Source organism: Scyliorhinus torazame, chromosome 3, assembly GCF_047496885.1.
Source record: "Scyliorhinus torazame isolate Kashiwa2021f chromosome 3, sScyTor2.1, whole genome shotgun sequence".
Taxonomy (NCBI): Eukaryota; Metazoa; Chordata; class Chondrichthyes; order Carcharhiniformes; family Scyliorhinidae; genus Scyliorhinus; species Scyliorhinus torazame.
In genome coordinates, this window is record NC_092709.1 from 89559766 (window position 1) to 89627986 (window position 68221).

General features: G+C 47.3%; 2 protein-coding genes across 2 annotated transcripts; one reads left to right on the forward strand and one right to left on the reverse strand.

Annotated features, from left to right (window-relative positions):
• The first annotated feature begins 23544 nt into the window (after nt 1-23544).
• tada2b (transcriptional adaptor 2B) lies at nt 23545-33627 on the forward strand. Its single transcript, XM_072495947.1, has one exon. It carries the CDS (start codon nt 23672-23674, stop codon nt 24932-24934), a length of 1263 nt encoding a protein of 420 aa, XP_072352048.1. The 5' UTR covers nt 23545-23671; the 3' UTR covers nt 24935-33627.
• A 10058-nt stretch (nt 33628-43685) lies between these two features.
• Nucleotides 43686-60309, reverse strand: grpel1 (GrpE-like 1, mitochondrial). Its single transcript, XM_072495948.1, has 4 exons — nt 60135-60309; nt 55204-55360; nt 53488-53569; nt 43686-45036 (listed from the first exon to the last, which is right to left on the reverse strand). The coding sequence occupies exons 1-4, from the start codon at nt 60257-60259 to the stop codon at nt 44687-44689; spliced, it is 714 nt and encodes a 237-aa protein (XP_072352049.1). The 5' UTR covers nt 60260-60309; the 3' UTR covers nt 43686-44686.
• Nucleotides 60310-68221: the final 7912 nt, after the last annotated feature.

A 68221-nucleotide genomic window follows, 5' to 3' on the forward strand; every position in this document is an offset into this window, starting at 1 on the left:
TGTTGACTTCCGGGTGCGGCGATGACCAGCTGAGTCGCACGTTTCGGCAGCTCCCTGTGAAACGGACTTTTGGGCTCTTGATAGGAGCCCCAACGGCAATTTTGACGGCTAAAAACACTGTGCGGTAAACCAGAAGGGAATCCCCCCTGTATACGGATGGAAAAAGGAGGAGAGAGTGGCCAGATTGCAGTGGATCCTTTAGAACAGCGGCAAGGAAGGCAAGCAAAAACCAAGATGGCGTCGGAAGGTGGCAGTTTAACATGGGGCCCTGAACAACAAGAGTTCTTGAAATGCTGTGTGGAAGAGATCAAAAAGGAAATGAAGAAAGAGCTGTTGGCCCCGATACTACAGGCGATCGAAGGGCTAAAGGAGGAACAAAAGACCCAGGAGCGGGAGCTTCGGGTCGTGAAGGCAAAGGCAGCCGAGAATGAGGACGATATACAGGGCCTGGTGGTGAAGACGGCGACGCAGGAGGCACATCAGAAACGATGTGTGGAAAGGTTGGAGGCACTGGAAAACAACGCAAGGAGGAACAACCTGAGGATTCTTGGTCTTCCTGAAGGTGTGGAGGGAGCGGACGTCGGGGCATATGTGAGCACGATGCTGCACTCGTTAATGGGAGCGGAGGCCCCGGCGGGTCCGTTGGAGGTGGAGGGAGCATACCGAGTGATGGCGCGAGGACCGAGAGCAGGAGAAATTCCCAGAGCCATAGTGGTGAGATTCCTCCGTTTTAAGGATAGAGAAATGGTCCTTAGATGGGCGAAGAAAACTCGGAGCAGTAAATGGGAGAACGCGGTGATCCGCGTTTATCAAGACTGGAGTGCGGAGGTGGCGAGAAGGAGGGCGAGCTTTAATCGGGCCAAGGCGGTGCTTCATAAAAAGAAGATAAAATTTGGAATGCTGCAACCGGCAAGACTGTGGGTCACATATCGAGGGAGGCACCACTACTTTGAGACGGCGGATGAAGCGTGGACTTTTATTGTGGAAGAAAAACTGGAATGAGCGGGTTATTAAAAAGAACGTTCGAACAAAGTGGTGGGGCGAATGTGGGGGGCAAAGAGGGGTTTTATGTACTAATCCTGCGATGTGGTAACTTTTCTCTCTCCCACAGGTGGTGATGGGGGGAGGTGGAGGAGATGGGGCGTTAGCCATTGGGGGCGGGGCCAAGGGAGAAGCGCGGGCTTGGTTCCCGCGCTATGATAATTATGGCGGGAATAGAGAAGCAGGAAGGAGGGGGCGTCGCACGGTGTGAGCCGAGGTCACGGGGGAAGCCGAGGTCAGCCAGAGTTTGCTGACTTCTGGGAGCAACATGGGGGGAGTAATTACGCTAGCGGGGGGGGTGGGAGGGGGGAATTACTGGGTTGCTGCTGCTGGGGAGAGGGGGGAGCTGGTATGGGAGAGGATGGGCGGGGGGGCACCGCCTGGGGGAGATACAGCTGCGTGGGAACCGGATGAGGAGCTGGAAAAAGGTGATGGCTAATCGACAAGGGGGGGGGGGGTAGGAAGCCCCCCAACTCGGCTGATCACGTGGAACGTGAGAGGGCTGAACGGGCCGATAAAGAGGGCACGGGTACTCGCACACCTTAAGAAACTTAAGGCAGATGTGGTTATGTTACAGGAAACGCACCTGAAACTGATAGACCAGGTTAGGCTACGCAAAGGATGGGTGGGGCAGGTGTTCCATTCGGGGCTAGATGCGAAAAACAGGGGGGTGGCTATATTAGTGGGGAAGCGGGTAATGTTCGAGGCAAAGACTATAGTGGCGGATAACGGGGGCAGATACGTGATGGTGAGTGGCAAACTACAGGGGGAGACGGTGGTTTTGGTAAACGTATATGCCCCGAACTGGGATGATGCCAATTTTATGAGGCGGATGCTAGGACGCATTCCGGACCTAGAGATGGGAAAGCTGATAATGGGGGGAGATTTTAATACGGTGTTGGAACCAGGGCTGGATAGGTCGAAGTCCAGGACTGGAAGGAGGCCGGCAGCAGCCAAGGTACTTAAAGATTTTATGGAGCAGATGGGAGGTGTAGACCCGTGGAGATTTAGCAGACCTAGGAGTAAGGAGTTCTCGTTTTTCTCCTATGTCCATAAAGTCTACTCGCGAATAGACTTTTTTGTGCTGGGTAGGGCATTGATCCCGAAGGTGAGGGGAACGGAGTATACGGCTATAGCCATTTCGGATCACGCTCCACACTGGGTGGACTTGGAGATAGGGGAGGAAACAGGAGGGCGCCCACCCTGGAGAATGGACATGGGACTAATGGCAGATGAGGGGGTGTGTCTAAGGGTGAGGGGGTGCATTGAAAAGTACTTGGAACTCAATGATAATGGGGAGGTCCAGGTGGGAGTGGTCTGGGAGGCGTTGAAGGCGGTGGTTAGAGGGGAGCTGATATTAATAAGGGCACATAAAGGGAAGCAGGAGAGTAAGGAACGGGAGTGGTTGCTGCAAGAACTTTTGAGGGTGGACAGACAATATGCAGAAGCACCGGAGGAGGGACTGTACAGGGAAAGGCAAAGGCTACATGTAGAATTTGACTTGCTGACTACAGGCACTGCAGAGGCACAATGGAGGAAGGCACAGGGTGTACAGTACGAATATGGGGAGAAGGCGAGCAGGTTGCTGGCACACCAATTGAGGAAAAGGGGAGCAGCGAGGGAAATAGGGGGAGTGAGGGATGAGGAAGGAGAGATGGAGCGGGGAGCGGAGAGAGTGAATGGAGTGTTCAAGACATTTTATAAAAAATTATATGAAGCTCAACCCCCGGATGGGAGGGAGAGAATGATGGGCTTCTTGGATCAGCTGGAATTTCCCAAGGTGGAAGAGCAGGAAAGGGTGGGACTGGGAGCACAGATCGAGGTAGAAGAAGTGGTGAAAGGAATTAGGAGCATGCAGGCGGGAAAAGCCCCGGGACCGGATGGATTCCCAGTCGAATTCTATAGAAAATATGTGGACTTGCTCGCCCCGGTACTGACGAGGACCTTTAATGAGGCAAAGGAAAGGGGACAACTGCCCCCGACTATGTCTGAAGCAACGATATCGCTTCTCTTAAAGAAGGAAAAGGACCCGCTACAATGCGGGTCCTATAGACCTATTTCCCTCCTAAATGTAGATGCCAAGGTCCTGGCCAAGGTAATGGCAATGAGAATAGAGGAATGTGTCCCGTGGGTGGTCCACGAGGACCAAACTGGGTTTGTGAAGGGGAGACAGCTGAACACGAATATACGGAGGTTGTTAGGGGTAATGATGATGGCCCCACCAGAGGGAGAAACGGAGATAGTAGTGGCGATGGATGCCGAGAAAGCATTTGATAGAGTGGAGTGGGATTATTTGTGGGAGGTGTTGAGGAGATTTGGTTTTGGAGAGGGGTATGTTAGATGGGTGCAGCTGTTGTATAGGGCCCCAGTGGCGAGCGTGGTCACGAATGGACGGGGATCTGCATATTTTCGGCTCCATAGAGGGACAAGGCAGGGATGCCCTCTGTCCCCATTATTGTTTGCACTGGCGATTGAGCCCCTGGCGATAGCGTTGAGGGGTTCCAAGAAGTGGAGGGGAGTACTTAGGGGAGGAGAAGAGCACCGGGTATCTTTGTATGCGGACGATTTGCTACTATACGTGGCGGACCCGGCGGAGGGGATGCCAGAAATAATGCGGATACTTGGGGAGTTTGGGGATTTTTCAGGGTATAAATTGAACATGGGGAAAAGTGAGTTGTTTGTGGTGCATCCAGGGGAGCAGAGTAGAGAAATAGAGGACCTACCGTTGAGGAAGGTAACAAGGGACTTTCGTTACCTGGGGATCCAGATAGCTAAGAATTGGGGCACATTACATAGGTTAAATTTAACGCGGTTGGTGGAACAGATGGAGGAGGATTTCAAGAGATGGGATATGGTATCCCTGTCAATGGCAGGGAGGGTGCAGGCGGTTAAGATGGTGGTCCTCCCGAGATTCCTCTTTGTGTTTCAGTGCCTCCCGGTGGTGATCACGAAGGCTTTTTTTAAAAGGATTGAAAAGAGCATCATGGGTTTTGTGTGGGCCGGGAAGACCCCGAGAGTGAGGAAGGGATTCTTACAGCGTAGCAGGGATAGGGGGGGGCTGGCACTACCGAGCCTAAGTGAGTATTATTGGGCCGCTAATATTTCAATGGTGAGTAAGTGGATGGGAGAGGAGGAGGGAGCGGCGTGGAAGAGATTAGAGAGGGCGTCCTGTAGGGGGACTAGCCTACAGGCTATGGTGACAGCCCCATTGCCGTTCTCACCGAGGAACTACACCACAAGCCCGGTGGTGGTGGCTACACTGAAGATTTGGGGACAGTGGAGACGGCATAGGGGAAAGACTGGAGCCTTGGGGGGGTCCCCGATAAGAAACAACCATAGGTTTGCCCCGGGGGGAATGGATGGGGGATATGGAATGTGGCAAAGAGCAGGAATAACGCAACTGAAAGATCTGTTTGTGGATGGGAAGTTCGCGAGTCTGGGAGCGCTGACCGAGAAATATGGGTTGCCTCAAGGGAATGCATTCAGGTATATGCAACTGAGGGCTTTTGCGAGGCAACAGGTGAGGGAATTCCCGCAGCTCCCGACACAAGAGGTGCAGGACAGAGTGATCTCAAAGACATGGGTGGGGGATGGTAAGGTGTCAGATATATATAGGGAAATGAGGGACGAAGGGGAGACTATGGTAGATGAACTAAAAGGGAAATGGGAAGAAGAGCTGGGGGAGGAGATCGAGGAGGGGCTGTGGGCAGATGCCCTAAGCAGGGTAAACTCGTCGTCCTCGTGTGCCAGGCTAAGCCTGATTCAGTTTAAGGTATTACACTGGGCACATATGACTGGAGCACGGCTCAGTAAATTTTTGGGGGTGGAGGATAGGTGTGCGAGGTGCTCGAGAAGCCCAGCGAATCATACCCATATGTTTTGGTCATGCCCGGCACTACAGGGGTTTTGGATGGGGGTGACAAAGGTGCTTTTGAAAGTAGTAGGAGTCCGGGTCGAACCAAGCTGGGGGTTGGCTATATTTGGGGTTGCACAAGAGCCGGGAGTGCAGGAGGCGAGAGAGGCCGATGTTTTGGCCTTTGCGTCCCTAGTAGCCCGGCGCAGGATATTGCTAATGTGGAAGGAAGCCAAGCCCCCGGGGGTGGAGACCTGGATAAATGACATGGTGGGGTTTATAAAGCTAGAGCGGATTAAGTTCGTCCTAAGGGGGTCGGCTCAAGGGTTCACCAGGCGGTGGCAACCGTTCGTCGAATACCTCGCAGAAAGATAGACGGAATGGGAAAAAGAAGGCAGCAGCAGCAGCCCAGGATCGGGGGGGGGGGGGGGGGGGGGGGGGGGGGGGGGGGGGGGGGGGGAGGAACCAGAAGGACTCTCAGGGTTGTTAATATATACTGTATAATATGTATAGGTCGTTGCTACAGATAATTATATATTGGACTGTTAAATTATATTTTTGGAGAGTGTTACTTGTGACAAGGCAGTTGCCAATTAGGGCTAGTTTTTATTTTTGTTATTTATTATTTATTCATTTTTTGTTTATAAAATAGGTCATTGTTATTTGTGTTGTTATAATATTGTGTAAAGGATGCACAAAGTACTGTGTTGGTTGACCAAAAATTTTCAATAAAATATTTAATAAAAAAAAAAAAACCATCGGTTTGTCCCGGGGAGGATGGACGGGGGGTTTCAGAGCTGGCATCGGGCGGGGGTTAGAAGAATGGGGGACCTGTTCATTGATGGGACGTTTGCAAGCCTCGGGGCACTAGAGGAGAAGTTTGGGCTACCCCAGGGAAATGCTTTCAGATACATGCAGGTGAGGGCGTCTGTGAGGCGGCAGGTGAGGGAATTCCCATTGCTCTCGGCACAGGAAATTCAAGACAGGGTGATCTCGGGTGTATGGGTCGGGGAGGGCAAGGTGTCGGCGATATACCAGGAGATGAAAGAAGAGGAGTAGGCGTTGGTAGAGGAGCTGAAGGGCAAATGGGAGGAGGAGCTGGGGGAGGAGATTCAGGAGGGGCTATGGGCTGATGCCCTAGGTAGGGTTAATTCCTCTTCCTCGTGTGCCAGGCTTACCCTGATACAATTTAAGGTGGTTCACAGAGCGCACATGACAGGGGCGAGGCTGAGTAGGTTCTGTGGGGTAGAGGACAGATGTGGGAGGTGCTCAGGAAGCTCGGCGAACCATGTCCATATGTTTTGGTCATGCCCGGCACTGGAGGGGTTCTGGAGAGGAGTGGCGGGAACAATATCTAAGGTGGTGAAAGCCCGGGTCAAACCAAGCTGGGGGCTAGCAATATTTGGAGCAGTGGACGAGCCGAGAGCGCAGGAGGCGAAAGAGGCCGGCATTCTGGCCTTTGCGTCCCTAGTAGCCCGGCGAAAGATCTTGCTAATGTGGAAGGAGGCAAAGCCCCCCAGCATGGAGGCCTGGATAAATGATATGGCAGGGTTTATCAAGCTAAAGAGGATGAAGTTTGCCTTGAGAGGGTCTGGGCAGGGGTTCTACAGGCGGTGGCAACCGTTCCTAGACTATCTCGCGGAGCGTTAGATGAAGGTCGGTCAGCAGCAGCAGCAACTCAGGGGGGGGGGAGGGGGGGGATGTCTTGCGAAGGGGGTGGGGGAGGGAGGGGGAAGGGGGGTCTGTCTGTGGGGTATTTGAGCAAGATAATACATGAAGGATCTGGAAAACTGGCATGTACGGGAGGAATCCAATGTACAAAGTTCTGTAAAATATCGTTTTACCATGTTTATGTCTTGCTATGTGCGTTTTCTTTCTATTTGTTACGAGGGTGAAAAATTATGTTAAAACATTTTAATAAATATATATTTTTTTAAAAAGAGGTGGCATCACCACAAAGGGGGCATGACATAAATACTATAAAAGGGATGAGGCACTCACACCCTGCCTCTTTCCACAGACAGACATCTAGATAGTTAGACAGGGTTGATCAGCAGCACGTGGCTTAGAGCAAGCTGATACAGTTAGACTGAGCTACTACAGGTAGATTTGCAGAGAGTCGAACTCATTTGAGAACTGTGTTAATAGTTCAATAAACACGTTGAACTCATTTCAGAGTCTGGAGCATCCTTTAGTTAAGACTGCATCAAGTAGCAGCCTGTGTTATCCGAAGCGCATAACACAACAGACCTCTTGCGCATTCCCAATTTTAATCTCTTCACCACTGGCGACTATGTTTTCATCTGCCTTGGCCTGAATCACTGAAGTTCCCTGTATACACCTCTCCCTCTCTCTCATCCAAAATGGGCCTTGAAACCATTCTTTTTGCCCAAATGATTTGTCATCTACCCCGATACCTCTTTCTTTCGCTCAGTATCAAAAATGTTTTTATTGATTTCACTCTTCTGAAGCACCCTGGGATGCTTTGCTACATTAATAACACAGCTCTTGCTACCCCAAATAAATTAGCATCACTCAATAATTTGAAGCAGTGTGTTCTCCAATGGGTTTGCTGATAAAGAGAATACAACAGAAAAGTGACTTGTTGATTATCAATTGCACAACTCTACTTTCTGAAGTACGGGCTGATTTTTACCCTGCCAATCGGGTCCGTTGACTGGTGGCGTTTTAACCTGAGGGTTCCCACACCTCAGGCGAGGGGCAAGGTTGAGAAGGTGGGGCCTTCATGAATAACTTCAGCCAGTACGGGAATGGAACCTGTGCTGTTGACGACGCTGCGCGTCGCGTACCAGCCATTCAACCAACTGAGCTAAACCGACCCCAGGTGATTGACACAAAACTTTCCTAACACTGCACCACACAGATGGGTTGGTGAGATTACTTTGAAAATTAAGGATATATAAGATGGTGGCTTTAATAGTAAATTCTCAGTCTTCAATTTTAAGTATTAGTTTCAATTCTCAGTTCCAGTGTGTTTTAGTAATTCCTGTAGTCTTTGAAATAGAAGGTGTAGGACCTCCGGTTACGGCTATGCCTGGGTAGGTCGCACGTTCGGCAGCTCCCGCCGTGAACGGACTTTTGGGCCCTTCTAAGGAGCCCCAGTGGCACTTGGACGACGATTCCCGGTGTGGGAAGGCAGCAGTGAGGTTCCCCCAGCACTGTATGTAGTGGACCAGGAACGGAGCGGTCAAAAAAGTGGCATTAGAGAAGAGAGGAGAAATGGCGTGGAAAAGCAAGATGGCGGCAGGCGGAGACCAGGCAGCGTGGGCTCAGTGGTCGCAGAAGCAGCAGGAGATTTTGAGAAGCTGCTTTGTGGAATTGAAGGCAGAGATGTTGGCCCCTATGAAGGCGTCGATTGAAAGGCTGGTGGAGACCCAGAGGCTGCAGGGGACAGCGATTAAGGAGGTGCAGCAGAAGGCCTCTGATAATGAGGACGAGATCCTGGGCCTGGCGGTGAAAGTGGAGGCGCATAAAAAATGTCAGGACAAATTCGAGGATCTGGAGAACAGGTCAAGGAGGAAGAATCTGCGGATTCTGGGTCTCCCTGAAGGTGTGGAGGGGTCGGATGCTGGGGTGTATGTGGCTACGATGCTGGGTATGCTGATGGGCGCGGAAGCCTTCCCGAGGCCCCTGGAGCTGGATGGGGCACACAGAGTCCTGGCGAGGAGGCCGAGGGCGAATGAGCCGCCGAGGGTTGTGGTGGTGAGGTGTCTTGAGATGGGCGAAGAAGGAGCGGACAGCAGGTGGGAGAATGCTGAAATCCGCATTTATCAGGACTGGAGTGCAGAGTTGGCCAAGAAGAGGGCAGGATTCAACCGGGCCAACCGTTCTCCACGGAAAGGGGGTGAAGTTCGGGCTGTTGCAGCCAGCGCAGCTGTGGGTCACGTATAAGGACCGACACCGCTACTTTGATATGCCGGACAAGGCGTGGACCTTTATCAAAAACGAGAAGCTGGACTCAAATTAGTGGTTTGTAGCATGCTATGGGGGATGTTGGGGAGTGGGCGATATTTGTGTTTTCTCTGTATGTGTGCTGGTTTGGGAGGGGTTGTTCCCCGCGTTCGATGGGGGGAGTGTGGGCCGGAGGCCCTGGGCCTTTGGGGAATGGGGCGAGGTTGCAGGAGAAAGGAGCTGCGCCATAGGGGGCGTGGTCGGCCCAGGCAGGGAGCGCGGGCTTTATCCCGCGGAAAAGGAGGGGGGGGGCCCGACGCGGGGGGCAGTACTGGATTGGAGAACACACATTGGTTTGTAGGGGGAGTGGAGGGGGGGACTTGGTGGGGGGAGGGTGGGGGTCTTTGAGGGGGAATCCAACAGGAGGATCGGTGGCAGAGGCTGGAGCGGCCGGAGTCAGCTGACTTACGGGAGTGCAATGTGGGGAGCAGGGGGGTTAAGCAATTGCTTGGCCGGGGGAGGGAGGGTTGGAGGGGGAACTGGGTTGCCGCTGTACTGGCTGAGGGGGAGCTGGAGGTAAGAGGGAGAGTCGGGGCAGGGAGCCTCCGCCTGGGGGGCTGGAGAGTACGGGAGGCGTGGGTACGTGGCTGGCCTAAAAGAGGAGATGGCTAGTCGGCAAGGGGGGTGCGGGTGGGTAGTCCCCCGAACTAGCTGATCACATGGAACGTGAGAGGCTTGAATGAGCCGGTCAGGAGGGCTCGGGTGTTTGCGCACTTAAAGGGACTAAAGGCAGATGTAGCCATGTTACAGGAGACGCATCCGAAGGTTGCGGATCAGACCAGGCTGAGGAAGGGATGGGTTGGGCAGGTCTTTCATTCTGGGCTGGACGCGAAGAACAAGGGGGTCGCAATCTTGGTGAGCAAACGGGTGATTTTTGAGGCGGCGGGTATTGTGGCGGATAAGGGGGGCCGATATGTGATGGTGAGTGGTAGGCTGCAGGGGGCCCGGGTGGTGTTGGTGAATGTATATGCCCCAAATTGGAACGATGCAGGGTTCATGAAGCGGATGTTAAGCCGGATCCCGGATCTGGAGGCAGGGAATCTGATAATGGGGGGGGGGGACTTTAACATGGTACTGGACCCGGCACTGGATCGGTCTAGGTCAAGGTCGGGTAAGAGGCCAGCTGCGGCCAAGGTCCTGACTTGGGGTTTATGGATCAGATGGGGGGAGTGGATCCGTGGAGGTTTGCTAGGCCAAAGGCGAGGGAATTCTCCTTCTTCTCCCACATGCACAAGGCCTACTCACGGACAGACGTTTTCGTGGTGAGCAAGGCGCTGATCCCGAGAGTGGAGGGACGGAGTATTCGGCCATTGCGATTTCGGATCACGCCCCGCACTGGGTGGAGCTGGAGTTGGGGGAAGAGAGGGGCCAGCGCCCGCTGTGGCGCATGGACGTGGGTTTGTTGGCGGATGAGGAGGTCTGTGGGTGGGTCCGGGGGTGCATTCAAAGGTATATGGAGACCAATGACAAAGGGGAGGTGCCGGTGAGTGTGGTCTGGGAGGCGCTGAAGGCAGTGGTCAGAGGGGAGCAAATTTTAATCAGGGCTCACAGAGAAAAGAGGGAGAGGTCAGAGAGGGAGAGATTGGTGGGGGAGGTACTGAGGGTGGACAGGAGGTATGCGGAATCCCCCAAGGAGGGGCTGCTGAAGGAGCGCCGGAGCCTCCAAACGGAGTTTGATTTGCTGACTACGGGGAAGGCTGAGGCCCAGTGGAGGAAGGTACAGGGTGCAGTGTATAAGTACGGGGAGAAGGCGAGTTGGATGCTGGCGCATCAGCTGCGAAGGAAGGAGGCGGCTAGGGAAATTGGGGGAATGAGGGAAAGGACGGGCCACACGGTGTGGAGTCCAGCCAAAATAAATGATGTCTTTAGGGACTTCTATGGGAACTTGTACAAGTCAGAACCCCCGGAGGTGGGGGAGGGGATGCGGCTGTTCCTGGACCAATTGAAGTTTCTGAGGGTGGAGGAGGGGCAGGTAGAAGGTTTGGGGGCCCCGGTCGGGATGGAGGAATTGGTTAAGGGGTTGGGGAGCATGCAGGAGGGCAAGGCCCTGGGACCGGATGGGTCCCCGGTTGAGTTCTACAGGAAGTTCTCGGAACTGTTGGGCCCATTGCTGTTGAGAACCTTTAACGAGGCGAAAGAGAAAGGAATTCTTCCCCGACGATGTCGCAGGCTCTGATCTCGCTTATCCTCAAGCGGGCCAAGGACCCGCTGCAGTGTGGCTCGTATAGGCCGATTTCGCTCCTCAATGTGGATGCCAAGTTGTTGGCGAAGGTCCTGGCCACTCGGATTGAGGATTGTGTCCCGGGAGTGATACATGAGGATCAGAAGGGGTTGTGAAGGGCAGGCAGCTGAATGCAAATATGCGGAGGCTCCGGAATGTGATTATGATGCCCTCGGAGGGAGGGGAGGCAGATGTGGTGGCGGCAATGGACGGGAAGAAGGCCTTTGACCGGGTGGAGTGCGAGTACCTGGGGGAGGTGCTGGGCAGGTTTGGGTTCGGGGAGGGGTTCATAGGGTGGGTTAAATTGTTGTATCGACGAACCGGCTGAGGTCAGAGTACTTTAAACTGTACCGTGGAACGAGGCCGGTGTGCTCCCTGTCCCCCCTGCTGTTTGCCCTGGCATTTGAGCCGCTGGCCATGACGCTGAGGGAGTCCAGAAGCTGGAGGGGTTTGGTCCGGGGGGGGGGGGAAGAGACCTGTACAGCTACTACTGGGCAGCAAATGTGTCGATGATTCGGAAATGGGTAATGGAGGGAGAGGGGGCGGCGTGAAAAGACTAGAGGCGGCGGTCCTGTGTAGGTACTAGCCTGGGGGCACTGGTGACGGCACCGTTGTCGCTTCCACCAACGCGGTATACTACGAGCCCGGTGGTGGCGGCGGCACTGAGGATTTGGGGGCAGTGGAGATGGCACAGGGGGGAGGTGGGGGCCTCAATCTGGTCCCTGATACGGAACAACCATAGGTTTGCTCCGGGCAGGATAGATGGTGGGTTCCTAAGCTGCCACCAGGCGGGAATTAGAAGGATGGGGGATTTATTCATCGACGGGACTTTTGCCAGTCTGAGGGCGCTGGAGGAGAATTTTGGGTTACCCCCGGGAAATGCCTTTAGGTATATGCTGGTTCGGGCGTTCGTGAGGAGGCAGGTTGGGGAATTCCCGCTGCTGCCTACCCGGAGGATACAGGACAGGGTGATTTTGGGCGTGTGGGTCGGAGAGGGTAAGGTCTCGGAGATATACCAGGAGCTGCAGGAGGCGGAGGAGGCCTCGTTGGAGGAGCTGAAAGGCAAGTGGGAGGAGGAGCTGGGTGAGGAGCTGGAGGAGGGCCTGTGGGCTGACGCCCTAGGCAGGGTCAATTCCGCCTCATCTTGCGCCAGGTTCAGCCTGATCCAGTGGAAAGTGGTGCACAGGGCGCATATGACAGGGGCGAGGATGAGTACGTTTTTTGGGGAGGAGGACAGGTGTGTGAGGTGTTTGGGGAGCCCAGCAAACCACACCCATATGTTCTGGGCATGCCCGGCGCTTGCGGAGTTTTGGAAGGGCTTCGCAAAGGCTATGTCCAAGATGTTGGATACTCGGGTAAAACTGAGCTGGGGGATAGCGATATTTGGGGTATCGGATGATCCGGGAGTGCAGGAGTCGAAAGAGGCCGGAGTCCTTGCCTTTGCCTCCTTGGTAGCCCAGAGAAGGCTCTTGTTAATGTGGAGCGACGCGAAGCCCCCCAAGCGTAGAGGCATGGGTCAACGACATGGCGGGGTTTTTCAGGCTGGAGAAGATAAAGTTTGCCTTGCGAGGGTCCTTGCAGGGGTTCTCCAGGTGGTGGCAACCGTTCCTTGGGGCGGGGGGGGGGGCTGATTTATTTTCCTTTTTGTAAGGGGTGCATGCCCCAGTTCGTTTTGAGTTGGGTGTTAGTTTGTTAAACTGTTTATCGTTTAGAGGGTTAAGTTTTGTTTTGTTGGCATGTTGCCCTTCTTTCTTTGTAATATTTTCCTTTTTGGAGTGTTTTGCGAAATTATTGAAAAACTTTGAATAAATACATTTTAAAAAAAAAATTGTTATAACCTGCCTACTTACCATTGGCTGGGGACTAATGACTATCCCACAATCCTGTGGGAGTATGAGCTTCCCCAATGAGGGGGGCGGAGAAACCACTAGTAAACTCCTAGTATAAATAAGCTGGCCAGTTCAGGGGGAAGGAGTATGTAGCAAGGGAAGTTACTGCTACTGTTATGTATATATGTTATAGTAAATAAATGTTATTACTTTGTATCCTTAAAACTCGTGCTGGATTCTTCGTGGCCCTTACAAAACTGGCGACCAAGGTAAAAGTGAATAGCTGTCTACACTGCTGAAGCCACCTCCCTGGCTTTTTGTTGGATACAGGTTGGAAGTTGTTTTCTATTATACCATGCCTCTGTACGGATGTTTGGATGTTTTTGATGCTGCGCTGGAAAGCTGGAACCAGTACACACAACGGATGTGTTACTATTTCCGGGCAAACAATATCACTGAAAACGAGCGCCAGGTGGTCATATTGCTCACCGCCTGCGGCCCGCATACGTTTGGGGTGATTAGGAGCCTTGCGTACCCAGCTGCGCCGGACACCAAAACGTTTGATGAACTTGTGAATATAGTGGGGCAACACTTTAACCCAACCCCGTCCACGATAGTCCAGCGTTACCGGTTTAATGCCGCTGAGAGGACCCCTGGAGAATCCCTTGCCGATTTTCTATCCAGGCTACGCAGGATTGCGGAGTACTGTGACTATGGTGAGACCTTGTCAGAAATGTTACGCGACCGTTTGGTTTGCGGTATTAACAATGCAGCCACCCAGAGAAAGTTGTTAGCGGAGCCAACATTGACTTTTCAACAGGCCATTCAAATAGTCTTGTCCCGAGAGAGCGCAGAGCGAGGAGTACAGGAGCTGCAGGGAATGGAAGTGCATGCCTTGGGACGCAACCCTTTCCATCCAAAAACGTCCTCCCGCACTCCTGCGGTACCTTGGGCGAGGCAACGTCCGGACCGACGCCAGTGGCCATCGGACATTCCTCCCCGAAGGGAGCCTTCTCCAGAGCCAATGGATGAGGAGCCATGTCCGTGTCAGACTTGTAGGCGCCGACCCCGTCGCGGACGGCGGATCTGGGGACGCCAGAGGCGCCATCGTTCCGACCGAAACTGGGACCCGCCCAGGGGCCGTAACTGGGACCAGCCCAGAGGCCGTACCTTCCATGTGGATGAACCTGCGGCGACTACTCCTGAGGACGTGGAGACGGAGGACGACTGCCTGCAGCTGCATTGTGTGGCAGCTCCCCGTGTGGCCCCCATTAAGGTGACAGTACGGGTCAATGGCCACCCGCTTGAGATGGAGTTGGATACTGGCGCAGCGGTCTCCGTGATCGCCCAGAGGACATTCGACCGCATCAAGCAGGGTATACAGACCCTTACGTTAACCGACTCACAGGCCAGGTTGGCCACCTACACGGGGGAACCACTGGACATTGCAGGAACTACAATGACCCCTGTTGTCTATGGATGCCAGGAGGGGCGTTTCCCACTTATCGTGGTGCGCGGCCGTGGGCCCAGCCTGTTGGGTCGGGACTGGTTGCGCCATTTGCGGTTGCAATGGCAGCACATCCTCCAAACAGTTTCTGAAGGGTTGACTGAGGTGCTAGGACGATACCTAGATGTATTCCAGCCTGGTTTGGGGAAAATAAAAGGGGCCGTAGCCCGTATCCAAGTTGAGCCACGCCGCGCTATTTCCGGGCGCGCCCAGTGCCTTACGCCTTGCTCGAGAAGGTAGAAGGGGAGCTCACTCATTTGGAGAGTTTGGGTATTATCAGGCCCGTCCGTTTGCTGACTGGGCAGCACCAATTGTACCTGTAATGAAGCCAGATGCCACAGTTCGCTTGTGTGGCGACTATAAACTTACAGTGAATACAGTTTCCTGACTCGACCGATATCCAATGCCTCGCATAAAGGATCTCTACGCGAAACTTGCAGGTGGACTCTCGTTCACAAAATTAGATATGAGTCACGCCTACCTGCAGTTGGAGCTGGACTCTGCCTCCCGACCATATGTAACGATTAATACACACCGGGGCCTGTATGAATATACACGGTTGCCCTTTGGAGTATCCTCTGCCTGCGCAATTTTTCAACGTGTTATGGAGGGCATCTTGAGAGGTTTACCACGTGTGGCTGTCTACCTAGATGACGTTTTGATTACAGGGACGTCGGAGCAAGAACATTTGGAAAATCTGGAGGCTGTCCTTAGACGCCTTTCGGAGGCTGGAGTCCGTTTACGTCGCACAAAGTGCGTATTTCAGGCAAAGGAAGTAGTCTACCTAGGTTATCGGGTGGACCGCGAAGGCCTGCACCCCGTCGCAAAGAAGGTGCGTGCAATTCAACATGCCCCCGCCCCGACTGACACTTCGCATCTTCGTCCTTTTCTCGGTCTCGTAAACTATTACCGGAAGTTCCTCCCCAATCTGGCAACTACGCTGGCCCCTTTGCACCTTCTGCTAAAGAAAAATCACACCTGGGTTTGGGGTCAGCCGCAAGAAACCGCTTTCCGGCGGGTAAAGCAACAATTGTCGTCGTCTGGGTTACTAACCCACTATGATCCTGGAAAGCCTTTGCTCGTCACATGTGATGCATCCCTGTATGGTATTGGGGCCGTCCTGTCCCACAAGATGGAGAACGGGGCCGAGCGACCGATAGCTTTCACCTCCCGCACATTGACTGCAGCGGAGAAAAGGTACGCGCAGATCGAGAAGGAGGGCCTGGCTGTGGCTTTTGCGGTGAAACGCTTCCACCAGTACGTGTACGGCCGCCATTTCACTATCGTGACTGATCATAAGCCCCTGCTGGGACTTTTCAGAGGATAAGCCAATACCGCCCATTGCTTCTGTACGGATCCAGCGCTGGGCTTTGTTGCTTGCTGCATACGAGTATTCTCTGGAGCACAAACAAGGTACGCAGATAGCAAATGCCGACGCACTGAGCCGATTGCCTTTATCGACCGGCCCCATGTCGACCCCCACGATTGGTGAGGTGGTTGCAACCCTAAATTTTATGGACACCTTGCCTGTCATGGCATCACAGATCCGTGAGTGGACCCAGATGGAGCCAGTCCTGTCAAAGGTTCGGCACATAGTCCTGTATGGTGGGCAGCATAGACAGCTCCCAGGCGAGTTGCGGGCATTTTCCTCCAAGCTGTCAGAATTCAGCGTGGAAGACGGCATCCTCTTGTGGGGGACGAGTGTGATTGTCCCGGAAAAAGGCCAGGAGCTGATATTATCAGACTTGCACAATGGGCATCCGGGCGTGACCAAGATGAAAATGTTGGCCCGGAGTTATGTCTGGTGGCCAGGCCTCGACACCGACATTGAGAAGGTGGCCCAAAACTGCTCCATTTGCCAGGAGCATCAGAAGCTTCCGCCGGCCGCGCCCCGACATCACTGGGAATGGCCAGGGTGGCCTTGGGCACGCTTGCATGCAGATTTCGCAGGCCCTTTTCAAGGATCCATGTTCCTTCTACTAATTGATGCCCAGTCCAAATGGCTAGAGGTGCATAAGATGCAGGGGACAACGTCCTGTGCAACAATTGAAAAGATGCGTTTATCGTTTAGTACACATGGCCTCCCCGAGGTGCTGGTCACGGAAAATGGCACTCCATTCACGAGTGAGGAGTTTGCTAGGTTCACAAAGATGAATGGCATCCGCCATATCCGCACTGCCCCTTACCACCCGGCTTCAAATGGGTTGGCAGAGCGCGCAGTGCAGACATTCAAAAGAGGCCTAAAGAAGCAGTCTTCCGGATCAATGGACACGAGACTGGCTCGCTTTTTGTTTACGTACAGGACCACCCCCCATGCAGTGACTGGGGTAGCTCCCGCAGAACTCCTAATGGGCTGGAGACTTCGCACCCGCCTTAGTATGGTTTTCCCGGACATTGGCGCAAAAGTATGCCGCACACAAGAACGGCAGGGACAGGGATTTTCTCGGCATCGTCCGATTCGGCAGTTTGCGCCCGGTGACCCAGTATTCGTTCGGAATTTTGCTGGTGGTGCCCAATGGGTTCCTGGTGTAATCTTTCGCCAAACGGGCCCTATATCTTACCAAGTGCAAGCCCAGGGTCGTCTCCAGCGAAAACATGTAGACCACATTCGGTCCAGAAGATCATCCCCTCAAAAGATTCCCCGCCCCCGGAGCTCATTTCAACAGCCGCAGAGACCAGAGACAAGGGAAGGCAGTCCTCACAATCTTCCACTGGTGCCTCACTCGAAGCCTGCGCAGGTCGTTATGGGAACGAATGGAGATAGAGACGTTGACATGACGGAGGCAGCAGACTCTGACTCCGAGATGGAGACACAGGATGCATCAGAGGGGGAATCCTCGGGTCCACGGGCCGTGGATGTACAACCGCGCCATTCATCACGGAAGTGCCGGTCTCCGTCTCGTTACACGCCGCCTGATCCAGCGCCGCGTGCAAATGGCGTCCGGCCTGCGGCCAAACGAGTCCGACCCCCTCCTTCGCCAGGGTCTTCGGTGGATTCCTTGGACTTTGGGGGGGGAGGGATGTTACAACCTGCCTACTTACCATTGGCTGGGGACTAATGACTATCCCACAATCCTGTGGGAGTATGAGCTTCCCCAATGAGGGGGGGGCGGAGAAACCACTAGTAAACTCCTAGTATAAATAAGCTGGCCAGTTCAGGAACCAGGGGGAAGGAGTATGTAGCAAGGGAAGTTACTGCTACTGTTATGTATATATGTTATAGTAAATTAAATGTTATTACTTTGTATCCTTAAAACTCGTGCTGGATTCTTCGTGGTCCTTACAAAAGAAATAGAAGGTGTAGGAATACTTTCTCCAGTACAGGTATAAGGGCTTCTCCATAAAAGTTGAAACCTGACCCGGATAAAAGGTTACAGAAGTTAATATGGCATGATTGCACCAATGGGACACAAACAGGTTTTAATCAGCACACCCTGAAACCATTACAGCTCATCTGCTCAGGGCAGTTAGAGTGGCCTGAATTTACAGATCACACAGCAGTGAAACTGACAAAAAAAATCCCCAAAGTCAAAAAGAGACACTGCAGCTTAAAATAATTCATAGAATCATACAGCTCAGAAAGCCATTCAGCCCATCCTAAATGGTACAATTTTCAAGAGAATGCAGCAAAATTGGAGTGGTGGTGGTGTACGTATACAAACCTTTGAATATAGCATAGCAAGTTGAGAAGTGAAGAAATCAGATAGGATTTTTGGCATTAAGAGTCCAAAGATATGAGTACATCTACAAGGCGCAAGTCAGGAATGTGATGGAATGCTCTCCATCTGTAACTCCAACAACAATCAAGAAGCTCGACACCTTTCAGGACACAGCAGCCTGCTTGAATGGCAACCCATTCACAAACATTCACTCCCCACCGATGATCAGTGGCAGCAGTGTGTACCATCTACAGAGTGCATTGCAGGAACTCACCAAGGTTCCTTGGGCAGCACGTAACAAATGTATGACCGCTACCATCTAGAAGGACAAGGGCAGTCAACACATGGGAACACCACGTGGAACGTCCCCTCCAAGCCACTCACCATCCTGACTTGTAAATACATCGCCATTCCTTCACTGTCGCTGGGGCAAAATGCTGGAACTCCCTAACAGCACTGCGGATGCACCGACACCACAGGCACTGCAGTGGTTCTAGAGGGCAGCTCACCACCACCTTCTTAAGGGCAATTAGAAAAGGGTAATAAATTCTGCCCTAGCCAGTGACGCCCACATCCCGCAAATGAATTCTTAAAAAGCCAGGACGTTGTGCTAAACTTTTAGACAACGCTTCAGCTGGAGGACTATACTCAGTTCAGGGCACCATACATTTGGTAGGACATCAAGGCATTTGAAAAAATGCAGAGGTGATTAACTAGAATGGTACCAGGGTGGCATTGTGGTGCAGTGGTTAGCACTGCTGCGCATTGGTGCTCAGGATCCGTTTCGATCCTGGCCCCTGATCACTGTTGTTTTTTAATGTATTTTATTCCAAACCTATATAAAAGGTTACAAAACAGAAACAATTCGGTGAGCAAACTCTCCAACACACAACTATACGGTCTGTAAAAGTTTTTCCCTTTTTCACTCTCTCCTCCTCTCCGCCCCAGAACGAACAGCTCCTCAAACATGGCTATGGACATTCCCACCTTGCCTCTAAGCCCTCCGCTGAACCCTTCCCCGTGTCTGCATGGATGTCCTCCGGGTGCTCCGGTTTCCTCCCACAGTCCAAAGATATGTGGGTTAGGTGAATTGGTCATGCTAAATTGCCCCGTAGTATCCAAATGTCAGGTAGGGTTGCTGGGTTACGGGGATAGGGTGGAGGTATGAGCTTAGGTAGGGTGCTCTTTCAGAGGCCGATGTAGACTCGATGGACCGAATGGCCTCCTTCGGCACTGTAATTTCTATGATTCTATGATCCCAAATATAGCCACCACAGGGTCCGGCTAAACCTCATCCCCACTAGATAAAAGCAAATGACTGCGGATGCTGGAATCTGAAAACAAAAGAGAAAATGCTGGAAAATCTCAGCAGGTCTGGCAGCATCTATAGGGAGAGAAAAGAGCTAACGTTTCGAGTCCAGATGACCTTTTGTCTGCCCCCACTATCCTTGCTGAGGCCGCAAACACTCCAGCTCAGAATCTCTCCAACTTTACACAGCCCCAGAACATAAGTGCATGATTCACTGGTCCCCGCCCACATTTCTCACACTTGGCTGCCACTCCCTGGAAGAACCCACTTCTTGCCCAAGTCATATGTACCCTGTGCACAACCTTGAACTGTATCAGGCTCATCCTTGTGTATGAGGTCACATTTACTCTTCGTAGTGCCTCACTCCATACTCCCGTTTATCTCCCCTCCCAGCTCCCCCTCCCACTTCTCCATGACCTTCACTACCCGTTAACCTCCCTGTTCTCTCAGCCACCTGTATATATCTCCGATCCTGCCCTCCCCTTCCACATCTGGAAGGGAACAGTCATTCCAGCAGGGTGTACCTTGGCAACCTCGATATCTCTTACCAAACCTTCCTTGCGAAGTCCCTTACCTGCAGGTACCTAAACTCACTTCCTATCAGGAGCTCTACCCTCTCCTTCAGTTCCTCTATAATGTCAAACCCTTCTTCCAACTACAAATCCCTCACCTTAACCAGCCCCACTTCTCTCCATAGAATCATCAGAGATTTACAGTGCAGAAGGAGGCCATTCGGCCTATCTGGTCTGCACTGGCCGTTGGAAAGAGCACCCTACCTAAACCTATCACCCATCCTACCTCCGTAACACCACCTCTATCTGTTTTTGGATGCTAAAGGCAATTTAGCATGGCCAATAAACCTAACCTGCATTTTTTGACTGTGGGAGGAAACCGGAGCAATCGGAGGAAACCCACACAGACACAGGGAAAAGGTGCAGACTCCGCACAGACAGTGACCCAAGCCGGGAATCGAATTTGAGACCCTGGATCTTGAAGCAACTTTGCTAACGACTGTGCTACCATGCCGCCCTATACATACCATCTACCCCTCCCCAGCTCGAAATCATGGTTTTCGCACAGCGGCGCCAGCACCGCCATCCCCTCTATCCTGAAATGCCTCCTCAACTGGTTCCGCACCTTTACTGTAGACTGCACCACCGGGCTCTGCTCGTATTTCCTTGGTGCCATTGGCAATGCCGCTGTCACCATAGCCCTCAAGCTGGACCCCCTACAGGATTCTTCCTCCATCCTAATCCATTCTGCCCCTTCTCCTTCCCACCACCTCCTCCACTTTCACCACCCAGTAATAATGTAGCAGTTTCGGCAATGCCAACCCTCCCTTCTGCCTCTGTAACAGGGTCCTCTTAACCCTTGGCACCTTCCCTGCCCATACAAAGTCTGAGATCATCAATTCCAGTTTTCGAAAGAAGGCCTTCGGTACAAAGATCGGAAGTGTCTGGAATATGAACAGAATGTTCATCTTCACCACTAGGTCCCACACTGCCAGAGTGAAGTGCAGTGTTTCCTGCTGTTTCAGATCCTCCCCAAGCTCCGTGGAGGTTTTAGCTTTATTAGGTTACATTTATGTAGCATCGCCCATTCCTTCGCTACCTGAATCCCCAGGTATCTAAACCTGTCTCAGGCCACCCTGAAGGGTAACCCCCTAGATTGGCTTGCCAACCCAACTCATTCAATGGGAACACTTCACTTTTCCTTATATCCCGAAAACACCCCAAAATTCCCCAACAGGCCCGTGATCCTCTCCATGCTCTCCAGCATGTCCGAAACATATAATAGTACATCGATACCTGGGCTCTCGATACGATCCCGTTTAACAGCCTCCTTATATTGCTAGAGAACTGCTTGCCCTTTACGAAACTCATGAGACACAACTTTCCATCCTTTCCGCCATCAACGTAGCCAGCACTTTCACATCTGTATTTAACAGTGCTATGGGCCTTCGCGACACACATTCCAACGGGTCTTTCCCCTTCTTTGGTACCATAGAATCATTGTATATTCTATGTTGCACGAGGCCATTCAGCCCATCGAGTCTGCACCAGCCCTTGGAAAGAGCGCCCTACCCAAGCCCACACTTCCACCTTATCTCTGTGACCCAAGCCAGGAATCGAACCTGGGACCCTGGAGCTGTGATGCAACTGTGCTAACCACTATACTACCGTGCTGCCCTTGTCTGCATCATCGTCTATAGCAGCTCCCCCTTCTCCAACACCACATTAAACTTCCCCAAGAGATGTGGAGGCAGATCCATCGCAAACTCCTTATTAAATTCCACTTGGTAACCATTGGGCCCCGGGACCTTCCCTGGATTTATACTTTATACTGTCCAATACTTCCCCCAGCCCCACCTCCGCCTCCAGTGCCACCACTCTCTCGCTGTGTTCAGAGATCACCCTCTCGATCTCTCGGATCTGTGACTCCTGAGCCTCCAGACACTTGTCCATCCTCTCCATCGAGCCCGTCAGGGATGCCACAGCCCCTTCAATGGCCTTTGAGCGATCCTCCTGCATCTCCTTCCTCTGCTGGTGGAACACATCCTTGATGAAGGCCATCAACAGTACCATCTGGGGCTTTCCAACTTGCACTGATCCTTCCCCCTCTGCCATCTTTCCACTAGCTGCTGTGCCACAGGTCTCTTCCAATTCCTTGGCCAGATACTTCACCTTCTTCTGCCGGATTTGGTAAAGAGCAGACGTGCCACTCCCGGGGGCAACTTCTCCTCCGACCTTCAATTACACTTTTCGATCGAAGTTACACCCGATTACGGGTAAAAAGAACTCTTTGCTACACCTTCAAGCAGAAGCTGCCCTGTGTACGACAACTCACACCATGGCCACCACCAGAAGTCTCCCTGGGTCACTGTCTGTGTGACGTCTGCACATTCATCCCCGTGCCTGCGTGGGTCTCACCCCCACAACCCAAAAAGATGTGCAGGGTAGGTGGATTGGCCACTTAATTGGAAAAAAATACACTAATTTTTTTTAAAGTGTGACTAGCACAGTTGGGGTGTTATCCTTAGAGCAGAGACAATTAAGTGGAGATTGATAGAAGTGTTCAAGTTCTTGAAAGGTTCTGAAAAAGGAGAAACAATTTCAAGTGGCAGAAAGGATGGTAACCAGAGGACACAGATTTATGATAATTGAACCAGAGGTAAAAGAACCAGAGGTGACATGGGGAATAAAAAAAGCAGAGTTGTTAAGATTTGAAATGCACTTCCTGAAAGAGTGGTGGAAGTAGATACAATAATGGCTTGGATTTTGTGGTGAGTGGCAAACAAATAGTGCTAACAGTTCATTACACTAACCTTACCCACAAGCTTCCTGTAGGCTTTACACTGGAACTTGCAATGATTAGAAATCCATTTAATCATGGCACCCTTTAAAGGAGGTTTGGGATCCATGTGAACCGGCAAATAACTATGGATCTCCTTAACCAATCAGTTTAAAGAATTCTTTATGACATGCAGAGTTTGAACCAGGAAATGCACGTTTATTCAATGTCAAATCATCTGCAGAAAACAGAGGGAAAGAAAGATGTGATTAGGAGAGATATTTTAAATATTTTTTAAAATCTCTAACAATGATAAAATTCTGAAAGAATTAAAATGGCAAAAGTTAATTTTCAGTGCCAGGGAGGTTGTTTGGTCATAGTTAAGACATATCAGACCATTAAACATATACTTCAACTGGAATGGAGAAGTCCTAACTTTTTCGAGTGAGTTTAATGGGTAGATATCACATACGTTCAGCAACAGATTTACTTTTTAATAACTGTGAGCGCTGACAGCCTGTTTTTTTTGACTGCAAAGTCCAGGCTATTAAATTTCAAAAGGGAACAGGATAAATACTTGAAATGACAATATGTCCAGGGTATGGGGAAATGGTCAGGGGAGTAGGACTATCTGGACTGCTCTTCCAAAGTACTGACAAAGGCTTGATGGGCCGAAATGCCTTCTTCTGTGTTGCATCATGTTATGATTCAATATTTTCATGTAAAACTGACAGGTATATGAGTAAAGACAATTCTGCATTTTATATAAGTTTAATTTATCAGCGCTTGCTGCACCTCGGAGGTCTAATCTGCCTGCGCAGTGATACAGTCCATTTATCCTCACCCTCCCAGCTCAATGCTTATTTCCTCACCACCCCCACCCCAGCAGGTGGCGCTCTCCCGCGCATGCTCGACCTGCCACCGAGAGGAGGGAGGAGCGGCCAGCCGGCAGGCGGGCACGCGCGGCGCGCGCGCAGGCTCGTCGCACAATGGCGGAGCTGGGCAAGAAGTACTGCGTCTACTGCCTGGCCGACGTGACGAGCCTGCGGCTCCGCTGCACCGAGTGTCAGGACATCGAGCTGTGCCCCGAGTGCTTCTCGGCCGGCGCCGAGATCGGCCAGCACCGGCGCTGGCACGGCTACCAGCTGGTGGACGGCGGGCGCTTCACGCTGTGGGGAGCCGAGGCGGAGGGGGGCTGGACGAGCCGGGAGGAGCAGCTGCTGCTCGATGCCATCGAACAGTACGGCTTTGGCAACTGGGAAGACATGGCCGCGCATGTGGGGGGGCGCGCGCCCCCGGAAGTGATGGAGCACTACGTCAGCATGTATATCCATGGCAACCTGGGCAGAGCGTGCATCCCGGATTCCATCCCGAACCGTGTGACTGACCACACGTGCCCGGGCGGTGGGCCGTTGTCCCCCAGCCTCACGGCCCCCCTGCCGCCGCTCGACATCAGCGTGGCCGAGCAGCAGCAGCTGGGCTACATGCCGCTGCGGGACGACTACGAGATCGAGTACCTGCAGGACGCCGAGACCCTCATCAGCGGCCTGGCCGTCAACTACGACGACGAGGAGGTGGACATCGAGTTGAAGCGGGCCCACGTCGACATGTACGTGCGAAAGCTGCGGGAGCGGCAGCGCCGCAAGAACATGGCCCGCGACTACAGCCTGGTGCCCGCCTTCCTGGGCAAGGAGAGGAAGGAGCGGCCGCTCAGGCGCAAGGTGACCAAGGAGGAGAAGGAGCTGCGGGCCAAGCTCCGGCCCATCTGCCAGTTCATGTCGGCCAAGGAGTTCGACGACTGCTTCGACAACCTGCACAAGGAGCGGGCGCTGCGGGCCAAGATCCGCGAGCTGCAGCGCTATCGGCGCAACGGCATCGCCAAAACCGAGGAGTCGGCCGAGTACGAGGCGGCCCGGCACAAGCGGGAGAAGCGCAAGGAGATGAAGAACAACGCGGGCGCCAAGCGGGGCAAGGACGAGGCGGGCAAGGAGACAGCGGTCGAGTTCAGCTCCATGGAGAACTTGGCCGGCTTTGACCTGCTGTCCGAGCGGGAGAAGTTGCTCTGCAGCTCCCTCAACCTCAGCCCCACACGCTACCTGACCGTCAAGACCATCATCATCAAGGACTACCTGCAGAAAAGGCAGGGTATCCCTTCCAAGAGCCGTCTGCCCAGCTACCTCGACAAAGTCTTAAAGAAAAGGATATTGAATTTCTTAACGGAAAGTGGTTGGATTGCCCGGGACACTTCGTGATGTTCTGCTTCTCTTCAGCGAGGGAAAGATTAATTTTCATACTGCTAGCTCCCAGAAAGACCGCAGGGGCGAGATGTTCTTCAATTACAAAGTTCAAATGACGGTTGATTTAGTGTGCAACTGCCAGTCTGCTCCACTGAGGATTCAAATGCAAGTTTTCATACAGTGGAATTTGATGATCAAAGCTCACTATCTCTTTTAGATAAGCTCAAGTAAGGAAATAAACAAGCATTGTCTAAGACAGTTCAGGCATTACAAAAGAATACAATAATGACCATGGAAAGATCTGCCCGAAATAAAGGATGGTCATGTCTGGCTGCTGTCTTCAGGTTCACAACCTGGAGCATTTTGGGCACAAATCAAGATAGTGTCTTTTTAACTGTCCTGGCCTTATTCTACTGACTTATCAGAGCAAAACAAGAACCTACTGATCCACAGATTCTTCTGGCCCTGTGACAAGTCCTAATTCTGGCACATAGCAAAATTATTTTGCTAAAAGACTTGGAGTAGGAGGAAATATATTGTTGGATGATTGTATTTAATGGATTCATTAAGGGACTTCACAATCTAGCCAGCACATTTTTGATTAGCTGATCCTATGGCTTGCATTGAGGGTAAAACCCAGCCAATGCAAGTTAGTGGCAGGTACCACTAATTCTTGTGGTAAAAAATAAACAAATAATTGTCTAATGGACAGCTCAAAGCTTTTGTGTCCAAACTTAGGTAATTTATGCATTTATTTGAGTTTTGGCTAAATTTATTCACGGGAACTCTTAGTTTTTAAGTGTTTCACCATCGACTCATAGATGTACAATTCACTTCCTAGAAGACCTTTGATTTGATAATGTAGACTTTTGAATGATCTTATTTGACTCTTGTTAGAGGGCTCAAAGGAAATCTTGAGAATTTGGGACACATTTCTACAGGGCTCAATTACCAATGGTCCATTGCATAATGGATCAGTGACAGTAGCTTGACTGATAGTTAACTGTAATGTTTAAACAGGTCTGTGTGCCCACTTTTAAGCCTCTTGTGCACATCTTGCAAATTGCCTTCCAAAAAATCTTTGTATAAAATAGTGTTGAGTTTCTTTAAGTTAAGTTGGAGTACTAATGACTTATTTTGCCATTTACTGCTACTCTGTGTGAGCATTTTGGCTGCCAGAAACTTTTAAGATTCTTTTAATATTCTCCTATTCTTTGCTACCCTTGCAACAGGCACTATTCCAACCCTTCTCAGCTTTAAAAAACAGGCAAATAACCCATTCACAGGTTAGTGCCGATCCCATTCTAAGCTGTGTACTGTATGACATCTAAAAGCATCCTGGGTTGATCCTTGCTGATGTTTTTGTTTTCTCTCTCCTGCATGATGAAATAGTTTACCTTTTGCTCAGTGCCTTTCCCAATGTGATCTGACTGAAACCAGGGACCTACCATGTTGGCAAATGCAGTCATATGTTAAACAATGTTGTGTCGTTGTCTCCATCCCCTCAGTTCAAACAACATGCAATTGGGGAAATTGCAAACTTAAGAAAAAAGCATAATATTTGTTTAAAAATAAGGGCTGTTATGTTGCAGGCAGATTGTCAATCATCTCAAATGATCAGTGGACTGCATACATATGCAAGGAAATGAGACACCTATGTCCAGTACACAGATTTTGAGAGATGTACTGCCATGTTTTAAAAAACAAATCATAACTTTTGAAAGTTACTTAGTGACAGCAGATATTTGTTGTTTTGTAGTCTTGGTGTTTGTAAGTGATGTGCCATGTACGGAAGATTACATTTTTCAATTCTGTCGGTGAGATTGCACTTTTACTTTTAAGCAAGAGGGGGAATATCTAAAGGCAATACAGAACGTCTGTGACTGACTTGTACTCTATACCGAAGTGAGCACCAAAAAGATTTTTAAAGTGATGACCTAACCTATGAGTGATTTAACATAGTCAAGGGTATTTGCTGCAAACCATTCACTGTCACTTACACAGTTGATACAATGAGTGCTGCTTACTGATCACAGCTTGGTTTCAAGTAGTTTCTATACTCTTGTTGCATTCCTCTCAAGATATAAAATTGGAGATGTTAGTACAAAAGAGAACTTGCGCCAAATTGAACCATTGGTTCCTTACAACATCCTTTTTGTTCAGGTGGCAGTTTTATCTTCTTTCTCTCCTGAAAGCTTTGACTCCTTGCTTTGGATATAATTCACAGGGTAAGGTTTCACCAGTACTTTGGCAAAGGGACTTCTCTTATGTCAACCGAGTGGGCTGAGACAGTTGTCCCATGCCTACTGAAATTAGCTAAATCAGAAATGACTGAATCAAAACTGTGACCTCTGATTTATGCAGGTCAGCTTCTGTCTTCATTAGTTGAACTGTTGGACAACTTTTGTTTCAGTTCATGTAATGGCACAGCCAGCTTGAAAGGTGCTGAGCGGCATCGTATAATGAATGTGAATTAACTTGTAGTTGGAATGTGACAAGATTATTTCAATACCTTGGTCAGGGCCAGATACATTTTGCTCTCTAAATCCTGTAAGCTGGTTATCAGTAATTGACATTCAAACAAAATGTTGTTAAAGAAGGACATTCTTAAAATGGCTAGAAATTCCTTTTTTTTTTCCCCACCGGGAAAGTCTCTGACTTTTTAATTAGCGCAGCATATGGATGAATTTCTACTCGTGCTTGACAATGCTGGACAGTCACCTTTTGCTAATACAGTCCAGAATAGTCAGACAAATTAATTCCTGAACTGTACACATTTGATGTTGGTTGACTGCAAGTCCAAAACCAGAAAGGGTATTATTTATTTGTATTTCATCCATGACTGATGATAGTTGAAGCTTTGAATTCTTCCAAAAGTGATGGTTTGTGTGTGTGTGTGTGGGGGGGGGGGGTGTTGACCTATATGCTGAGTATAAAATGTGAACTACTTATGTTGAAATCCATTTTGAAATTTGTGTTTTTAAAAAAAATTATCACTCCAGTAATTCGAATTAAATAAATATGTTATATATTTAATGAAATAATTCTTCAAAGATTGTCTGAACCACAATCCTAATGTTTTAAACCTTCCAAATTCATCGTCTTTGGCATCCAATACTGAATTTTATCAAATTCATCCCGAATCACTTCGCTATGGCATCATCATATGGATCCACTCTGGATCAGATGTAATACTTTCTATTTTAATCACCCCGTCCACATCTTCCGCTCCATTTATTAAATTGGATATGGAGTGAAATGATCTGACAAGTTTGTGCATTTGTGCATCTTCAGATTTGATATCACAAAAACATCAAGCGGAGCAGCACTCATGTTTCCACCCTTTGTGCAAGTGATTCCTCCCATCAACTATCCACTTATTCCATTCTTTGCTGGATGGGCATGTGACTTGTTCCACTAAGCGTGAATATCCGCATTGCATTTCTGGTGAAGATGTAACAAATCAGATTTTTCCTTGCTGCCCAAGATCAGTCGAGTGGCTGGTTCCCGTTGTCATGGCATATTTGGTCTTGGGCATCATCTTCAGGGCCAATTCCATCTTTCTTTCTTGTACCAGGTTTTCACAAACAATTTCCTCACTGCAGCACAGTTGTTTGATGAGTTAGCAAATATGACAACTTTTAGCTGGAAACCAGCTTCATACTTAATTGCTTTCAAGGAGGACCCATTTATGTTCATCAATCGCCATGCAAGGGATTCTCTGTGTTGGCATGCCTTGAGTATCTGTGCATCTTGGCAACCTATGCTTGATCCCATGCACTGACCTAGAAGGATACCCCCAAACATGTATTTCTGAACTGACAAATTGAGGCCAAATCTGAATGCGAGTGTAGGCCTAAAGGTGCATTTTGGAACTAAAAGAATGGGGTTGATGTTTACGTAGGGTCCGCTAATACGCTGCAATCTATGGTACAAATTTTGTATAAAATACAAGTGCCTATTTATCTGTGGTTTTTAAATTTGTACGGCACCATGTTGGGATTAATAAACTGTTTGTGTGATAAGTATTTCACAGCAAAGAAAATTGAAAAGCTGATGTGAAAGGTAAAGTTATGTGATAATATAAATCAGATCTAGGTGGCTATAAGTGTATTGCTCAGAATAAGTAATGCTAGGATGATACACTGGGAATGGATGAACTGTCTTCTATACAGCTAACAGTTGATTGAATCCAAACAATATGCTATTTCATTCCTTTATCATTATTTTGAACCTTCTGTTACACTTACAGTTTTATTGCTTTTCATTTCAACAAGATGGTGCGTTTGCAACATTATGATGTTGGACCAAAGCTCTGCAGTAAAAGCATAATTCAATGTAGCACTAAGTGAGACAGGCTAGAAGGTCACTGCTTGAATTCCTGCTGCTGAATTTATTGTTTTTATCACTGTGTAGGAGATGGGTTCTGTTACGTTTGACTTTAATGTCCCGAAGACAGGAAAATTGACTGGTTTCTTTTCTTTATCCAATGACCCATAATGCAAAAAATGTTAAGTATGGAAATTGGGAACAGTCCGGTTTGGCTTGTTGAGTAACCCACTAATACTTACTGTGTAGGACCAGAAGTGAGTTATCAGTTGATAGCAAGGGGAATCAAAGCCATCAGAGGGACAGAAGCATGCAATTAACAGTTTTTTTTAAAAAAAGTGTCTAACTCAATGGACCATTTGTACTGTGCTGATTAAAGTAGAAAGACCCTTCGACAGGTTCCTTTCCAGACTGTCTAATGTTGGGTTACAATTCAGTTTGATTTGACAAAAGTATTATTTTGCTCTTGGCTCAAAATAAAGTTGGTAGATTCAATCTATTCCCAGTTTTTTGTGCCCCCACCCCCTACAGATCAGTGAATGTGGGCACTGAATGGAAAATGCCCCACTTGCTGTATTGAAATTTATTATCTTGTTGGATAAAGTTTGTCAGTAACATATGGTTTTAAGAAGTTGACGGAAGAGGATGGCATATGTTGGTGTATGTAGTGGTGAACCAGTCAGTGATTGCAATGTAGCATTATTCCGCAGTATATTTAGGAGAATAAATTAGAATTGTAGGGATATTGTACAATTGCAGTTTATGCAATCACAAGAATTCTGAATTTGTGTTGAAGCTTCAAATGGATTCCCAGTTTTTTTTTTAACTACAGAAATACATCTGGAATTTTCACTGCTTTCAAGTCATTTCGGTTGGCATTTCTGATGAAATAATTGTATTCAGGGGTGATCATATTTGAAAGTAAATGAGTTTTGGTTAGTGTGTGGAAGATACAGTGCCTTTCTTTGCTAGAGCTCTTTATCTCAAAGTAAATTCCATTTGGTGTGTATTGTGAGATGATTACCCATTTATGGATTATGGGATTGAGTTTTATTGAAGTAATGATGCTGGGCCTGCTTGTTTGACATTATGGTGTATTTTACAGGGGGGGAAGACTGAATAAAGCTGTATATGGTATTCATGCCAGGGAAGTGTTAAAATGTATATCTGACTAATTCAGTTGATTGGTCTAGTGACTGCCAGAGTGAAGATCAAGCCAGTCAGTTGAACTATTGCTTAGTCACTTATACTCTGTTGCATTACTTTTTCTTGCCATTATCAGGTAGCTGACGTGAAGAGTAATAGAAGTATAGCAATTTAGAACCCACAGGTATATAGCACAATGCGATATATCTGTGTTTAAGGATGGGGAGGTGCTGACTCTAACTGTGGATAAATTATGTGTCTCTCCTGACTGCTTTTTAAAGAAAAAATTCTATATTTTGTCCAAGATTTTTTTTACCTAAGCTTTTTGATTTGATGTCTTGGGGTTAATTTCATATTTCCTCATGATGGGACGGTTACAATCGTATTGCTTTCCTAGATTCATTATTATCCTTAATGCAGCACAAGGATATAATGTTCAAAAATATAGTGGCAAAGAAACTTTATTATTTGAATTTTGTTAACATTGAACAAATTGTTTATTTTTTCATTTGTATAGTTGCATGAATCTTTTTTTATTCCTTTTTGAAGAGGAAACAGAGGCTCGGATCTCTGGTTTACAGTATTTCATCCTAACCACTGTTTTTTGCAGCAGCAAAAAAGACGGTGTGGATTATCCTGTATACACTGTAGCAACTAATCAGATTTCAGGGTGCACTGTTCTTAATTATTCCCAGTACCTATATTTATTTTTTTGCTGTTTAACTACATTATTTTTTTGTAAATATAAATGCATGGTGATTATGAAATGGGTTGTTGTGACCCTTTTTGGGAAGATGCAAAGCTATGCCTTGTTAAAATTTCAAGGAAGTAATGGTATATTTTTACTTCTGAATTCCTTTTGTCTATTAAAAGCACCTTTCAAAATACATTACTATGTTCATCTATTGTTTAGAGAAAGTGGATTATTTTTGTAAATTTGTGTTGCTGGACATTCAAGGTAGAGTGAAGACTTAGAAAGAATTACAGGGCACTTCTTAAATGAACAGTATTCTTTTGAGTAAGTTCACGTTGATACATTTGAGTTTTAATTTTGTTGCAGAAATGCTTATAGTTGATATGAACAAATTAATATCCATGTTCAGGTGTGTGCGTGTGGGGTGTGTGTGTAGGGGACGGGACGTGTGTGTGTTTGGGGGTGGGGGGGTGTATTGATGAATTAATAGGTGTGTCTATTTTGAAGTGAATGCAATGCATTTAAAATAATATTTTGAGAACAGGTCGTGTGCTGAGTAAGACACTAAGCTTAAAACCGGGTGCTCAATGTTCATAGCGCATTCCTTTTATTCAGTATTGCCTGTGAGCAAAATTACTGTTAAATTTGTCCATGGTTACTATTAAAAAATGAATGGTAAAACAAATGTGTTCTAACGTTACTTAGTCCACCTGCATTTTGCAACAAAAGAAAAGTTGTTGAATAGCTTACCAGTGACTTCAATGGGTCTGAATATCTTTTGAAACCCTTGACATTCCTTTACCGTTGATTCTCCAGGGCATCCATGCTCTGCATATGGGTGACCCGGCAATGCTGGTGTTTATTACCCATCTCTCAGTGCCTATGAGAATTTGGTGGTAAGCTTCTGCTTTGAATCGCTGCAGTCCATTAGGTGATGGTGCTCCCGCAATACTGTTGAGCCAAAGTTCCAGAATTTTGGCTTTGAATGGCCAGTTTAATGTTTTAGGATATCTTGGTTGTACACTTGGTGCTCGTTTTGAGAAGATCTGGGTAGAGTCCTGAATGTGTCTTGTCATTTTTGAAATGGGTAGCATCTCCCTTGGTCACCCTCAGCTTTTATTGAACAACTGAAATCCTAGTCAGTTAGCAAATGTGCGTGCTGTTTCTTTCAACTGTGTAGCTATTGCATAAAAGACAAAGCTGGCAGTTCATTTCTGCAACATTGCTGTAACGTGATTAAATTATCATTTGGATTGCCTTGAATTTTCTGACCAGTCTCAGATTGTTTAAAAAAAAAAAAAAAAAATCAGTTGAGAACTAAATAGGAGTAAAGTGTGGTGTGATTTTTAAGTAAAAATCTTGAACTTCAAGTGCAGAAGAAATAATTTATTCAAGGTTCCGAATTTAATGTGCTGGTTTTCAAGCCACTTTTTAATTTAATTTAATTTTTATACTATATGAATTGCTAAAATTCCTTGGCTCTAACGAAACAGTAGTTTAACTTCCCTTTACCAAACATTTTTCCTGGTTTCTTGCCCCTCATGGTCTCCTTTTCAATCCCTCCCCCTGTAAAATGTGAATCTGTGCACCAACCAACTGGAAGAATTGGTACCATTAACTATAATTAAATGGAAATCCAAATCTGTGGCCCACTAGGCTTACTTGCCTCCCAGACCTGTAATTCTTTGGGCATTCAAATTTTTTTTTTTTTAAATTTTAGAGTACTCGATTCATTTTTTCCAATTAAGCGTGGCCAATCCACCTAGCTTACACATTTTTGGGTTGTGGGGGCGAAACCCACACATAGGGAGAAAGTGCAAACTCCACACGGACAGTGACCCAGAGCCGGGGTCGAAACTGGGACCTCGGCGACGTGAGGCCGCAGTGCTAACCCACTGCCCCACCATGCTGCCCTGTCAAATTATGTTTTTATGAAATTATGTTTCCCGTAACAGCCTCCCCAAACAGGCGCCGGAATGTGGCGACTAGGGGCTTTTCACAGTAACTTAATTTGAAACCTACTTGTGACAATAAGTGAATTTCATTTCATTTTCATTTTATTCATAAACAACATGTGAATCTGAAGTGGCTCCTGGTGTTGGCTGATTTCAGCTGCAGTGCTACAGGTGGTCTTTGTTGGCAGTAACTGCCAGTGACGCCAGCATCCCAAAAATAAATTGAATTTAAGCATCACTTGGCTCACCATGATTCACCCATTAAAGATATGGGCACAAAGAAAAAATTAGTGTCTGGCTGCTAGTGGCTAGAACCATTCTTAACCAGATTACAGCACAAGCAGGAGGGCTGACAATTGATTAAAAAGTGAAATCTAAGTACAATGGTAATTACACTGCTATTTTTAATTATTAGCTGGATTTTTCTTCCTTAGTGCAGGACAATTGGGTAATTACATTCTGGTAATAAAAATAGTTTGTCGCAGAGTGATCATTGTCTATCGTATACGTACAAAGTGTGTCTGTAATTTGCTAATTTTATACAGAAGAATCCTACTTTAGAAAAATAAAAGTTGTTCAAGATACCTTGTTGCACTGTTGTAAATTTGTTATACTGTTTGTGTAGTATGTAATAAGGCTCTTGCTTTTCTAGTGAGGAGCCAGGCTTACAGGAAGGCTTTGGGATGACTCTTAACCATGTTGCCCCCGTGTCATCCACCCAAATATTGAACAAAGGACCCCAACCCCTTTTTCAGAGAAGTAGACTTTTAAAATATATTTTAAATTAAGGGGCAATTAGCATATCCAATCCACCTACCATGCACACCTTTGGGTTGTGGGGGTGAGACCCACATAGACATGGGGGGGATGTGCAAACTCCACATGGACAGTGACCCGGGGCTAGGATCGAACCTGGGTCTTTGGTGCTGTGAGGCAGCAATGTTAACCACTGCGCCACCATGCTGCCCCCAAAGAAGTAAACTTAATTTAAGTTATTGTGTGTGGACTATATATGCCAGCCCCTGGTTGCAGAAGATTTGAATGATTTCATAATCCCATCATGTTGATAGGGATGCAGCCTATGATTTCTGCCCATTTTACACTCTGCATGCCCTTCAAGTGCAGCTTCCCACTGGCAAGGTGATATTAACTTAATATCCTGTAAAGAGCAAAGAGAATAGCATTATTTTTACAACATGTCTGTCAATACCTCAGGAGATATTGAATGTAAATGCATTTTGAATGGCAGTGATATGTAGACGTGTGGTTTCCATTTTGTACATAATTCCATAAACATTGAAATGAAGAAGGCTGAGACACTGGAAGAAATTCCTCTTTTTTTTCTATCTTGATTCTGGCTTGGGTCATTGTCTGTGCGGAGTCTGCACATCCTCCCCGTGTGCTCCGGTTTCCTCCCACAGTCCAAAGATGTGCAGGTTAGGTGGATTGGCCATGCTAAATTGCCCTTAGTGTCCAAAATTGCCCATAGTGTTGGGTGGGGTTGCTGGGTTATTGGGATAGGGTGGGTGTGGACCTTGGGTAGGTTGCTCTTTCCAAGAGTGGTGCAGACTCGATGGGTCGAATGGCCTCCTTCTGCACTGTAAATTCTATGATTCACCTGAACTACTAGACCAGGCAGTGGAGATTTGTGGGGAATGGTTGTCTCTCATTCAAAGTAAAGTCTCTACAGGGTAGAAATTCACCTCATCCTGTATTAGCTGCATATAATTAGTGATTGTTCCAACATTGTCCATTTTGCAGCACCACTGCCCAATACACATTTGAAATCCACTGTCCTACTTCACCCTGAGATAAGCCCCCATCTCTAACCTCCTCCAGCCCTGAAACCCTCCAAGACCTCAGTGTTTCTTAAATTCAGGCCTCTTGTGCATGTGGTACTTGCATCACTCCATCATTAATAACTATGCCTTCTGCTGCAAAGGGAGGAATGAGACCATAAGGAGACTTTAAAATTAGGGTGAGGTGACATTAGGTCAGGAACCAATGTAGGTCAGTTAGCACAGGGGGGTGAATGGAACTTGGTACAGTCAGGATAGCGGGCAAAGTTGGATGAGCTCAGGTTTATGTAAGGTGGGAGTCCTGGAGAAAATTTTAATAGTTCAGATTGGAGATAACGGAACCATTGAGGGTTTTGACAGCAGATTTGTGAAATGGATAAATTCGGACAATGTTATGGAAGTCGGCAGTCCTGGTGATGGAGAGGATTATGGGATTGGAATCTCAGATCGGCTTTTTAAAAAATTGCCAAGGTTATGAGCAATCTGGTTTAGTATCAGTGATATAGGGTAAGGATAGTGTCAGTGGCTCAGAAATGAGTTTGTTGAAGGGATCAAAGATCTTCAAATATTTGGGCGAAGTCCTATACTGGATGTCAAACAAGCAGTGAAAGGATTGTGAGCTCTGATGAGCTGTGCGTTATCAACCTACAGTAGGATATTTTCCGATGTTACTGTGGGGTAGCTTGATGATAAATAGTTGACCAAAGGTGGATCTTTGGCATCTCTGCTCCCACAGCAGTAGCTCAGGTGACACCCTTTGGGGATGATTCTCTGACTATAATTTGACAGGAACGGAATAAAACCAGGTGAGGGTAGTCCCACCCAGCTGTATAAAGGTGGGGATGCTGGGTCCAGCCATGTCAAATACCGCAGACAGGTGAAGGATGACGAGGAATCACTTACCAAGATCACAGTGCAATAGGATATAATCTGCGACTTTGCAGCAAAGGTGGAATCCTCATTGGAGAAGTTCAAGCATGGAGTGACACAAAAGACATCCTGATTTTGGGAGGGGGCAACACATTCAAGGACTTAGAGGAAATGATTGGAATGAGGCGGTGTTTGAAAGGACAGGAGGGCAATCTCCCTTCTAAATGTCGATGCCAAGATCTTGGCCTCGAATAGAGGATCATGCGGCAGGGATGATAGGGGAGGCATTTAGCAAACATTAGAAGGCTGTTAAATGTGATTATGATGCCTTCTAAGGGAGGTGGTGGTCGCCATGGATGCGGAGAAGGCCTGTGATCGGGTGGAGTGGGGGTATTTGTGGGAGGTCCTGGGACGGTTTGGGTCGGTTTTGTGGACTGGATCCGGTTGCTGTACCATGCACCGGGGGCAAGCGTGCGGACGAACCAGTGAGCTTGGATTATTTTAGGCTGCACCGGGGGACGAGGCCGGGGCATCCACTCTCCCCATTGTTGTTTGCCTTGGCTATAGAGCCACTGGCGAAGGCGCTGAGAGCATTGAAGAACTCGGGGGATAGTACAGGGGTGGTGGAGCACAGGGTCTCGCTATATGCGGACAACCTACTTTTGTATATTTCGGTCCCACTGGGTGGGTGGGGGGGGGATTATGGGGATCATAGGGGAATTTGGCTGGTTTTTGGGGTACAAATTGAATACGGGCAAGAGCGAGGTCTGATTCAAGCAAGGGGAGATGCCGCTTAAGGTGGTGAGAAGCTTTCGGTATTTGGATATCCAGGTGGCGAGGGACAGGTTTGGGTGGTGGAGCAGATGAAGCAGTCCCTCCCGAATTTCAGAAACTACTACTGGGTGGTGAACATAGCAATAGTTAGGAAGTGGGTAGTGGGGGAGGGATCGGTGTGGGAGCAGGTGGGTGGCAGCCTCATGTAGGGGCACTGGTAACGGCACCTCTGCTGTTCTCACTGGCTCGGTACTCCACAGGTCCGGTGGGAGTGACTGCCTTGAGGGCGTGGGGACAGTGGCAGAAGTATATGTGAGTGGAGGAGGCGTTGGTATGGACACCTATTTGTGGCAACTACCGGTTTGCACTGGGGGAGCTAAATGTGGGGGTTTCGGAGGTGGCAGCAAGCTGGGATTGAGCGGTTTGGGGATCTGTTTATCGGCGGCAGCTTTCCGTGCTTGGAGGAGTTTGAGCTGCCCGATGGGAATGGGTTCCGCTAACTGCAGGCTAGACTTTGTGCGGTGGCAGGTTTAAACCTTTTCGCACCTGCCGCCACAGGGGATACAGGACACAGGCAAGTTAGTGTTGAAATGGGGGAGGGGGAAGGTCTCGGAAATTTATAGAGCTCATGGACTGGGAGGGGGTCCCGATAGGGGAGGTGAAGCGAAATTGGGCAGGGAATTATAGATGGGGTTGTGGGAGTAGAGTCAACGCGTACTCATCATGTGCCAGACTTAGCCTGATACAATTTAAAGTGGTCCACAGGTCGCATATGAATGTGGCCCATATGAGCAGGTTCTTTGAAGGGGTGGAGGATAGGTTTGGGCTGTGTGCGGGATGGCCCGCAAATCATGTCCACATGTTTTGGGCATGTCTGAGGCTTAGGGGAATTTGGCAGGGATTTGCCGATGCCATGTTAAAAGTATTGAAGGTGCAGGTTCCGAGTCCAGAGATGGCGATTTTTGGTGTGTTGGAAGACCCGGGAGTCCAGGGGGTGAGAGAGGCTGGTGTTTTGGCCTTTGCCTTCCTGGTAGCCCAGAGACAGATCCTATTGGCATGGAGAGACTCGGATCCCCGATATCGGGGGTATGGGTTATTAACATGGCTGGGTTTTTCGGGCTTGGGAAGATAAGGTTCGCACTGAGGGAATTGATGCCTTTGGGGAAAATTAAGCTGTCAGCAGAAAGGGGAGGGAGGGTAAAGGGAAAGAGGGAGGCGTCGGGGGCTGGTTGAGATGGGAAATAGTTAGTGGGAAAGGGGGATTGGGGAATTGTGTATGTAAGCCATGTTGGCTGGGGTTGGTTGGATGTTATTTGCTTTGTTGTTTTTTTTCCCCCTCTCAAATAGTTTAAATTATATATGCATTAGCAGTGCTGCTTCACGGCACCGAGGTCCCAGGTTTGATCCCGGCTCTGGGTCACTGTCCGTGTGGAGTTTGCACATTCTCCCCCACAACCCAAAAGAGTGCAGTGCAGGTGGATTGGAGATGCTAACTTGGCCCTTAATTGGAACAAATGAATTGGAGTCACAATTTAAAAAAAATTATATATGCCTTAATAAAAATAATTCTAAAAAAGGACAGGAGGGAACAAGGTGGCTGTTTTTTTTTTTAAACGAGTGATGATGCTGGTACATTTAAGTGGGGGGCAGTAACTGCTGAGAAAAAAATGGTAACTAACATGGGGGCCAGAAAGGAAAATTGGATGGTGAACAGTTTGGGAATTGGGTTGAAGGAAGAGGAGATGGGTCGAGACAGGTCTTGTAGACGAGATGAGCTTAAGAGTGCATGATGGACATAGGGAAACTAGAGAAAGGAGCATGTTCAGGGTTAGGGAAGCGACAGTAAAAACTCAACAAATACTGTCATTATTGCTGATCTGGAAATTGACTAAATATTGCACCTTCTCATACATTGTTCCAGCACTGAGGATTGAAAAAGGGCTTTAATGCCACCAGAATAGAAGACTGTGTCCCGGAGGTAATAGGTGAGGATCAGACGGGATTTGTGAAGGGCAGGCACCTGACGTCCAATATTAGACGTCTTCTTAATGTTATAATGATGCCAGCTGAGGGGCATGAGGCTGAGGTGGTAGTAGCCATGGACGCAGAGAAGGCTTTCAACCAAGTGGAGTGGACATACCTATGGGATATTTTAGGCAGATTTGGGTTCGGGCAGGGATTTGTGGACTGGGTCCGGCAGTTATATCAGGCCCCGGTGACAAATGTGAGAACCAACCGAACCCGGTCAGAATATTTTAATCGCGGGAGAGGGACAAGGTAGGGATGCCCGCTCTCCCCATTACTGTTTGCCATGGCCATACAGCCTTTAGCAATGGCCCTTAGAACATTGAGGAATAGTGGGGGGGTGGAGCACAGGGTTTCTCTGTATGCGGATGACTTGCCGCTTTGTTGCAGACCCGGTGGGGGGAATGACCAAAATCATGGAGGTACTGGGAGAATTAGGGCGATTTTCAGGCTACAAGCTGAATATGGGAAGGAGCACGACGTTTGTGATCCAGGCATAGGGGCAGGAAAGGAGACTGAAGGAGTTACCTTTTAAAGTGGTGGCGGGAGGTTTTGGATATTTAGGGATTCAAGTGGCTAGAGTGGGGGCAGCTCCACAAGTTAAATCTGGGCAAAGCGGACGACCAAATGAAAAGGGATTTCCACAGATGGGACATGCTCCCGCTGACACTAGTGGGAAGAGTCCAGACAGTGAAGATGACAGTCCTCCCAAGACTGCTTTTTTTTCAATGCCTTCCGATTTTTGTCCCAAAAGCTTTTTTTAGAAAAATAAATGTGGTGATTACAGGTTGTGTGGACAGGGAAAACCCAGAGAGTAAAGAGGGCACTCCTGGAGCGGGGTCACAGAGAGGGGGGCCTGACCCTCCCGAGGTTTATTTATTATTACTGGGCGGCCAACATATCAATGGTCAGGAAGTGGGTAGGAGGGGAGGGGCCGGCATGGGAGCGAGTGGAAGCGGCATTCTGCAAGGATAAGAGTTTGGAGGCTTTAATATCGGCGTCCCTGCCGTTCTCGGTACTCTACAAGCCCTGTGGTGGTGGCAGCCCTAAGGGTGTGGGGGCAATGGAGGCAGCACATGGGATTGGAGTCAGTGTGGTCTCCGATTTGTAACAATCACCGGTTTGTCCCAGGTAGGTTGGATGGGGCTTCAGGAGGTGGCAGCAGGCAGGGATCGTGAGATTTGGGGATTTATTTATCCAGGAGGGTTTTCTGACCTTGAAGGCACTAGAGGAGGAGTTTGAGCTACCGGGCGGTAATGGGTTTTGATATCTTCAGGTCCGGGACTCTGTCCGGAGGCAGGTCCCAAGCTTCCCTCGCCTCCCCCGAGGGGACTACAGGATTAAGTGATGTCAAAATCTGGGGTTGGAGAGGGAAAGATTTTGGAGATTTACAAGGCGTTGATGGAGAGAAAGGGGGCCCTGATCAGGGAGGTGAAGCAGAAGTGAGAGGAGAGCTGGAAATGGAAAAGTGGGAAAAAGCCTCGAGTCAATTCCTCTTCATCCTGTGCCAGACTTGGCCTGATCCAGATCAAAGTGGTCCACAGGGCCCACATGACGGTAGCCCAGATGAACAGGTTCTTTGAGGGGGAGGGGGGGGAGAAAGAGAGAGAAAATAGGAGACATGGCAGTGTTAGATAAGGGCAGGGAACTCCGTATGAGTAATTAGGGAATAGGGCGTGGGCAGTAGGGTTTTTTGTGTGCGTCGGCCCACGCAAGTTTTTCTTTTAAGAAATGTTGTGTAAAAACTCTGAAAATTACAAATGCTTCAATAAAATATTTAAGAAAAAGGGCTTTGTAGCATTGTGGATAGCACAATTGCTTCACAGTTCCAGGGTCCCAGGTTTGATTCCCGGCTTGGGTCACTGTCTGTGCGGAGTCTGCACATCCTCCCAGTGTGCGCGTGGGTTTCCTCCGGGTGCTCCGGTTTCCTCCCACAGTCCAAAGATGTGCAGGTTAGGTGGATTGGCCATGATAAATTGCCCTTAGTGTCCAAAATTGCCCTTAGTGTTGGGTGGGATTACTGGGTTATGGGGATAGGGTGGAAGTGTTGACCTTGGGTAGGGTGCTCTTTCCAAGAGCCTGTGCAGACTCGATGGGCCGAATGACTACCTCCTGCACTGTAAATGCTATGATAAGGTAATGAAAGGAAATCTTGAGGTTGAGATTTCCATGAGGTTTCAGATCTGAATAACTTACAGCAAAAACCTTGGGAATTACACACATTTGTCAAGCTTTGGAACTTTTTCAGTGTTAAAGATGCTGTATAAATATGATTTATGATGTACATTGCAAAGCACCCTTCAAAATGTAACAACCAGCTCTGACTTTAGAGCAAAAAGATATTATGATTCTATCTGACCATAGATCAGGCAATGATGAGGGTTGAAGTGGTAGTCCGAACAACACTTGGTTTCCATAGAACAGAGTGCAGAAGGAGGCCATTCGGCCCATCGAGTCTGCACCGACCCACTTAAGCCCTTACTTCCACCCTATCCCCATAACCCATCCTAACCTTTTTGGACACTAAAGGCATAGCCAGTCCACCTAACCTGCACGTCTTTGGACTGGGAAGAAAGCAGAGCACCCGGAGGAAACCTACACAGACACAAAGAGAACATGCAGACTCTGCACAGACAGTGACCCAGCAGGGAATCGAACCTGGGACCCTCGTGCTGTGAAGCCACAGTGCTAACCACTTGTGCTACCCTGCCCAGAGTGGAAAAAGATTGCTAGCTCACAGGTTTTCGCACAGATCTTGAATATTTCTTTTTTTATATATTTAGAGTACCCAATTATTTTTTTCCCCCAATTAAGGGGCAATCTTTGGGTTATGGGGATGAAACCCACACAGACACAGGGATAATGTGCAAACTCCACACGAACAGTGACCGGGATTCGAACCCAGGTCCTCAGCACCATAATCCCAGTGCCACAGGTCTTGAATTTTGATACAGATGTTAAAATCAGTCTTGTCTGGCCCACTAATGTGGTTTTATTTTCTATCAATGCTGACTCAACATCAAAAATGAAAGACAACGCTAATAAATCCATTTTATATATTCATTCTATAATTGTATTGAAATTCAGTTCTTTCTAGGCACTGAACTTTAAAAATCTCTGAGGGTACAGAAACGATTCACGAGAATGGTTCCCAAGGAGGAGGAATCTCAGTTATGGCGATGGAATGGAGAAACAGGGTTGTTCTCCTTCGAGATGAAGGGTCAGTATGGGTTAGCACAGCTGCCCTATAGGGCCAGGGACCCGGGTTTGATTCCAGCCTTGGGTGACTATGTGGCGTTTGAACATTCTTCCCATGTCTGCCTGGGTTTCCTCCGGGTGCTATAGTTTCCACCCTCAGTCCAAAGATGTGTAGGTTAGGTGGACTGGCCATTATCAATGTGCAGGGTTACAGGGGTAGGGTGGGAGAGTGGGCCTAGGCAGAGCATTCTTACCGAGGGTTGCTGCAGACTTGAAGGGCTAAATGGCCTCCTTCTGCACACTAGAGATTCTAAAATTATCCCAATGGATTGAAAAGAATAAAGTGCTCACATCCCTCTGGAGTTGAAAATTTAAAAGATTCGCTACTCTAACTGAAGAAATTCCTCATCTCAGTCCTAAAGGGCCTACTTAAGACTGTGTCACCTGGTTCTCCACCAGGCCGTAAGAATTTTGCAATACAGACCTGTATCCTCAATTGCTCCTCATAGAAAAGTCCTACTATAGCAGGAATTGGGAGAATTCCAGGGAGAAGGTCTCATCCAATTCAGCTCTGCAAGCCTGAATACTCAAGGCTGTACCAAATTAACTAAGCACATCAGGGCAACAGTTTAGATTCTTAAAACAGACCCACTTCCTTACAATGGATCAATCCCATTGGCCTGTCGTGCAACTGTCAATCAGGGTGGTTGGTTAGATTAGAGCAGAGCGGGTGGCCCAGCCTTCACTCAACCCACTCAAAACCAAGATGTTGATGATGAACTGGCAGGCATGAACAATAGAACATTACAGCGCAGTACAGGCCCTTCGGCCCTCGATGTTGCGCCGACCTGTGAAACCAATCTAAAGCCCATCTACACTATTCCATTATCATCCATATGTTTATCCAATGACCATTTAAATGCCCTTAATGTTGGCGAATCCACTACTGTTGCAGGCAGGGCATTCCACGCCCTTACTACTCTCGGAGTAAAGAACCCACCTCTGACATCTGTCCTATATCTATCTCCCCTCAATTTAAAGTTATTTCCCCTCGTGCTAGCCATCACTATCCGAGGAAAAAGACTCACTGTCCACCCTATCTCATCCTCTGATCATCCTGTATGCCTCTATTAAGTCACCTCTTAACCTTCTCTCTAACGAAAACAGCCTCAAGTCTCTCAGCCTTTCCTCATAACATCTTCCCTCCATACCAGGCAACATCCTGGTAAATCTCCTCTGCACCCTTTCCAATGCTTCCACATCCTTCCTATAATGCTGCGACCAGAACTGCACACAATACTCTAAATGCGGCCGCACCAGTTTTGTACAGCTGCAAACATGACCTCATGGCTCCGAAACTCATCCCGCTACCAATAAAAGCTAACACACCGCACGCCTTCTTAACAACCCTATCAACCTTGGTGGCAACTTTCAGGGATCTATGTACATGGACACCGAGATCTCTCTGCTCATCCACACTACCAAGAATCTTACCATTAGCCCGATCTTAGCATTAACAGTAAAGTTTAAATAAAAATTGAATTCAATTTTGTACAGTGTACAATTCACAATGTTTTTCTTGATGTCTTATCAGCTGTTCACCCATACCCTGCTGCAGCTCCTGGCAGTCGCTGAAGTACCGACATAGAACATTATCTTTGGCTATCAGTAACCACCTGTATAAAGAACCCAAGTCAATCTTTCAGATGGAGATCCATCTTCAAGATGCTAACTTGTCTGTTCTTTTCACAGATACTGAGCGATTTGCTGTTTCCAGCATTTCTGTTTCTCGTGGATTCCAGCATCAGCCATATTCTTTTTAGTGCAACTTACAAGTGATATATTAGGCAGACAACAGCCCAACTAAGCAACCGTTGGCTCCATCTACAGGCGAGTTAGACTAAATTACCGAGAAGTCTGAAGAGAAAGCAACTGCACAATAAAGGGCAAAGTAATTAAAAGAATTCTAATCAGCGTTGAAGGTTAAATGATGGGAAAATTCTCATTTATTTTCTTATATAAATTTTTTAAAATCACAAGCTATGGAAAACATTAAAGAATCTTCTTTCCCCCCGCCTTCAGGATAATGAGCTTATGTTTCTGTATTCAAATCAATAAATAAAATTAACAATGATAATTTAGAATATATTCAAACAATTAATTTAAATTGGTCAAAATTTTAAAAATATTGTGGTATCTTGAAAAACTGTAGTTAGCTTCTCAGTGTTACCACAAGGGGAAATTATTTTGCCTTATACAATCATTCTTTGTAATCCACATATCATTTTCCTGTTATATAACAAGTGATATTGTCACAGAAAATATTAGCACTTATACCTTACATTCAGGAATATTAAACTTAATATTTTGTAAACCTGATCACTTTAACAGTAAAGTTTAAATAAAAATGTAATTCAATTTTGTACAGTGTACAATTCATAATTTTAAAGACGATGTGTAAAATACTAAATAGTCCACAATGTGGACAGTTATTTATTCACAATAAGACCATACAAGTGGATACTTTGAACAACAGATTTTTTTCTTTGTCTTGATATGAAGACCAGATTAGCTTTCATGGTAATAGGAAGCTTGACTGGGATCAGCTGGAGAAAGATGAATAAAGCATTGTACTAGAAGACAACTAGACAATTATCAAATCAGAGTAGAACTGGAACGTCACAGTCCAACATTTTGAACTTTGAAAAAAAAAGTCTACCGTAAACTCTTTGGGAGTCTGTTAAAATATTTGAATATTTATTGGTGACCAATGCCTGAAACAGAAAAAAACTAATGAGGTCAGAACATTCACTTCTTATAGTAAAATACCTTTCAAACCTGCAGACCCTTAGTTTTTGTGAAAAAAAAGGATTATCTTCAATTCTTCATAAATAGCAAATCAAAATATCCATTAGTCAAAGAACAGGAACTATATGGTCTTTTTGAACTATACTGCAGTGAGTCACCCCAAACACAGTTATTCTGCTCCTTTAACAACACCAACTAATGCTGGCCGAAGGGTGCGCCCATGAAGCTTGTACCCTATCTTGGTCACTAACGCCACTGAGCCTGGCTCCTTTCCTTCCACAGGAGTGTGGAAGAGAGCTTCATGCTCATATGGATCAAACTTTGCTCCAATGGGATTCAGTTTGACAAGACCATGCTTGGAAAACACTTTCTGAAGTTGTCCTTCAGTCATGATAAGACCTTCGAAGAGACTCTTCAAGTGGGGGTTCTGTCCTGTGATCTCCTCTTTTGGCACACTCTCCGTTGCTTTCTCAAGAACATCCGCCACATCCAACAGGTCCTTGCAGAAACTTTGAATACCTTAAAAAGGGAAAAATGACACTCAAAACTCTGATGGAATTCAAATATAAATAAAATGTACAAAGTGTGTTAAAAACATTTGGGAGAAAACAGTGAAAGCCAATCTGAGATGACTTTCCTTTGCTAAAAACAAGAGCAACATTTTAGGTTTATCTCAAGTTGATATCTATACAACCAAAGTTCCACTAGATTTTTTTTCCTCCTTGCCTGTTTTTTTGCCGTTTTATCCGAGAATGTTTTAATTCTTTGATATTTCATGTTTGATCAGGACAACTCAATCAGCGTACTCCAATTACTTCTCCGAATTTAACCAACTTCAAGCAGAACTATAGCCAATCTACTATTAAGAAGCAGCATAATGACACCATCGCTCTAGCAAATTAAAATGTTAAACTACGTTTTTTTTATAATTAGAAAAAAGCCTTTATTCTACTTTTAAAGGAGAATTAGAATTCCCAATTAATTTTTTTCCTATTAAGTGGCAATTTAGTGTGGCCAATTCACCTACCCTGCACATTTTAGGGTTGTGGGGAGGCGAAACCCACACAAACACGGGGAGAATGTGCAAACTCCACACGGACAGTGACCCAGAGCCGGGATCGAACCTGGGACCTCGGCGCCGTGAGGCAGCAATGCTAACCACTGCGCCACCGTGCTGCCCAAGCAGTGGCTAACTTAAGCATAATCAAAAAGCCTGTAATTGCACCAGCTAACCGTTGCAAAATAGACTTGTTCCCATCAATAAAGTTTTCAATTCAGAAGGCCTAATGAAATTCAGTTGAAATAAAAAAAGCCTCAAGAATCAATGGTGACATTTCCCAGAAATTTACCAATTTTTCTCAATTCAGAAATGTGTATAATAAATTTTTAATAACAGCCAATCTCACCTGAGTAAGCACCACAGAAAGCTGGTACAGGAAATGGAAAACATTCAGAAAGGTGTAATAGGGAAATATTAGAGGTTAAGGCAAAAAGTACATTTCTGTAAGCACGGGTGTTCAGTATTGAGCAGTGCAAAATAAATGGCAATGCTGCACCCCAGCACGGACCCGTTTCAACTGAAGGACAGAAATTCACTTCTAAATCAGGCAACGAATCTTGCACACAAAAGGGATGAAGATGTTGAGACTTCAACTTTAATAGCTATTGCCAAGTATCAAATTATAGTTACAGAAATAAGTGCTTTAAAAGTTAGTATTTTTTAATAAGGGAACAGGTCCAAGAATAGACTAACCAAGTGTGCAGAATTCAAAAACAATATTGATAGAACAAAATGTATATGAACAAATTTTGCACACTCAGGTCCTACTGTATCTCCTTTTCCCACTTCATCCTCCACTCTTGAAGGCCTATCTATTGCTTGGTACAGTTCTGTAGCCACTGTTAAGTCTCTGGCACAGTTTGCAAGTGGTTTTTCTTCATGACTCATTGAATACCGAGTGCAGAAGGAGGCGGTTTGGCCCAGAGTCTGCACTGGCCTTCTGAAAGAGCACCCTACCAAGGCCCAATCCAACGACCTATCCCTGTAACCCTACCTAATCTTTGGACACTAAGGGGCAATTTGTCACTGTCAATCCACCTAACCTGCACATCTTTGGACTGTGGGAGGAAACTAGAGCACCCGGGCGAAACCCATGCAGACACGGGGACAAAGTGTAAGCTCCACACAGACAGTCACCTGAGGTCGGAATCTGGTGCTGTGAGGCAACAGTGCTAAACACTGCCACCATGCCGCCCCTTGAACTAAGAAGATCAGCCAGCTATTTGCTTGAGAAAGGCTTTAGAATCAGATTCCCTGATGTCCAAAGTATTCAGCAAGGATTCCCGGATAGCAATCAAGAACCGGATACGGGTATGGTAATATAGTGGTAATGTAGCGGTAATGTAGCGGCATGTCCTTCCCTGGTTTGGTCCACTATGGACTGAAGTCCCTGCTAACATGGTCAACTCTCACGAGTCCTCGGAATTGGCCTATGAGTTGTAGTAATTTCAAAGGCATCCCCACCCCAACCCACGGAATCTATAGATGGGCAAGTATTGCTGGCGTTGCCCGAGAATTAAAAGAACAAAAGGTGCAGTGAATTTTTCCACTCCAGAATTCAAGGGAGCTGAAGCCAACTGCTGCACTTCAGTGATAAGAGCAGAGTTTATACATCAAAACCACATGCATGGTCTTGTTTTAATTGCAGCCATTAAATATTATATCGAGATATCCAGGTCTTTGATGAAACACCAAATAAAATGTACTGAGTGTTGCCTGATGTGCATTTGTGGAAATCAAATTGCTAGTGTTTACAAACTAGTTATGAGGAGCTGCAGCATCAATGGGCAGCAGTCAGAATTGCACATGCTTTGGAAATGTTACAATGAAGGTCTTCTGTTACTCTTTCCACAAATGCAACCTGGCCCAAGTATTTTAAAGCATTTTCTGCTTTGAAATAAACAGCCTTCCCCAAAACATAACATTATTCTTGCATTTGAATATGTTTACGTGGATAATGTTTTAAAAATAATATTGGGCAGTGAAATCTCGGTGGCTGCCATGGGGTGAGTGGTCTCACATTTGGTGGCACCCGCCAAAGTGGATTTTGTTGCGTCTTTATCCCACCCAGAGGGCAAAAGGTGCAGGACTGCCTGGGGAAGGTAATACTCTGGTGTGGGTGGTGGATGGATCCATAGACAGGGAGTGGTGCAAGGAAGAAAGAGCTGCTGGAGCAGGACAGTCTTCATGATGCGCACAGGTAACGATGACGGCAGACAAGGGGACTATGCTGCCTGTCCAGTGGTCGATGGAGTTGGTGGAGTTATTGAATGATAAGTTTCGGCAGCAGAAGAAAGAGACCCTGGAAGACTTAGCCAAGGTGGCGGAACCGCTGAGATCTGGTATCAAGCGAGTGGAGCAGAGGCTGGCTGGAGTCCCAGGGCCAGGCCATCCGGAAAGTGGAGGAGGCGGTGGGGGAGCACGAGGAGCAGTTGGCTTCATTGGCGGCCGAGGTGGGAGTAATGAGAGAGACCCAGAAGCGGCTACAGGAGAAGGTAGAGGACCTTGAGAACCGCTCCCAGAGGCAGAACTCGAGAATTGTAGGGATGCCTGAAGGCAGCGAGGGAGTGGACTCCTCGAGCGGAGCGTGGCTGGAATGCTGGAAAAGCAGATGGCAGAGTGGGCCTTTGTCCGGGCCCTTGGAGGTCGACCAAGTGCACAGGGCACTAATGAGGAGGCCGCAGGCGAACGAGTTGCCGAGGGCAATGATGGTGCGTCTTCACTGGTTCCGAGATAAGGAAAAGATCTTGAGATGGGCGAGGCAGATGAGGAGTGGCACCTGGGAGGGGAGTGAGCTGCGACTGTATCAGGATCTGGGCCCGGATCTGCCGAAGAGAGACGGGTTTAACCGGGTGAAGGCTGCCCTTTTTAAAAAGGGGGTGAAGTTCTGGATTTGTACCTGGCTCGCCTCTGGGTGAACTTCAATAATAAAGAGCACTATTTTGGAACACCGGAGGAGGCGATGGAATTTTTGAGGGACAATGGACTGGCATGTGGAGGAGGACATTGAACTGCGGAAGAGGGTGTGTGGAGATGAATCCAAAGAAAAAATGCTGGAAAATCTCAGCAGGTCTGGCAGCATCTGTAGGGAGAGAAAAGAACTAACGTTTAGAGTCCAGATGACCCTTTGTCAAAGCTGCTTCCTTGTTCCAGGCCTACTTGGGTCCCCTCCCACAACTCCTTTGCCGGTACTTGATGACTATTTTGGTGCCGCGTCATGCTCTCATCCGGACCTGGAAAAATTCATTAACTTCGCTTCCAGTTTCCACCCCTCCATCACTTTCACCTGGTCCATCTCAGACACTTCCTTTCCCTTCCTTGATCTTTCTGTCTCCATTTCCAGCAATAGACTATCTACTAATATCCACTACAAGCCCAGAGTCCCACAGCTATCTGGACTACAGCTCTTCGGATCCTACACACTGTAAGAATTCCATCCCTTTCTCTCAGCTCCTTCGCCAGCTTTGACAAAGGGTCATCTGGACTTGAAACGTTAGCTCTTTTCTCTCCCGACAGATGCTGCCAGACCTGCGGAGATTTTCCAGCATTTTCTCTTTGGTTTCAGATTCTAGCATCCGCAGTAATTTGCTTTTATCCAGTGTGGAGATGAATGTGGTTTTCTCTTTTTTCTTGATCTTTGCTAATTCTTGTATTTTTTTTTTTTTTTTTTTTTTAAATCGGTTGGTGGTTGGGGAACTCTTCTCCTCAGAGATATTTCAATGCGATGAGGGGATGAGTGCAGTTTTTAGACTATTGGGGTTTTCTTTTTTGTTTCTCTTCTGTTTTCTATTGTTGCACTGTTGGTTGCGAGGTGTGCGAGTGGGGGAGGGGAATCAGTGGCGAGGTAGGAGGCTGAGGCGCCTTGGGCGTGGGTTGCCAGCCGAGCTAGTTAATGGGAGGGTAGTGAGGGGGGGATCAGCTGGTTGGAGAAGCAGAGTGGGGGTGGGGGGGGCCAGCACGGTGGCGCAGTGGTAGCACTTCTGTCTCACGGCACCGAGGTCCCAGGTTCGATCCCGGCTCTGGGTCACTGTCCGTGTGGAGTTTGCACATTCTCCCCGTGTTTGTGTGGGTTTCGACCCCACAACCCAAAGATGTGCAGGGTAGGTGGATTGAACATGCTAAATTGCCCCTTAATTGGAAAAAATGAATTGGGTACTCTAAATTTTAAAAAAGAGAAGCAGAGAGGGTTGGGGTTGTTGTTTTGTTTAGGGGAAGGGGGAGGGGCTGATGAAGGTATTGTTGAGGTTATATTATATAGGAGGGAGTGATGACGTTGGACATCTGGGGATGGGCCTGGAGGGTTGCATTGCATGGATGGGGGTCTGGCCTAAGGGGTATGGTTGATCGGTGTGAGAGGCCATCCGACCAGGCTGGTCACATGGAACACGAGAGGGCTAAATGGGCCAATCAATCGGTCGCATGTTTTCATGCATTTGAGGAGTTGAAGGCAGATGTGGCCTTTTTGCAAGAGATGCATCTGAAGATTGGGGACCAGTCAAGGCTAAGGAAAGGGTGGGTAGATATGAAGACGCGGGGAGTGGCGGTGCTGGTCCATAAGCGTGTGGCGTTTGAGGTGGGGAATATCGTAGTGGATTCGGGGGGGGGAGGATCGTGATGGTAAGTGAGAATTTGGAGGGGATGTAAGTGGTCCTAGTTAATGTTAATGGCCCAAATTGGAAAGAAATGGAGTTTATGAGGCGAGTATTGAGGAAGATCCCGGGCCTGGACGCGCACAGACTGATTATTTTTTTTTGGGGGGGGGAACGTCTTCAACACGGTCATTGATTGGGGGATAGACTGGTCGAGTTTGAGATCAGGGAGAGTGTTGGATGTGGCAAAGGAGCTGAAGGGGTTTATGGAGCACATGGGGGGGTGGACTCGGGATACTTGGCGAACGTGGTCTCGGACTTGCAGGTGGATCGGTGGGGGGGGGGGCTCAGCGCCCGCAGTGGAGGTTGAATGTGGGACTGCTAACGGAGGAGGAGGGCCGCCATCCAGGGGTACATGGAAGTAAATGATACAGGTGAGGTCTCAGCTGCCACATTATGGGAGGCTTTCAAGGCAGTGGTCAAGGGGCAGTTTATATCAATTCGGGCTCACAGGGAGGAGGAGGAGCAAGCAGAGATGTCAAGGTTGGTGGACGAGTTTATGCGGGTGGACAGAAGGTACGCGGAGTACCCGGAGGCTGGATTGTGGAAGGAGAACAGAAGCTCCAGATGGAGTTTGCACTGGTCTCCACAAGGAAGACAGTAGGTCAGTTGCGGACGGCCGGGGGCAATGTATGAATACGGGGAGAAGGCGAGCATGATTCTGGCCCATCAGCTCAGGAAGCTAGAGGCAGCGAGGGAGATTGGCAGGGTGAAGGATGGCAAGGGTGGAGTGGTATTGAATCCGGTGGAGATGAATGGGGTGTTTGAGGAGTTCTATAGGAGGCTTTATAAATCGAAGTGACATGTTGGCCAACATCAGCGCCTTCTAAATATCACAATGGTGCCTTCGGAGAGACGGAATGAGGAGGCAGTCGCGATGGACGCGGAGAAGGCCTTTGATCGGGTAGAGTGGGAATATTTGTGGGAGGTATTGGGGCGGTTTGGGTTTGGGCAAGGGATCCGATTGCTGTACCGGGCGCTGGTGGCGGGTTGGGTGAGTTTGAGGTACTTTAGGTTGTACCAGGGGAAGAGACAGGGTGGCCCACTCCCACTGTTCCTTTTAGCCTTGGCGATAGAGCCACTGGAGATGGCGCTTAGAGCTTGGAAAGGGATTGCGTGTGCGTGTGTGTGTGCACATAGGGTGTTGCTATATGCGGACGACCTGTTGCAATATATATTGGACCCACTGGAAAGCAGAGGGGTGTTATGGACATTTTGGTGAAATTTGGCCAGTTTTCGGGGTATAAATTAAACATGGGAAAGAGTGAGGTCTTCCCGATCCAGGCGAGGGAACAGGAGAGGAAGCTGGGCAAGCTGCCGTTTAAGGTAGTGGGGGTGAGTTTTAGTTATCTAGGCATCCGGGGGGAACGATGGTGGGAGCAATTACACAAGTTGAATCTGGCTCGGTTGGTGGAGCAAATAAAGAGGGTGTTTAGAAGGTGGGATGTGCTTCAGTTATCATTGGGGGGATGGGTGCAGGCTGTGGAGATGACTGTGCTCCAAGATTTTTGTTTGTATTCCAGAACCTCCCAATTTTTATCTCCAAGGCCTTTTTCAAGAAGGTTAGTTCAATGATATCGGGATTTGTGTGGGCAGTGGTGGACCCTTGAGTAAAGAAGGCACTGTTGGAGCGGGGGCGAGGGAGGGTTGGGGTGGCATTGCCAAATTTAATGAAGTATAATTGGGCAGCAAATATAGTCATGGTAAGGACGTGGTTAGTTGGGGAGACATCGGTATGGGAGTGAATGGAGGCAGTCTCGTATAAGGCAGCACGGTAGCATTGTGGATAGCACAATTGCTTCACAGCTCCAGGGTCCCAGGTTCGATTCCGGCTTGGGTCACTGTCTGTGCGGAGTCTGCACATCCTCCCAGTGTGCGCGTGGGTTTCCTCCAGGTGCTCCGGTTTCCTCCCACGGTCCAAAGATGTGCAGGTTAGGTGGATTGGCCATGATAAATTGCCCTTAGTGTCCAAAAATTGTCCTTAGCGTTGGGTGGGGTTACTGGGTTATGGGGATAGGGTGGAGGTGTTGACCTTGGGTAGGGTGCTCTTTCCAAGAGCCAGTGCGGACTCGATGGGCCGAATGGCCTCCTTCTGCACTGTAAATCTATGATAAGAGGCTGCTGACGACACCTCTGCCGTTCTCCCCATCCAGGTACTCCACAAGTCCGGTAGTAGTAGCGGGCAGCCCTGAGGGTGTGGGGACAGTGGTGACAACGCTGGAGGCTTGAAGAGGCCTCAGTTTGGGCTCCAATTTGTGGGAATCACAGGTGTGCTCCGGGGGGGGGGGGGGGGGGGGGGGGAGACTGGATGGGAGTTTTTAGGTTTGGCGGCGGGCGGGGATCGAGCGTTTCGGGGATTTATTTGTGGGAGTAGCTTCCCAACCTTGGAAAGACTGGTAGAGGAGTATGAGTTGTCCAGCGGAAACATGTCCCGGTGCTTACAGGTGCGGAATGTGAAACAAGTGCCGTCCTTTCCTGATCTGCCGTCCCCGGGGTTGCGGGATAAGGTGCTTGTCAAAAACAGAGGCTGGAGAGGGCAGGGTGTCAGAGATATAGAAGAAATTGATGGACTGGGAGGGCACCCCGTTAGGAGTAGTTAAGCAAAAGTGGGAGATGCTGGGGGTTGAGTTGGAGGCTGGGTTATGGGAGGAGGCTCCAAGGGTGAATGGACCCTCTTCATGTGCCAGGCTGAGTCTCATTCAATTTAAGGTAGCCCATAGAGCACATATGACAGTGGCTAGAATGAGTAGGTTCTTTGAGGGGATGGAGGATAGGTGTGGGCGGTGTGCAGGGAGGCCCACAAATCATGTTGACGTTTTGTGCCTGCCCGAAGTTGAAGGGATTTTGGCAGGGGTTCGCTGACGTGATGTCGGAGGTACTGAGGGTGAAGGTGGTTCCGAGTCCAGAATTGGAAGTGTTTGGAGTGTCGGAAGATCTGGGAGTGCCGGGGGGGGGGGGGGCCTATGGTAGGGAGGGTATTGAGTTACAATGTGATCTCCTGTGTATTTTATTTTTTGTGTTTGATGTTTATTTATAAATGCCTTAATAAAAATATATATATTTTTTAAACTTCAATCTGTTGGTGCATTATCAACAAGAGAACTCGCTTCCTGTACCCCTAACCGAGCACACAAGACTTCACCATCCCAAATTCTAACATCACCAATCTACAAGTGAAGGAACTTTGTAATTAGCAGTAATGAAAAGCGTGGATTGTGTACAAATTTAATTTACTGGTATCCAATGTTGAGATGCACTTACCATATAACTTTGCTTCTTCGACCAGTTTCTGGCTTCTTTGACGTAGATTTTCGGTATCTGCTAGCGCCCGCTTATACTTGTCCTACAAAGTACCCACATAATACTTATTATTTCACCCAATTGTGTCTCACTTTTATTTTATTTTCAAAAGTTAAACTAATATTTATCCAGTGTGATCAATTCTTATGTTTAATCTATAAAGTTACCTTCACACAACTTCCAGCTGGTTAAGGCACTGACTACCTGAGCCATAAAGACCAAGCAGGTCACATATTTAATCACTGTGATGAATAGGTGAATTGGAGGGCACTACAATTGTTATCGGCACACCTGGGTTTGGGAAGGGAATTTCTTATTCCTGAATATTATCTAACATCATCTGTCAGAAATGCACATGTACACGGAATAAAAAAAACCTTGTACTCAGCTGTGATGCTGTTTAGGAGTCAGACAGATGGAATTCAGTTTCTAGTCACACATATGGAGAGTTGGGAAGTTATTGTGGTACAACCAGTGCCATTGGAGCTACACGCCAACAAAGAGTGTCTTATATGGAAACTTTATTTGCAGCATTTCATATCTGCCACACTTCAGACATTATACAATAATGTCAAAGAAAAAAGTACAAAGAAATCAACATTGTCTTTTGGAGTCAACAGACTCAAGAGGAGTCTCAAACCTTATTAATTGATAAAATAAGGTTAGTGTTTACTTGGCAATTATACTTTGTAATCTTGAAGAAACAAGACCTACAATTTATCCAAAAAGTATAGTACAATCATTTTTCTGTATGGGCAGCGGGTAGTGCATCTTGTTCCATCACTATACCCGTAGCAGAGAAGAATTTCTGGGATTTAAAGTATTACCAAATTGTTGACAGCTATGCTGTAGATAGCCAAAGGGTTTGCCTCAGAGTAATGGCAGCAGGATTCAGAAGTAGTCAGAAATTATCTTAAAATACTAATTTGCGTTTTCCATAATTGCAACAAGGAATCCTACTCAAAGTATCCCTAACACCTCTAACAAAACTGAAATAAGGGCAGCACGGTGGCGCAGTGGTTAGCATTGCTGCCTCATGACGCTGAGGTCCCAGGTTTGATCCCGGCTCTGGGTCACTGTCCGTGTGGAGTTTACACATTCTCCCCGTGTTTGCGTGGGTTTCGCCCCCACAACCCAAAGATGTGCAAGGTAGGTGGATTGGTCATGCTAAATTGCCCCTTAATTGGAAAAAATGAATTGGGTACACTAAATTTATTTTTAAAATAATTTTTTAAAGTTTTAAAAAACACTGAAATAAAGTTTGTTCTCAAGTGTTGTTAAAACAGGTGTACTTAGAATGTCAATAAGATCCAGGTTAACTATATTCCACTCCATAGTGTCTTTAGGTCACGATCAAGGAAAGTCAAGGGCGGCACGTGGTGCAGTGGTTAGCACTGGGACTACGGCACTGAGGAACCGGGTTCAACTCCCCGCCCTGGGTCTCTGTCCATGTGGAGTTTGCACATTCTCCCCATGTCTGCGTGGGCTTCACCCCACAACCCAAAGATGTGCAGGTTAGGTGGATTTGGCCATGCTAAAATTGCCCCGTAAAAATAAATCAAGGAAAGTGAGGCTATTCTATCTTGCATTGTAGAAATATTATTATAAAATAGCACATCCTTTGACCTACAACCTTTTCACCAAGGATCAATGTAAAGTTTAGTTATTTATGCTTACTGCAAGGTCCTTCAGTTGTTCCTCCAGCTTGGTCTTTTCTTCCACAAGTACTTTTTCTGTTGGGCTGGATTCTCCTTTGTCTCCATTCTGAGTCTGGCTTTGGTCATCTTCACAACTTTGTCCAGTGTTTTTCTGCCGAGTAGCTGTACAGAATAACCTAAGGAATATATTAAAGTCACGTTAGTCAGAACATACAAGGAGAGGCAAACTAATCAGACTGAAAGCTGACAAATCCCCTGGATTTGAAGATCTTCATCTGAGGGTCTAAAACTAAATGGCTGCAGAGGTAGTCAATGTTTTGGTTGTAATCTTCCAAAATTCTCTACTTTCTGGAAAGGTACCAGCAGATTGGACAACCCCCACCTTCAGGAAAAGGAAACAATAAAGCATGAAACTGTAAACCAGTTAAACTAATATTTATTACCTGGGATAAAAGCAAAATACTGCAGATGTCAGAAATCTGAAAGAAAAATTGAAAGGATGCTTGAAAAACTAAGCAGGACTGGCGACCAGACTATAGAATAGTCTGGGGCAGCATGCTAGCAGACAGCGCCAGGATCCCAGGTTCAATTCCTGGCTTGGGTCACCGTCTGTACAGTCTGCACATTCTCCCTGTGTCTGCGTGGGTTTCCACCAGGTGCTCAGGTTTCCTTCCACAAGTCCCGAAAGACGCGCTGTTAGGTGAATTGGACATTCTAAATTCTCCCTCAGTGTACCCGAACAGGCGCTGGAGTGTGGCGACTAGGGGATCTTCACAGTAACTTCATTGCAGTCTTAATGTTAAGCCTACTTGCGACACTAATAAAGATTCTTCTTCTTATTGGAATATGTGTTGACTTTGGCAACTGGGAAGGCAGATGGGATGGAACACAAATGTATTTCACAGTGCAGAATGGTAACGTTCAGTGATCATAACAGATAATTTCATATTTCGGTTGAGGGTGAGGAATTTGCGTCTGAAACAATTGCCCTCAAAAATGATTTTAAATACTAATTTGTGCTTTTCATAATAGCAGAAAGAACAGGCATACGTACAATGTTATGAGGATTAATCGGCCAGAAGATTGGGAAAATGTTAAGATTCAGGAAGAGTTAAATTGATTAACATTAACGCTGTTTCTCCCTCCATAGATGCTGCCAGACTTGCTTAGTTTATCCAGCACATTGGACTGTATGCAGTCCACATCGGGACTGTACGCAGAACAATACTTTTCACCGTACCTTTCAAATGATAATAAATCAAATCCACATTTTGTTTCCATATCCATCGCTGTGAAAATACTGACGTCCATTATTAAGAAAGTAGTACCATGACATATAGCAAATCACCATACATGCAAGCAGAGTCATCATGGTTTTGTGAAAAGAAAATCATGTCTGAAAAATGTATTAGTTTTCTTTGAGACTGTAACATGCATGGTGGATAAAGGGGAACTAGTAGATGTAGTGCATTTGGATTTCCAAAAGGCATTCCATAAGGTTGCATGTAAAAAATAATGCACAAGATACAAGCTCATGGTGCTGTAGGTGGGCTGACAAATGGCAAGTTACATTCGCGCCACACAAGTGCCAGGCAATGACCATCTCCTACAAGACAGGATCTAACCATCGCCCCATGACATTCAATGGCATGACCATCGCTGAATCTCCCACAATCAACATTTTGGGGGTTACAATTGATCAGAAACCGAACTTGGCTAGGCATATTAATACTGTGGTTACCAAGACAGGTCAAAGCCTAGAAAACCGACGGCGAGTAACTCACTTCCTGCACCCCCCCCCCCCCCACCCCCTCACCCAAAGCCTGTCTACCATCTACTAGGCACAAATCAGGAGTGCACTGGAATACTCTCCACTTGCCTGGATGAGTACAGCTCCAACAAAACAAGAAGTTCGAGACCATCCACGACAAAGCAGCCCACTTGATTGCTCCCCCTTCCACAAACATTCAAACTCTCCAACACTGATGAACAGTAGCAGCCGTGTTAAAAAAATAATCTTTTTAGAGTACCCAATTATTTTTTTCCAATTAAGGGGCAATTTAACGTGGCCAATCCACCTACCCTTCACATCTTTAGGTTGTGGGAGTGAAACCCACGCAGACACGGGGAGAATGTGCAAACTCCACACGGACAGTGACCCAGGGCCGGGATTCGAACCCGGGTTCTCAGCGCCGTAGGCAGCAATGCTAACCACTGTGCCACTATGCTGCCCGTAGCAGCCGTGTTAACCATCTACAAGATGCACTGCACTAACTTGCTATGGTTCCTCAGAGGACAGCACCTTCCAAACCCACAATCACTACCATCTAGAAGGACAATAGCAGCAGATACCTGGGAACCTCACCACCTGGAGGTTGCCCTCCAGGTCACTCAGTACCCTCACTTGGAAATATATTGCTATTCCTTCACTGTCGTGGGGGTGCAAAATGCTGGAAATCCCTCCCTAACAGCACAGTGGGTGCACCTACACCTCAGCGACTGCAGCGGTTCAAGACAACTCATAACCACCTTCTGAAGTCAACTAGGCCTAACCAGTGACACCCACATCCCATAGAAATGGTGATATGTTAGCATTGACAGTGGATTGACTACTTAATAGAAAACAGAGAATTGGGTCATTTTCAAGTTTGGCAAACTAACGGAGTGCCGCAGAGATCAGCGTTGGAGCCTCAACTTTTTACTTTTAAAATTTAGAGTACCCAATCTTTTTGCCAATTAAGGGGCAATTTAGTGTACCCAATCCACCTACCCTGCACATCCTTGGGTTGTGGGGATGAGACCCACGCAGACACGGGGAGAATGTGGAAATTCCACACGGACAGTAACCCGGGGCTGGGATCGAACTCGTGTCCTTGGTGCCGTGAGGTAGCAGTGCTAATTACTGCATCATGGTGCCGCTCTGAGCCATAACTATTCACAACCCGCGAAGGATTCTACTTATGTGGAAGGAAGCGAAGCCCCCAGGCGTGGAGGCCTGGATAAACAACATGGCAGGGTTCATAAGATTGGAACGAATAAAATTTGGGTTGAGAGGATCGGCTCAGGGGTTCACCAGGCGGCGGCAACCGTTCCTTGACTATCTCGCGGAATGATAATGAAAAGACAGAAAGGACAGCAGCAGCAATCCAGGGGGAGCACTATTTTGTGTTTTTGCTATTTGTTTTTTCTTTTCTAGTTTGTTGTAAGCTCACTACATTATTTAAATAATGTTTAATGTATAATCCCTTGTTGAGTTGTAAAAAACGGAAAAACTGTTTGAAAAATTTCAATAAAATATATATTTTTTAAAAAACTATTTACAACCCATATTAATGACTTTGATGAATTAACAGAGTGCATTGTAATAACATTTACTGGCCATACAAAGATTTAATTGAAGGGAATCAAAGGGCCTGCAAGGAATTAGATATTTCAGTGGATAAAAATTTGGCAGATGAGAAATTATCCATTTTGGTATGAATAAGAAGAAAGCAAAATATGTAAATGGCAAGAGACGATATTCACCTGAGGAAGGAGATGTGCTCCGAAAGCTAGTGATTTGAAACAAACCTGTTGGGACTATAACCTGGTGTTGTAAGACTTCTTACTAAGAGACTATAGGGCACAGCACTAAAGGAATCAATGTTCTTGTACTTGAAACATAGGTACAAGAAGTAAATGAGGAAGGCAAATGGAATGTTGGCCTTTATTGCAAGATGATGAAGTGTAAAAGTAGGGAAGTCTTGTTACAACTGTACACAATAATCGCAAGATTACACCTCGAGCAGCTTTTGGCTCATTTATGGAGGGGCATACTTGCATTGGAGGCAGTTCAGAGAAGGTTCACAAGTTGAGTCATGCAATTAAGGTATTGCTTTATGAGGAAAGGTAGAGCAGCCTATGCGCATTGGAGTTTGGAATAAGGTCTTATTGAAAAAATAAAATTTTATGGTAGATGAAGAGGATGTTTCCCACAACAGGGAATATAGAATTAGGGGGCATAGTTTCAGAATAAGGGGTTATCTATTTGTGAACCTTTGGAATTCTCTACCCCAGAGAGCTGTGGAGGTTGTCATTGAACATATTCAAGGCTGCGATAAGTGGACAGGTTTTGGAATAATAGGAAAGTATGGGGAACAGACGGGTTAGTGGAGCTGAGACGCAGATCAGGTTAGTCGTGGTCTAGTGAATGGCAGAGCAGACATAAGGGGCCCTGTAGTTTATTCTTGCTATTTTTGATGTTAAGTTCTTATCTCACAGGCTGGAGCATAAATGGATGGAAGTTACACTGATCATAGATACCTGACAGTGCAGAAGGCCATTTAGTTCATTGATCCTGCACCAACCCTCTGAAAGAGTATCCTACCTAGGCCCACTCTCCCGCAATCTCACTTAACCGTTGCATACTGAGGGGCAATTTAGCATGGCCAATCCACCTAACCTCCTAAACTGCACGACTGTGAGGAAACCCGAGCGCCCGCAGGAAACACATACAGACACGGGGAGAATGTGCAAACTCCACAGTCGCCCAAGGTCCGAATCAAACCCGGGTCCCTGGCGCTGTGAAGCAGCCGTGCTAGCCACTGTTCCACCATGCAGCTCAGGTTCGACCACATCTGGCATTCGGCTTGGGCAACGCAACTCAAAAATTATGTTTATGCCTTTGAGGGGCACAATACCTTTAAATGGGTAAAACTGTAGAAGATAGGGTCAGCGGTAGAAGCTCACTCGCAGGCCCATTCCCCGGGGCCGAGGCCAGTAGGGAAACCCACCGACGGGGCCCGGGGCTGGTCGAAGAGATGACCAGGGAAGTGGGGGATGGGAAGCACTCCGCCAGCGGCAGCCCAGTCTCCCGGGGGGAGCAAGAGCTGCCGGAGTTAGTCCGCTCGGCCCAAGCACCCCGTGAGGGTCCATGCACACCTCCAGGGCCCGGGGAATGACCGACCTTACCTGTGGCTGGAGAGGCGGCTCGAGCTCGGGCAGGCGGTAGCGGCGGCCCCCGCTCTCGCGGCCTCTGTCAGCGCGAGGCGGCCTCCCGCCCGCAGCAGCCGCGCGCCCCACTCCGCCATAGCCATTCTTCCGCACTGACGCAACTGGAGCGCGCCTCGCTCCCACCTGACCAATCGGAGCTCCCTTCCTCCTCCACGCGACGTCACATAATCGGCGCGCGCCAGCTTGCCGTCCACCTGCCAAGCCGAGCAGGGGAGAGCAATGGAGAAGGAGCGACTGATCGGCAGCCCGATTAATGGCTGCAATCAGCGATTGCTTAACGTTGGACTGTTGAAAGACAGAAAGTACCCCCAGCACCTGGAGGTTCCCCTCCAAGCTGCTCACACGCCTTTCTGACTTGAAAATATATCGCCCAGTTCCTTCACGGGCTGGGTCAAAATCCTGGAATTCAATCCCAAAACACCACAGTGGGTGCACCTACACCGCACGGACTGCAGCGGCTCACCGCCACCTTCTGAAGGGCAATTTGGGATGGGCAACAAATGCTGGGCCCACCCCTGATGTTCACAGCCCAGGAAGTATTATTGAAAAAGTACACATGCAATTCTGCTATTTAGTACGCACCTGATGAAGGAGCTGCGCTCCGAAAGCTAGTGACTCCAAACAAACCTGCTGGACTTTAACCTGGTGTTGTAAGACTTCTTACTGTGCCCATCACAGTCCAACGCGGGCAGCACAGTGGTTAGCACAGTTGCTTCACAGCTCCAGGGTCCCAGGTTCGATTCCTGGCTTGGCTCATTGTCTGTGCAGAGTCTGCATGTTCTCCCCGTGTCTGCGTGGGTTTCCTCCGGGTGCTCCGGTTTCCTCCCACAGTCCAAAGATGTGCAAGTTAGGTGGATTGGCCATGCTAAATTGTCCCGTGGTGTCCAAAAAATGTTAGGTGGAGTTACTGGAATAGGGTGGAGGTATGGGCTTAAGTAGGGTGTTCTTTCCAAGGACTGGTGCAGATTCGATGGGCCGAATGGCCTCCTTCTGCACTGTAAATTCAATGATCTCCACATCATGGCTATTTAAGAAAAGTAACAGACTGCCACCAGGGAATTACAGATGAGTTAGTCCAATTGTTGGGAAATCAGTGGAAATATTTCCTCCCTATCCATTCTGCTTAAGATCTTGAATATTTTATCAAATTCCCCATAGCTGTCTAAATTTATTTATAAAAAGCAGAAAATGTTTGAAAATCTCAGCAGGTCTGACAGCATCAGTACAGAGAAAACAGAGCTCATGCTTCTTTGACGAAGAGTCATCTAGACTAGAAACATTAGCTCTGTTCTCTCACCACAGGTGCTGTTAGGCCTGCTGAGATTTTTGAGTGATTGAAAATGCATCAAATAGTTTCATTAGCAGTAACTGCCCACTTCATTTTCTACTTCTGTTTCCGATTCCAGTATCTGCAATAACTTGCTTTTATCAAAGTTTGTTTAATCTCTCCTTGTACTGAGCCCTTGGAGTCCAAGTTTCATTCTTGTAAATCTGTATTGCATTCCCTCCAAGGCCAATATCTTCCTGAGGTATGTGGTGCTCTGAACTGCTTGAAATATTCTAGGTGTGGTCCGACCATGGCTTTGAGTAGCTGAAGCATGACATCTACCCCCTCGTATTCGATTCCTCTAGATATAATGGCAGGCATTTCATTAGGCTTTTTGAATATTTTCCAGATCTGCTTATGACATTTTAATTATCTGTGCATCTGGTCTCTTTGGATCTCCACTTTTTCCAGCTTTTCCCCATTTAGAAAGTAAGCTGTGCTATTCTTTAGGTCCAAAGTTGAGGACCTCACATTGGCCTGCACTGATATTTGTTTGCCATATATTTTTAATCTATCAATATCTCTTTTACGTTTCCATCTATACAGCTTATCTATCTTTGTCTCAGTTGCAAATGTGGATTTGTGATTTTCTACCTCACCTTTTGAGTCATTATTGAATACAGTGAGCGCGACCAAGCCAGGCCATCAGCACGGTTCAATTCCCGTACCAGCCTCCCAAACAGGCGCCGCAATGTGGCGACTAGGGGCTTTTCACAGTAACTTCATTTGAAGCCTACTTGTGACAATAAGCGATTTTCATTTCATTCATTTTATTAGTGAGCGCATTTAGCCGCATATTTTCCACCACTCGCAGTGCTGAGAAACACATGGCTATTCAATGCAACTCACATTGTATAAGGAGCCTCAACAGGGAATGCGTGGCTGAGGCCTAACATAGCCCTGTTTTGTACAGTGGGGAACTCTGCTCACCGGAACTCCCCAGTGTAGCAAAAAAATGACATCCTGATCTCCAAGGACCACAAGACAATCTCCAACATTCCTCCCAGCCCAAACGCACCATGGGAAAAAGGTCCCCAGACCCACACTGGGCACCCCCAGCCTGATTGCACGTGCACAGGAATTGGCATTGCCAACTTGGCAGGGCCATGCCAGCTGGCAGTGCCACTTGATAGAGTCAGGCTGGCAACCAGGTAGCACTGTTAAAGTGCCAGGCTCACATTGCCAGGGTTCCCAGGTGGCACCAGCAGTACCAGGGCATCACCCTGCCCAAAGGGCACACTGCTGGGTTCTCCAATCACCTGGGAGACCCCCACGAGTGCCATTCTGTCTGGTCCCTGTTTGCAGGGACCAGTGCTGAACAGCACTCGCCTGAGGTCTCTAAGGCAAAGAAGATGAATCTCAAAGTCTCAGGTGCCTCGGGAATTTGCACATTAGAGTAAGGCTAATTGCCTTGCTCTAATATGCAGATTTGCCAAAAGGTGATCACGTCCACTATGGACAGGATTTGCATCGCAATGTCTCGCGAGATTGGTGATGTCGGTAGATCCCAGGAATGGGGTCTCCCAGCTTTCATTGGCAGCAGGGAACACATATCCATTGACAATGGCTGCCTGCAGCCATTTAACTCTCTGAGGAGTTGCAGCAATGGCCAAGACAAGGAGTACAAGCGGTCTCCAGATCCGGAGTACAGGACCAGTTAAGTTTGGGTGGTCTCAAGACTGAGAAGGAAGGTGGGACTCGAGGTGGCTGGTGGAAGAGGGAGCACTTGCAAGGGGCAGTCCTTATGGGGTCGGGGAGGAGTGCTCAATGTGGAAAGGAGGCCATCACATGAGACACTGTCCCCTTCCCACCCAAGGCTTCAGCAGGATGACTTTCCAGGTTTTCCCCAGTTCCTGAACTGGGTCCTGTTGCTGTACCCTGCCACAATCCCCGCTCTGAGACTTTTTTGCAGGGGACTCCTTGTCCCCTCTTCCTTTGGAACATGTCTCTATTCTGCCCCCCTGTCCACACCTAAGACAGTCTTCACTGACACTCCACTTCCAGTCACCTGACCTGGGTTTTGGTGCCATTTCTCTTTATGTACAGGCTCATTGGGGACAAAACAGCTTCCAGGATAAAGAAGGAGTTTTACGTTGGGCAAAGGGTCATTGTGATTGTAGATGGGACGGCAATGTGATGACAATTTATCCAGGTGCTGGAGCAGAGCTGCCCAGGAAACATGCAGCATTTAACAATGCCAAGACTACGTTGTATTGCAATACGGTTTGATTTGACTCCGCACGTCTCCGTGTGTCTTAGAAAAATAGAGACTTTTACTTTGAGATTCCAGAGGAGGCTGAAGCATTCGTGCAAAGAAATGGACTTAATTGAGATAAATGTGTTTTGTATTGGTTGGGTGATTTCTGGTATTTGATGGGGCATATATTGGGCAGTTTTGCAGCTTCTTTTATAAGTATTTTCATTCAAATCTTTAGCATTTTAACATTTTACAAAACAAAAAAACATGACACCCCCAAATACAATAAACCCTGCACCAACACCTCCCCAACTAACAATTGACGGTAATTAGCTCTCTGAAGGAGGGACTGTCATGTGAGGTGCTGCGGAGGGTGAATGCTCAATCTCATGCGCGAGGCAAAATAAACAAACCTCATCTCTTGTGGAATCCCTAATTTTCCCTTTTTGAGCTAATTTCACTTACTCAAGATGGTAGTACTCCATTAGATCCCCCAGCCACGGTGAGGCATAGGGTGGAGAAGCTGACCTCCACCCCAACAGAACCCGCTTACGAGCAATCAACGAGGTGAAAGCTAAAACATTGGCCCTCGCTCCTGTCTGCAACTCTGGCAGGTCCGACACTCCGAATATGGCCATCAGGGAATCTGGCTTCAAATGCACATGGTGCTGAAAAGCGACCCGCAAAATTTCTCCAACTACGGGTAGGACCAGAACGTGTGCACGTGATGAGCCACACCATTCACAAGTATCCCCTACCTTTTCAAACAGCCGGCTCATCCTTGACTTTGTCAATGCACCCTGTGCACCACCTTCAACTGTGTCAACCCCAGCCTCGCGCATGAGATTGAGCATGAGATTCACCCTCCGCAGCACCTCACATGACAGTCTCTCCTCCAGTGCCATCCCCAACTCCTCCTCCTACTTGGCCTTAACCCCCTCCATAGACACCTTATCCTCCTCAAAAATCCTCCCGTAAATCGGCGAAATGACCCCACCCTCCAACCCCATTACCGACAGCATTTCCTCCAACAATGAGGAGGCAGGCGCTATAAGAAAGGTCAGAAAATACTTCCTAGCAAAGTCCCACACCTGCATGTACTGAAATCCTCCTCAAGCGGAAACCCAAACTTGCCACCCAAAATGTCAACACCCCTACTCCAACCCCCACCACAAAATACTCAATTTTCCACAAATTTAACTTATATCCCTAAAATGCCCCCAATCTCTTAAGTAGACCCATTCTGTACCCCACCAAAGAGCTCAGGCCTGAAATATAAACAACAGATCACCCGAGTAAATAGATGCCCTGTGCTCCCCCCAACCCTTCCATAAATCAGAGCATCTCAGCACAATGGCAGAAAGTACCCTGAATTCAGGTAATTCATTAGCACACACTCCATCGGATCTTATGCAACAATTTCACCCATGCCACAAAACTTATAAAGTTGCCAAAAAATAGTAAGCCTGAGGAATGGGAACAATTTGGAATTCAGCAAGGAGAACCAAGAAATTGAAAGAGAAAATAGAATATGAAAGTAAACTAGCAAGAAACATAAAAATGGGCTGTAAAACCTTCTATAGTCATGTAAAAAGGAAAAGATTATCAAAGACAATTATGGGACCATTAACGGAAGAGACAGGATCATTTGTAATGAGGAATAAGGAAATGGCAGAGAAACTAAACAAAAACTTTGTCTCTGTCTTCATGAAGGAAATTTCAAGAACCTCCCTGAAATACTAGAGAACAAAGAGGCTAGAAATATTGACGGCCTGAAAGAAATTAATATGAGTAAAAAATAAAGTACTGGAGAAATTAATGGAATTAAAAGTTGATAGACTCACTGGACAGAGGAGACTGTAATCATTAATGGTTATTTTCCGAGATTTCATTCATTATGGAACAGATCTGCAGATTGGAAGGTTGCAAAGGTTATTTAAGAAAGGAGGGAGAGAGAAAACAAGGCATTATAGACCTGTTAGCCTGACATCAGTAATAGAGAAAACACTTGAGTCTATTATAAAGGATGGGATAGCTGGACACTTCGAAAATATTGTTAGAGGGCAGCACGGTGGCGTAGTGGGTTAGCACTGCGGCTTCCATGGCGCCGAGGTCCCAGGTTCGATCCCAGCTCAGGTTCACTGTCCGTGTGGAGTTTGCACATTCTCCCCGTGTTTGCGTGGGTTTCGCCCCCACAACCCAAAGATGTGCAGGGTAGGTGGATTGAACATGCTAAATTGCCCCTTAATTGGAAAAAATGAATTGGGTACTCTAAATTTTAAAAAAATGAAAATATTGATAGGATTGGGAAGAGTCAAATGGATTTATGAAAGGGAAATCATGTTTGACAAACATGTTGGAAATTATTGAGTATATTACACACAAAATAGATAATGGATGTGGTGTATTTGGATTTTCAGGAGTCTTCAGTCCAAAGATGTGCAGGTTAGGTGGATTGGCCATGCTAAATTGCCTCTTAGTGTCCAAAGATGTGCAGGGGGAGGTGGTGGCATAGTGGTATTGTCTTTGGACTAGCAGTGGATTGTCCCTGGGCTAGTAATCCAGACACCCAGCGTAATGCTCTGGGGTCCCGGGTTCGAAACCTGCCACAGTAGATGTTCAAATTTGAATTCACTAAAAAACCTGGAATTAAAAGTCTAATGATGACTATTGTTGATTGTTGTAAAAACTCATCTGGTTTGCTAATGCCCTTTAAGGAAGGAAATCTGTTACCCTTACCTGGTCTGGCCTACATATGACACCAGCTCTACAGCAAAGTGGTTAACTTTTAACATGCCATTCAGTTCGAGGGCAATTTGGGACAGGCAACACATGCTGGCCTTGCTTGCGACACCCACGTCCCATGAAAGAAAAAAGAAGGTTAAGTGGGATTGCAGGGGTACAGTGTTCTTTCAGAGGGTTGGTACAGATTTGATGGGCTGAACGTCCTCTTTCTGCACTGTAGGAGTTCTATCTTTCTATCTTTCCAGTAAGGTCCCTCACAAGAGGTTAGTAAAATTAGAGCACATAGGTTTGGGGATTGGGGGTAATATACTGGCATGGATTGAGGATTGGTTAATGTACAGAAAAAAAGAATAACAGTAAATGGGTCAATCTCAGACTGTGACTAGTAGAATACCATAAGGATCAATGCTGGGGCTCCAGCTAGTCACAATCTATATCAATGATTTGGGGACCAAATGTAATATTTCCATGTCTGTTGATGATACAAAACTTGATGGGATTGTGAGTTATAAGTTACTTCAAGAAAATTTAGACTGGCTGAGTGAATGGGCAAGAAGATGGCAGATGGAATAGTGAGAAAACATGTGAGGTTATCTATTTGGGAAAAACAGAAATGTAGAGTATTTCTTAAATGGTGAGAGACTGGGAAGTCTTGACATTCAAAGGGTCCTCGGTGTCCTTGTTTATAAATCACTGATAGCTAGTATGCATGTTCAACAAACAATTGAACAGGCAAATAACCTTTATTGCAAGAGGATTTTGAGTACAGAAGAACTAGGAGCAGGAGTAGGCCTTCTGGCCCTTCAAGCCTGCTCCACCATTCAATGAGATCATGGCTGATCTTTTGTGGACTCCACTCCACTTTCCCGCCCAAACACCATAACCCTGTTCAGGTACACAGAGGGAGAATTCAGAATATCCAATTGACCTAATAGCACTTCTTTTGGGACTTGTGGGAGGAAACTGGAGCACCCGGAGGAAACCCATGCAGGCATGGGGAGAACGTGCAGACTTCGCACAGACAGTGACCCAATGAATGGCAGAGCAGGCTGAAGGGGCTGAATGGCCTAATCCTGCTCCTAAGTCCCCAAGTACTTTCTAGACTTATATATATGAAATGTAACTTGGGCATAGATACTGAAGAACCACTGGAATCTTTGGAAATGTAGCCCTACATGGATCATCACCTCCAGCCATCTACCATTTTGAGAGCACTCTTTTGAAAACTGACTAGAAGCCATGGAGTGTAGGAGATTTCCACTTTCTATTAGCAGCCATTTTGGATTCTAGTACATGTCCATTAATCAAGATTTCTATGACTTTACTGTTGTAATGTGTAATCATTATGGTGGCACTAATTTGTCCTTGTGAACAATAGAATACTTTACACAGCTTACATCATCACCACCACAGTATCAGCTGTGATTCAATGGTTCAGAAGTAATCGAGCTGAATTAACCACTATGATTTTTCTGGGCAGAAAGGGGTGTTTAATGTACTGCTGGGAAGAAATAAAGCCCAATACTTTACTGGTATGGGTAGTCTGTCTCCATCTGTCGGGCAGAGTGCAGCAAAATGGAAGTTAAAATTCTGGCGATGCAATGGCTTCCAATGAGGATTTGTCTTTCTCTGTCAGGTTTTTGACATCTGTGTTCAATTTTCCTCTACTGCTTTCTGGGTCATAATGAAGTAAATCTCCATTATTAAAGATTCTTTCTGGCTATTAATGTTTTTTGGCACCAGCAGTCGAGTGTGAAAAATTTCACTTTTTAGACA

Excerpts from the sequence above, each read along its gene's own strand:
- tada2b (XM_072495947.1), top strand. The coding sequence starts at position 23,672 with ATGGCGGAGCTGGGCAAGAAGTACTGCGTCTACTGCCTGGCCGACGTG.
- grpel1 (XM_072495948.1), bottom strand. The coding sequence starts at position 60,259 with ATGGCTATGGCGGAGTGGGGCGCGCGGCTGCTGCGGGCGGGAGGCCGC. Across the intron at positions 55,361-60,134 it reads AGCCGCCTCTCCAGCCACAG|GTTATTCTGTACAGCTACTC; the intron begins GTAAGGTCGGTC and ends TATATTCCTTAG. Across the intron at positions 45,037-53,487 it reads CGAAGAAGCAAAGTTATATG|GTATTCAAAGTTTCTGCAAG; the intron begins GTAAGTGCATCT and ends TCCCTTTTTAAG.